Genomic DNA, 71,313 nt, shown 5'->3' on the forward strand with positions numbered 1-71,313 from the left:
AGAGGGAGAGAGAGTGTGACGGAGAGGAGAGTGAGTGTGACGGAGAGAGGGAGAGACAGTGACGGAGAGAGGGAGAGAGTGTGTGACGGAGAGAGGGAGAGACAGAGTGACGGAAAGAGGGAGAGACAGAGTGACGGAGAGAGGGAGAGCGTGACGGAGAGAGGGAGAGAGAGAGTGACGGAGAGAGGGAGAGAGTGAGTGACGGAGAGAGGAGAGAGTGACGGAGAGAGGGATGAGAGTGTGACGGAGAGAGGGAGAGAGTGACGGAGAGAGGGAGAGAGTGACGGAGAGAGGGAGAGAGTGACGGAGAGAGAGTGAGACAGAGTGACGGAGAGAGGAGAGACAGAGTGACGGAAAGAGGGAGAGAGAGAGTGACGGAGAGAGGGAGAGAGTGTGTGACGGAGAGAGGGAGAGAGAGAGTGACGGAGAGAGGGAGAGAGAGAGTGACGGAGAGAGGGAGAGAGAGTGTGACGGAGAGAGGGAGAGAAAGAGTGACGGAGAGAGGGAGAGAGAGAGTGACGGAGAGAGGGAGAGAGAGAGTGACGGAGAGAGGGAGAGAGAGAGTGACGAGAGAGGGAGAGAGAGTGTGACGGAGAGAGGGAGAGACAGAGACAGAGTGACGGAGAGAGGGAGAGAGAGTGACGGAGAGAGGAGAGAGAGAGTGACGGAAAGGGGGAGAGAGTGAGTGACGGAAAGGGGGAGAGACAGTGACGGAAAGGGGGAGAGACAGAGTGACGGAAAGGGGGAGAGACAGAGTGACGGAAAGGGGGAGAGACAGAGTGACGGAAAGGGGGAGAGACAGAGTGACGGAAAGGGGGAGAGACAGAGTGACGGAAAGGGGGAGAGACAGAGTGACGGAAAGGGGGAGAGACAGAGTGACGGAAAGGGGGAGAGACAGAGTGACGGAAAGGGGGAGAGACAGAGTGACGGAAAGGGGGAGAGACAGAGTGACGGAAAGGGGGAGAGACAGAGTGACGGAAAGGGGAGAGACAGAGTGACGGAAAGGGGGAGAGACAGAGTGACGGAAAGGGGGAGAGACAGAGTGACGGAAAGGGGGAGAGACAGAGTGACGGAAAGGGGGAGAGACAGAGTGACGGAAAGGGGAGAGACAGAGTGACGGAAAGGGGGAGAGACAGAGTGACGGAAAGGGGAGAGACAGAGTGACGGAAAGGGGGAGAGACAGAGTGACGGAAAGGGGGAGAGACAGAGTGACGGAAAGGGGGAGAGACAGAGTGACGGAAAGGGGGAGAGACAGAGTGACGGAAAGGGGAGAGACAGAGTGACGGAAAGGGGGAGAGACAGAGTGACGGAAAGGGGAGAGACAGAGTGACGGAAAGGGGAGAGACAGAGTGACGGAAAGGGGGAGAGACAGAGTGACGGAAAGGGGGAGAGACAGAGTGACGGAAAGGGGGAGAGACAGAGTGACGGAAAGGGGGAGAGACCGAGTGACGGAAAGGGGGAGAGACCGAGTGACGGAAAGGGGGAGAGACAGAGTGACGGAAAGGGGGAGAGACAGAGTGACGGAAAGGGGAAGAGACAGAGTGACGGAAAGGGGGAGAGACAGAGTGACGGAAAGGGGAGAGACAGAGTGACGGAAAGGGGGAGAGACAGAGTGACGAAAGGGGGAGAGACAGAGTGACGGAAAGGGGGAGAGACAGAGTGACGGAAAGGGGGAGAGACAGAGTGACGGAAAGGGGAGAGACAGAGTGACGGAAAGGGGGAGAGACAGAGTGACGGAAAGGGGGAGAGACAGAGTGACGGAAAGGGGGAGAGACAGAGTGACGGAAAGGGGGAGAGACAGAGTGACGGAAAGGGGGAGAGACAGAGTGACGGAAAGGGGGTGAGACAGAGAGAGGAGAGACAGAGTGACGGAAAGAGGGGGAGACACAGAGTGACGGAAAGGGGGAGAGACAGAGTGACGGAGAGAGGGAGAGACAGAGGGAAAGACCGATGGAGTGAGACACGTCAAGCAATCCCCAAACACCGAACCCAAAAATCCCTCAACCCAGAACCTTGCTCCCCCTCTCCCCTACCTCCCCCCTCCCTTGCCCATAAATCGCCCCACTCCCCTCCCTCCATCCCCCTCCCCTTCCCACACCCCTCTCCGTCGCCCTCACCACTTCCTCCCCCTCCCGCCTGCCCACCCCTCTCCCACCTTTCTCCCTCCCTCCCACTCCACTCCCTCCTTTGTCGCTCCCTCTCCTCTCCAACTCCTCTTCCCGCCCACCCCTGGCCCTCCCTCTTCCCCTATTCCATCCCTCTCCCTCCCTCCTCCCAATCCCTTCCCCCCCTCTTGCCCGCACCTCTTCCTCAATGCCCCACCCCTTGCCCACCTCTACCCCCACCCACCCCTCTCCCCCACCCCTTACCTACCCCTCTCCCCCCGCCCTCCCACCCCTCTCCCCCCCGCGCCACGCCCCTCTCCCCCACACCTCTACCCAGCCCCCCGCCCCTCTCCCACCACCCCCCCCCCCCACATCGACCCATCGGAGAGTCGAGCCCATCACTGGATGAAGTAGAGTTAAAGGTCAGCCGTTAAACCCATTTATCTGTGAAACATGATCCAGAATGATCTCTACACACGGAGGAAAGCAGCATTGAGAACACATTGCATCATCACTGGGGCCGAGGAGAGCGAATTGTGGAGAAAAACCAGACACCCCTCTCCCAACAGGCCTGGGATCCAATACCCCCCCTCTCCCCAACAGGCCTGGGGCCTGACACCCCCCCTCTCCCCAACAGGCCTGGGATCCGACACACCCCCTCTCCCCAACAGGCCTAGGGCCTGACACCCCCCCTCTCCCCAACAGGCCTGCGATCCAACACACCCCCTCTCCCCAACAGGCCTAGGGCCTGACACCCCCCCTCTCCCCAACAGGCCTAGGATCCGACACCCCCCCTCTCCCCAACAGGCCTGGGGCCTGACACCCCCCCTCTCCCCAACAGGCCTAGGGCCTGACACCCCCCCTCTCCCTAACAGGCCTGGGATCCGACACCCCCCTCTCCCCAAACAGGCCTAGGGCCTGACACCCCCCCCTCTCCCTAACAGGCCTGGGATCCGACACACCCCCTCTCCCCAACAGGCCTAGGGCCTGACACCCCCCCCCTCTCCCCAACAGAATGGAATCCAAATCAGCTATACACATTTCCCTGGGATCTTGCTCAGCCCCCTTCTTCATCCAATTGACTTAGGTCCATGATTGCGCCTCAGACTGGCAGAATGGGGCAAGGACAGATACATTCCTGGTGTCCCAGCAACCACCCCTCCCCGCCCCCCTCATCTTCGGTCCCTCTTGCAGGGTTTCCCGGGATCGTTCCTCCTGTGCTTGGGGGGGGTCCTGATGGGGAGCGGGGCCGAGACCTCGCTGGAGGTGGTCTTCGTTCTCTCGGGCTGCTTGGCCCCATCGAGGGCCTTGAACTGTTCGACCAGAGAGAATTTCAGAGGGCTGAAGGGAGAAAAAAAAAAGGCAGCCCGTCAAATTCCTCACCGAGGCCACGGACATCGGCAGGAACCGACTGATTCCTGGACGCAATTCCTCCCCCCACCCCTCCTCTCCAGGAGGTTCTCCACCCCACCCCACCCTCACTGGTGGGGTGGGGGGGCCTTACAGTCCCACACCGGGATGAGTTCAGCACAGGCCGGGCCCTGAGCCTTTCCTGCTCGGTGTGTGTGGGGCACAGGCCGGGCCCAGGGCCTGGGCCTTTCCTGCTCGGTGTGTGTGGGACACGGGCCGGGGATGGGGCCTGGGCCTTTCCTGCTCGGTGTGTGGGGGGCACAGGCCGGGCCCAGGGCCTGGGCCTTTCCTGCTCGGTGTGTGTGGGACACAGGCCGGGGATGGGGCCTGAGCCTTTCCTGCTCGGTGTGTGTGGGACACAGGCCGGGCTTGGAGCCTGGGCCTTTCCTGCTCGGTGTGTGTGGGGCACAGGCTGACGATAGGACCTGGGCCTTTCCTGCTCGGTGTGTGTGGGGCACAGGCTGGCGATGGGGCCTGGGCCTTTCCTGCTCGGTGTGTGTGGGACACAGGCCGGGGATGGGGCCTGAGCCTTTCCTGCTCGGTGTGTGTGGGACACAGGCCGGGCTTGGAGCCTGGGCCTTTCCTGCTCGGTGTGTGTGGGGCACAGGCTGGCGATGGGGCCTGGGCCTTTCCTGATCGTTGTGTGGGGGGCACAGGCTGGCGATAGGGCCTGGGCCTTTCCTGATCGGTGTGTGTGGGGCACAGGCTGGCGATAGGACCTGGGCCTTTCCTGCTCGGTGTGTGGGGCACAGGCTGGCGATAGGGCCTGGGCCTTTCCTGATCGTTGTGTGGGGGGCACAGGCTGGCGATAGGGCCTGGGCCTTTCCTGATCGTTGTGTGGGGGGCACAGGCTGGCGATAGGGCCTGGGCCTTTCCTGATCGGTGTGTGGGGCACAGGCTGGCGATAGGACCTGGGCCTTTCCTGATCGTTGTGTGGGGGGCACAGGCTGGCGATAGGGCCTGGGCCTTTCCTGCTCGGTGTGTGGGGCACAGGCTGGCGATGGGGCCTGGGACTTTCCTGCTCAGTGTGTGGGGCACAGGCTGGCGATGGGGCCTGGGCCTTTCCTGCTCAATGTGTGGGGCACAGGTTGGCGATGGGGACTGGGCCTTTCCTGCTCAGTGTGTGATGTGCAATGCCGCTCCAGCCACAAACAATGTTTTGCAGCCAAATTCAGATTTAATAATTAGTCACACGATAAGATCAGATTACAAACGGCATCTCAGAGCACAGCCCCGCAGGGGTGAAAGGTCAGTTTCTGACCCACAGGGTGAAAGGTCAGTCCCTGATCCATCCATTCCCGGAGGGTGAAAGGTCAGTCTGTGACCCACCCAGTCCCGGAGGGTGAAAGGTCAGTGTGACCCACCCAGTCCCGGAGGGTGAAAGGTCAGTCTGTGACCCACCCAGTCCCGGAGGGTGAAAGGTCAGTGTGACCCACCCAGTCCCGGAGGGTGAAAGGTCAGTGTGACCCACCCAGTCCCGGAGGGTGAACGGTCAGTCTGTGACCCACCCAGTCCCGGAGGGTGAAAGGTCAGTGTGACCCACCCAGTCCCGGAGGGTGAAAGGTCAGTGTGACCCACCCAGTCCCGGAGGGTGAAAGGTCAGTGTGACCCACCCAGTCCCGGAGGGTGAAAGGTCAGTGTGACCCACCCAGTCCCGGAGGGTGAAAGGTCAGTGTGACCCACCCAGTCCCGGAGGGTGAAAGGTCAGTGTGACCCACCCAGTCCCGGAGGGTGAAAGGTCAGTCTGTGACCCACTGATTACGTTATGTTAGAATGTTAGATTATGAGGAGAGATTACATAAATTAGGCTCGTATTACCTAGAATATAGAAGGATAAGTGTGGTTTTGATTGAGGTTTTCAGGATTTTGAAAGGAATTGATAGGGTAGAGAGAGAAACATTTTCCGCTGGTGGGGGAGTCTAGGACACGGGGGTCATAACCTTAAAATCAGAGCCGGGCCATTCAGGAGAGAGGTTAGGAAACAATTCTTCATACAAAGGGTGGTAGAAGTGTGGAACTCTCTCCCACAGAAAGCAGTAGATGCTCACTCAATTAATCACTTTAAATCTGAGATTGATACATTTTTACTAGACAGGGATATTAAGGGAGATGGAGTTAGGATACAGACCAGCCATGATGTCACTGAATGGCAGAACAGGCTCGAGGGGCTAAATGGCCTCCTCCTGTTCCTGTGTAACAGGCTCGAGGGGCTGAATGGCCTCCACTTGTTCCTATGGTAACAGGCTCGAGGGGCTGAATGGCCTCCACTTGTTCCTATGGTAACAGGCTCGAGGGGCTGAATGGGCCTCCACTTGTTCCTATGGTAACAGGCTCGAGGGGCTGAATGGGCCTCCACTTGTTCCTGTGTTAACAGGCTCGAGGCTCTGAATGGGCCTCCACTTGTTCCTATGGTAACAGGCTCGAGGGGCTGAATGGGCCTCCACTTGTTCCTATGGTAACAGGCTTGAGGGGCTGAATGGGCCTCCACTTGTTCCTATGGTAACAGGCTCGAGGCTCTGAATGGGCCTCCTCCTGTTCCTATGGTAACAGGCTCGAGGGGCTGAATGGGCCTCCACTTGTTCCTGTGTAACAGGCTCGAGGCTCTGAATGGGCCTCCTCTTGCTCCTATGGTAACAGGCTCACGTACCTGATCGGGGTTCGGGGGCTGCTGAGCTGCCGTGGACACCTCACTTTTGGCTCGTAGCTAAACCGCTCTTTAATGCTTTCCCAGACCGAGGGGGCGACGTACGTAAATCCCTGTGGAGCGTGGAGGGGGGTTGGGGGAGAAGAGAAAGAGAGAGGGTCAAAGGGAGGCAGACATCAACACCACAAGCCACACAGCATCTCCCAGGCACTTGCTCTTGACATGTTCACCCAGCCTTAAACCCAACCTACACAGGGCAGTTCCCAGGGCAGTCCCCGCCGGCCCCCAGGGCATAAGAACATATGAAACAGGAGCAAGAGTAGGCCATTCGGCCCCTCGAGCCCGCTCCGCCATTCAATGAGATCATGGCTGATCTTCTGCCTCAACTCCATTCACCGGCCATATCACCATATCCATTGCCACTTTGGTGGCAAAAACAGGAAGGCAGATTATTATCTGAACGGCAATAGATTGGGAGAAGGGGAAGTGCAACGAGACCTGGGTGTCCTTGTGCACCAATTGCTGAAGGTAAGCATGCAGGTGCAGCAGGCGGTTAAGAAGGCAAATGGTATGTTGGCCTTCGTAGCGAGAGGGTTTGAGTGCAGGAACAAGGATGTCTTGCTGCAGTTGTACAGGGCCTTGGTGAGACCACATCTTGAGTATTGTGTGCAGTTTTGGTCGCCTTATCTGAGGAAGGATGTTCTTGCCATGGAGGGAGTACAGCAAAGATTCACCAGGCTGATACCTGGGATGGCAGGAATGACGTATGAGGAGAGATTGGGTCGATTGGGCTTATACTCGCTGGAGTTTAGAAGAATGAGAGGGGATCTCATTGAAACTTATAAAATTTTAACAGGACTAGACAGACTAGATGCAGGAAGGATGTTCCCGATGGCGGGGAGTCCAGAACCAGGGGTCACAGTCTAAGGATAAGGGGTAAGCCATTTAGGACAGAGATGAGGAGGAATTTCTTCACCCAGAGAGTGGTGAACCTGTGGAATTCTCTACCACAGAAGGCAGTTGAGGCCAATTCATTAAATATATTCAAGAAGGAGTTAGTTATATTTCTTAAGGCTAAAGGGATCAAGGGATATAGGGAGAAAGCAGGGACAGGGTACTGAATTTGGATGATCAGCCATGATTGCATTGAATGGCGGAGCAGGCTCGAGGGGCCGAATGGCCTACTCCTGCTCCTATCTTCTATGTTTCTATCCCTTGATGCCCTTACTAGTCAGAAATCTATCGACTTCTGTTTTGAATATACCCAATGACTGAGCCTCCACAGCCCTCTGGGGTAGAGAATTCCAAAGATTCACCACCCGCTGTGTGAATCCTCCTCAATCGCCTTCTCCCAGTGGCCGAAGAGCTCCTCCCAGAGTCGCAATGGGGATTCCGCCCACTAAGGGGCACAATGGACATGATCTTCACCGCACGTCAATTACAAGAGAAATGCAGGGAACAGCACCAACCACTGTACATGGCCTTCTTTGATCTCACAAAGGCCTTCGACACCGTCAACCATGAGGGATTATGGAGTGTCCTCCTCAAATTCGGCTGCCCTCAAAAGTTTGTCACCATCCTCCGCCTGCTTCACGACGACATGCAAGCCGTGATCCTGAACAACGGTTCCACCACAGGTTCAATTCACGTATGAACTGGGGTCAAGCAAGGCTGTGTCATCGCACCACCGCTCTTCTCGATCTTCCTTGCTGCAATGCTCCATCTCACCCTCAGTAAGCTCCCCGCTGGAGTGGAGCGAAGTTACAGAACAAACAGGAAACTGTTCAACCTCCGTCGCCTCCAGTCCAGATCCAAGGTCGTCCCATCCTCGGTCGTCGAATTACAGTATGCAGACGATGCTTGCGTCTGCGTACACTCGGAGGTCAAACTCCAAACCATCGTCAACACCTTCACCGAAGCATACGAGGGCATAGGCCTTGCACTAAACATCCGTAAGACAAAGGTCCGCTACCAACCTGCCCCCCCCGCACCCCCCGATTATCAAAATCCATGACAAGGCCTTGGACAACGTGGACCACTTTCCATACCTCGGGAGCCTACTGTCAACAAAGTGTGCCAGTGCAGCCTTCGGTTGCCTGAGGAAGAGTGTGTTTGAAGACCAGGACCTCAAACCCGGCACTAAGCTCATGGTCTACAGAGCAGCAGTGATACCCGCCCTGCTGTATGCCTCAGAGACATGGACCATGTAAAGCAGGCACCTCAAAGCACTGGAGAGGTACCACCAACGCTGCCTCCGCAAGATCCTGCAAATCCATTGGCAGGATAGGCGCACCAACGTCAGTGTTCTTGCTCAGGCCAACATCCCCAGCATCGAAGCTTTGACCACGCTCGATCAGCTCCGATGGACGGGTCACATCGTCCGCATGCCCGATACGAGACTCCCAAAACAAGCGCTCTACTCAGAGCTCCGGCACAGCAAGAGAGCCCCAGGTGGGCAGAGGAAACGATTCAAGGACACCCTCAAAGCCTCTTTGAAAAAGTGTAACACCCCCACCAACACCTGGGAATCCCTGGCCCAAGACCGCACAAAGTGGAGGAGAAGCATCTGAGAAGGCGCCGAACACCTCGAGTCTCTTCGCCAGGAGCAAGCGGAAGCCAAGCGCAGGTAGTGCAAGGAGCGCACGTCAACCCAAGCACCCCACCCACCCGCCCCTTCAACCACCGTCTGCCCCACCTGTGACAGAGACTGTAGGTCCCGCATTGGACTCATTGGTCACCTGCGAACTCATTTTTAATGTAGAAGCAAGTCATCCTCGGTTCCGAGGGACTGCCTAAGAAGGAGGAGGGCAGGCCCACAGCAGTCTGTACTGCTGGTGTTACACTGCAGTCTATAGGCCCTATTGCACATCCTCACCACAGAAACTCACCACGAAGGCCTGTCGCGCACTTTCACTCAGCTCTGTGTCGTCCGGACTGTCCTTGGGGGTTTGTCGAGTGAACTTTGTATCAAACTGACTAACATCATCATCCGACTGCTGCACAGATAGAAATTACAGTGCCGATTAGATTCAAGCCTGTAACACACTCCCGGGTATCTGTTATTCCATATATAAACCCCCGCGAACCCCTCGATTAGATTCCAGCCTGTAACTCACTCCCGGATATCTGTTATTCCATATATAAACCCCCCCCCGAACCCCTCGATTAGATTCCAGCCTGTAACTCACTCCCGGGTATCTGTTATTCTATATATAAACCCCCCGAACCCCTCGATTAGATTCCAGCCTGTAACTCACTCCCGGGTATCTGTTATTCTATATATAAACCCCCCGAACCCCTCGATTAGATTCCAGCCTGTAACTCACTCCCGTGTATCTGTTATTCTATATATAAACCCCCCGAACCCCTCGATTAGATTCCAGCCTGTAACTCACTCCCGGGTATCTGTTATTCTATATATAAACCCCCCGAACCCCGTGGCACCGCACCCCTAATTAGATGCCAGACTGAACCTTTGTGTCTACAGTCGGTGGTTACAGTCGGGTAAGGAAGGGGTTAAGGCCGACACTCACCAGGCACGGCTGATATGGAGTTTCGACTTCTCTCGCCAACAGATCATCCCAATTTATCTGCCGAAAGAAGAGATGATTCTAGAAAAAGGTACAGCACGGGTTAGATACAGAGTAAAGCTCCCTCTACACTGTCCCATCAAACACTCCCAGGGCATGTACAACACGGTTTAGATACAGAGTAAAGCTCCCTCTACACTGTCCCATCAAACACTCCCAGGGCAGGTAGAGCACGGGTTAGATACAGAATAAAGCTCCCTCTACACTGTCCCATCAACACTCCCAGGGCAGGTAGAGCACGGGTTAGATACAGAATAAAGCTCCCTCTACACTGTCCCATCAACACTCCCAGGGCAGGTAGAGCACGGGTTAGATACAGAGTAAAGCTGCCTCTGCACTGTCCCATCAAACACTCCCAGGGCAGGTACAGCACTGGTTAGATAGAGAGTAAAGTTCCCTCTACACTTCCCATCAAACACTCCCAGGACAGGTACAGCACGGGTTAGATACAGAGAAAGCTCCCTCTACACTATCCCATCAAACACTCCCAAGGCAGTTACAGCACGGGTTAGATACAGAGTAAAGCTCCCTCTACACTGTCCTTAGATGCAGAGTAAAGCTCCCTCTACACGGTCCCGTTAAAAACTCCCAGGGCAGATACATGGGGTTATACACAGAGCAAAGCTCCCTCTGCACTGTCCCATCAAACACTCCCAGGGCAGGTATAGCACGTGTTAGATACAGAGTAAAGCTCCCTCTGCACTGTCTCATTAAACACTCCCGGGGCAGGTACAGCACAGGTTAGATACAGAGTAAAGCACCCTCTACACTGTCCCGTTAAACACTCCCAGGGCAGGTACAGCACGGGTTAGATACAGAGTAAAGCTCCCTCTACACTGTCCAATTAAACACTCCCAGGGCAGGTACAGCACGGGTTAGATACAGAGTAAAGCTCCCTCTACACTGTCCCATCAAACACTCCCTGGGCAGATACATGGGGTTAGACACAGAGCAAAGCTCTCACCTGTATGTCTGAGGCATCTCCTGGCCCATTCCCCAGTCTCTGAGATGGACTTTTCTTCAGAAGCTTGTCCGAAGGCAGAAAGAATTAAAATTAGAAAAACATAAGGAAATGGCTGATTTCCCCTCTCTCTCTAACCCAGGGGTCACCGGGCACGGATCAGGAGCAGGAATCCTGGCCGATTCCCTCTCTTTCTCTAACCCAGGGGTCGCTGGGCAGTGATCAGGAGCTGGAACCCAGGCTGATTTCCTCTCTCTCTAACCCAGGGGTCACTGGGCAGTGATCAGGAGCAGGAACCCAGGCTGATTTCCTCTCTCTCTAACCCAGGACTCACTGGGCAGTGATCAGGAGCACGAACCCTGGCCGATTTCCCCTCTCTCTCTAACCCAGGGGTCACTGGACAGTGATCAGGCGCAGGAACCCTGGCCGATTTCCCCTCTCTCTCTAACCCAGGGGTCACTGGACAGTGATCAGGAGCAGGAACCCTGGCTGATTTCCTCTCTCTCTAACCCAGGGGTCACTGGGCAGTGATCAGGAGCAGGAACCCTGGCTGATTTCCCCTCTCTCTAACCCAGGGGTCACTGGGCAGTGATCAAGAGCAGGAACCCTGGCTGATTTCCCTCTCTCTCTAACCCAGGGTCGCTGGGCAGTGATCAGGAGCAGGAACCCAGGCTGATTTCCTCTCTCTCTCTAACCCAGGGTCGCTGGGCAGTGATCAGGAGGAGGAACCCTGGCTCATTTCCTCTCTCTCTAACCCAGGGCTCATTGGGCAGTGATCAGGAGCAGGAACCCAGGCTGATTTCCCCTCTCTCTCTCACCCAGGGGTCATTGGACAGTGATCAGGAGCAGGAACGCTGGCTGATTTCCCCTCTCTAACCCAGGGTCGCTGGGCAGTGATCAGGAGCACGAACCCTGGCTAATTTCCCCTCTCTCTAACCCAGGGGTCACTGGACAGTGATCAGGAGCAGGAACCCTGGCTGATTTCCCCTCTCTCTCTAACCCAGGGGGTCACTGGGCAGTGATCAGGAGCAGGAACCCTGGCTGATTTTCCCTCTCTCTAACCCAGGGGTCACTGGACAGCAATCAGGAGCAGGAACCCTGGCTGATTTCCCCTCTCTCTAACCCAGGGGCCAATGGACTGCGATCAGGAGCTGGAACCCTGTCTGATTTCCCTCTCTCTAACCCAGGGGTTGCTGGGCAGTGATCAGGAACAGGAACCCTGGCTGATTTCCCTCTCTCTCTAACCCAGGGGCCAATGGACTGCGATCAGGAGCTGGAACCCTGGCTGATTTCCCTCTCTCTAACCCATAGGGTCGCTGGGCAGTGATCAGGAGCACGAACCCTGGCTGATTTCCCCTCTCTCTAACCCAGGGGCTCACTGGGCAGTGACCAGGAGCAGGAACCCTGGCAGATTTCCCTCTCTCTCTAACCCAGGGGGTCACTGGGCAGTGATCAGGAGCAGGAACCCTGGCTGATTTCCCCTCTCTCTCTAACCCAGTTGTCACTGGGCAGTGATCAGGAGCAGGAACCCTGGCTGATTTCCCCCTCTCTCTAACCCAGGGGGTCACTGGACAGTGATCAGGAGCAGGAACCCAGGCTGATTTCCCTCTCTCTAACCCAGGGGGTCACTGGACAGTGATCAGGAGCAGGAACCCAGGCTGATTTCCCCTCTCTCTCTCTCTCTCTAACCCAGGGGTCTCCGGGCATTGATCAGGAGCAGGTACCCTGGCTGATTTCCCTCTCTCTAACCCAGGGGGTCACTGGACAGTGATCAGGCGCAGGAACCCTGGCTGATTTCCCTCTCTCTAACCCAGGGGGTCACTGGACAGTGATCAGGAGCAGGAACCCTGGCTGATTTCCCCTCTCTCTAACCCAGGGGCTCACTGGGCAGTGACCAGGAACCCTGGCAGATTTCCCCCTCTCTCTAACCCAGGGGTCACTGGACAGTGATCAGGAGCAGGAATCCTGGCTGATTTCCCCTCTCTCTCTAACCCAGGGGGTCACTGGACAGTGATCAGGAGCAGGAACCCTGGCTGATTTCCTCTCTCTCTCTCTAACCCAGGGGGTCACTGGGCAGTGATCAGGAGCAGGAACCCAGGCTGATTTCCCCTCTCTCTCTAACCCAGGGGGTCACTGGGCAGTGATCAGGAGCAGGAACCCAGGCTGATTTCCCCCCTCTCTCTAACCCAGGGGGTCACTGGGCAGTGATCAGGAGCAGGAACCCTGGCTGATTTCCTCTCTCTCTCTAAGCCAGGGTCGTTGGGCAGTGATCAGGAGCAGGAACCCTGGCTGATTTCCCCCTCTCTCTAACCCAGTTGTCACTGGGCAGTGATCAGGAGCAGGAACCCTGGCTGATTTCCCCTCTCTCTCTAACCCAGGGGGTCACTGGGCAGTGATCAGGAGCAGGAACCCTGGCTGATTTCCCCTCTCTCTCTAACCCAGGGGTCACTGGGCAGTGATCAGGAGCAGGAACCCTGGCTGATTTCCCCTCTCTCTCTAACCCAGGGGCCAATGGACTGCGATCAGGAGCTGGAACCCTGGCTGATTTCCCTCTCTCTAACCCAGGGGGTCACTGGACAGTGATCAGGAGCACGAACCCTGGCTGATTTCCCCTCTCTCTCTCTAACCCAGGGGCTCACTGGGCAGTGACCAGGAGCAGGAACCCTGACAGATTTCCCCCTCTCTCTAACCCAGGGGTCACTGGACAGTGATCAGGAGCAGGAACCCAGGCTGATTTCCCCCTCTCTCGAACCCAGGGGGTCACTGGGCAGTGATCAGGAGCAGGAACCCTGGCTGATTTCCCCTCTCTCTCTAACCCAGTTGTCACTGGGCAGTGATCAGGAGCAGGAACCCTGGCTGATTTCCCCTCTCTCTCTAACCCAGGGGGTCACTGGACAGTGATCAGGAGCACGAACCCTGGCTGATTTCCCCTCTCTCTAACCCAGGGGCTCACTGGGCAGTGACCAGGAGCAGGAACCCTGGCAGATTTCCCTCTCTCTCTAACCCAGGGGGTCACTGGACAGTGATCAGGAGCACGAACCCTGGCTGATTTCCCCTCTCTCTAACCCAGGGGATCGCTGGGCAGTGATCAGGAGCAGGAACCCTGGCTGATTTCCCCCTCTCTCTAACCCAGGGGGTCACTGGACAGTGATCAGGAGCAGGAACCCAGGCTGATTTCCCTCTCTCTAACCCAGGGGGTCGCTGGGCAGTGATCAGGAGCACGAACCCTGGCTAATTTCCCCTCTCTCTAACCCAGGGGTCACTGGACAGTGATCAGGAGCAGGAACCCTGGCTGATTTCCCCTCTCTCTCTAACCCAGGGGGTCACTGGGCAGTGATCAGGAGCAGGAAACTTGGCTGATTTTCCCTCTCTCTAACCCAGGGGTCACTGGACAGCAATCAGGAGCAGGAACCCTGGCTGATTTCCCCTCTCTCTAACCCAGGGGCCAATGGACTGCGATCAGGAGCTGGAACCCTGGCTGATTTCCCTCTCTCTAACCCATAGGGTCGCTGGGCAGTGATCAGGAGCACGAACCCTGGCTGATTTCCCCTCTCTCTAACCCAGGGGCTCACTGGGCAGTGACCAGGAGCAGGAACCCTGGCAGATTTCCCTCTCTCTCTAACCCAGGGGGTCACTGGACAGTGATCAGGAGCAGGAACCCAGGCTGATTTCCCTCTCTCTAACACAGGGGGTCACTGGACAGTGATCAGGAGCAGGAACCCAGGCTGATTTCCCCTCTCTCTCTCTCTCTAACCCAGGGGTCTCCGGGCATTGATCAGGAGCAGGTACCCTGGGTGATTTCCCTCTCTCTAACCCAGGGGGTCACTGGACAGTGATCAGGCGCAGGAACCCTGGCTGATTTCCCTCTCTCTAACCCAGGGGGTCACTGGACAGTGATCAGGAGCAGGAACCCTGGCTGATTTCCCCTCTCTCTAACCCAGGGGCTCACTGGGCAGTGACCAGGAGCAGGAACCCTGGCAGATTTCCCTCTCTCTCTAACCCAGGGGGTCACTGGACAGTGATCAGGAGCACGAACCCTGGCTGATTTCCCCTCTCTCTAACCCAGGGGATCGCTGGGCAGTGATCAGGAGCAGGAACCCTGGCTGATTTCCCCCTCTCTCTAACCCAGGGGGTCACTGGACAGTGATCAGGAGCAGGAACCCAGGCTGATTTCCCTCTCTCTAACCCAGGGGGTCGCTGGGCAGTGATCAGGAGCACGAACCCTGGCTAATTTCCCCTCTCTCTAACCCAGGGGTCACTGGACAGTGATCAGGAGCAGGAACCCTGGCTGATTTCCCCTCTCTCTCTAACCCAGGGGGTCACTGGGCAGTGATCAGGAGCAGGAAACTTGGCTGATTTTCCCTCTCTCTAACCCAGGGGTCACTGGACAGCAATCAGGAGCAGGAACCCTGGCTGATTTCCCCTCTCTCTAACCCAGGGGCCAATGGACTGCGATCAGGAGCTGGAACCCTGGCTGATTTCCCTCTCTCTAACCCATAGGGTCGCTGGGCAGTGATCAGGAGCACGAACCCTGGCTGATTTCCCCTCTCTCTAACCCAGGGGCTCACTGGGCAGTGACCAGGAGCAGGAACCCTGGCAGATTTCCCTCTCTCTCTAACCCAGGGGATCGCTGGGCAGTGATCAGGAGCAGGAACCCTGGCTGATTTCCCCCTCTCTCTAACCCAGGGGGTCACTGGACAGTGATCAGGAGCAGGAACCCAGGCTGATTTCCCTCTCTCTAACACAGGGGGTCTCCGGGCATTGATCAGGAGCAGGTACCCTGGCTGATTTCCCTCTCTCTAACCCAGGGGGTCACTGGACAGTGATCAGGCGCAGGAACCCTGGCTGATTTCCCTCTCTCTAACCCAGGGGGTCACTGGACAGTGATCAGGAGCAGGAACCCTGGCTGATTTCCCCTCTCTCTAACCCAGGGGCTCACTGGGCAGTGACCAGGAACCCTGGCAGATTTCCCCCTCTCTCTAACCCAGGGGTCACTGGACAGTGATCAGGAGCAGGAATCCTGGCTGATTTCCCCTCTCTCTCTAACCCAGGGGGTCACTGGACAGTGATCAGGAGCAGGGACCCTGGCTGATTTCCTCTCTCTCTCTCTAACCCAGGGGGTCACTGGGCAGTGATCAGGAGCAGGAACCCAGGCTGATTTCCCCCTCTCTCTAACCCAGGGGGTCACTGGGCAGTGATCAGGAGCAGGAACCCAGGCTGATTTCCCCCCTCTCTCTAACCCAGGGGGTCACTGGGCAGTGATCAGGAGCAGGAACCCTGGCTGATTTCCTCTCTCTCTCTAAGCCAGGGTCGTTGGGCAGTGATCAGGAGCAGGAACCCTGGCTGATTTCCCCCTCTCTCTAACCCAGTTGTCACTGGGCAGTGATCAGGAGCAGGAACCCTGGCTGATTTCCCCTCTCTCTCTAACCCAGGGGGTCACTGGGCAGTGATCAGGAGCAGGAACCCTGGCTGATTTCCCCTCTCTCTCTAACCCAGGGGTCACTGGGCAGTGATCAGGAGCAGGAACCCTGGCTGATTTCCCCTCTCTCTCTAACCCAGGGGCCAATGGACTGCGATCAGGAGCTGGAACCCTGGCTGATTTCCCTCTCTCTAACCCAGGGGGTCACTGGACAGTGATCAGGAGCACGAACCCTGGCTGATTTCCCCTCTCTCTCTCTAACCCAGGGGCTCACTGGGCAGTGACCAGGAGCAGGAACCCTGGCAGATTTCCCCCTCTCTCTAACCCAGGGGTCACTGGACAGTGATCAGGAGCAGGAACCCAGGCTGATTTCCCCCTCTCTCGAACCCAGGGGGTCACTGGGCAGTGATCAGGAGCAGGAACCCTGGCTGATTTCCCCTCTCTCTCTAACCCAGTTGTCACTGGGCAGTGATCAGGAGCAGGAACCCTGGCTGATTTCCCCTCTCTCTCTAACCCAGGGGGTCACTGGACAGTGATCAGGAGCAGGAACCCAGGCTGATTTCCCCTCTCTCTCTAACCCAGGGGGTCACTGGGCAGTGATCAGGAGCAGGAACCCTGGCTGATTTCCCCTCTCTCTCTAACCCAGGGGGTCACTGGGCAGTGATCAGGAGCAGGAACCCTGGCTGATTTCCCCCTCTCTCTAACCCAGTTGTCACTGGGCAGTGATCAGGAGCAGGAACCCAGGCTGATTTCCCCTCTCTCTCTAACCCAGGGGGTCTCTGGGCAGTGATCAGGAGCAGGAACCCCGGCTGATTTCCCTCACTCTCTAACCCAGGGGGTCACTGGGCAGTGATCAGGAGCAGGAACCCAGGCTGATTTCCCCCTCTCTCTAACCCAGTTGTCACTGGGCAGTGATCAGGAGCAGGAACCCAGGCTGATTTCCCCCTCTCTCTAACCCAGGGGTCGCTGGGCAGTGATCAGGAGCAGGAACCCCGGCTGATTTCCCTCACTCTCTAACCCAGGGGGTCACTGGGCAGTGATCAGGAGCAGGAACCCCGGCTGATTTCCCCTCTCTCTCTAACCCAGGGGGTCACTGGGCAGTGATCAGGAGCAGGAACCCCGGCTGATTTCCCTCACTCTCTAACCCAGGGGGTCGCTGGGCAGTGATCAGGAGCTGAGTACGTCTGTCACATGGACTGACGGAGGCGACTGACCTTTCGAATGAAGTCCCTGGCGTCTTGGGTGAGGTAGGGGGGCAGGTACAATTTGCATTTCAGGATCCGATCGATTGTTTTCTTCCTGTTCTCGGCAGTGAACGGAGGCTGGCGAGAGGAAAGAGAAAGAACGGGCAGACCGCAAACATGTCGTCACTGCACCTCCGACCGTAAACAACATCTCACATCGATACCACGCCTTCAATGTCGTCAAACGTCCCAAGGCACTTCACAGGAGCGGAAATCCGACCCGCATTAAGCAGATTTTAGGTCAGGTGACCAAAAGCTGGGTCAAGGAGGTAGGTTTTAAGGAGCGGCGTCAAAGAGGAGAGAGACGGCGAGGTTTAGGGAGGGAAGGTCAGAGCTCAGGGCCCAGTCACCTGAACTTACGGCCGCCAATTGTGGAGCGATTTAAATCGGAGGATGCGCGAGAGGCCAGAATTGGACGCGCGCAGAGATCTCGGAGGGCTGTAGGAGGTTATAGAGATAGGGAGGGCTGTAGGGGGTTATAGAGATATGGGGAGGGTTGTAGGGGCTGGAGGAGGTTACAGAGATAGGGAGGGTTGTAGGGGCTGGAGGAGGTTACAGAGATAGGGAGGGTTGTAGGGCTGGAGGAGGTTACAGAGATAGGAAGGGCTGTACGAGGATACGGAGATAGGGAGGGTTGTAGGGGCTGGAGGAGGTTACAGAGATAGGGAGGGTTGTAGGGCTGGAGGAGGTTAGAGAGATAGGGAGGGTTGTAGGGCTGGAGGAGGTTACAGAGATAGGGAGGGTTGTAGGGCTGGAGGAGGATACGGAGATAGGGAGGGTTGTGGGGCTGGAGGAGGATACGGAGATAGGGAGGGTTGTAGGGCTGGAGGAGGTTTCAGAGGTGGGGGGGTGCAGGGGGTCGAGGGCGGGACACAGTGGGGGAGGGGTAGAGTCACACCAGCCACAAAGAAGGTGGCGTGGAAATGTTTACACGGAAGAGAGTGAGAGAGAGTAGAAAGAGGAGCAGGCTGAGGAAAGATGCTCAGGCCCACAGACCGGGTGGGAGAGTGAGTTACTGTACCTACCGACCCAGTCAGCATATCGTAGGCGAGCGCTCCAAGGCTCCACCAGTCAACCCCTCGGTTATGGCCACTGTGAGTCAAGATCTCGGGAGCCCTGGGAGGGAGAGACCGTGAAACAGCATTACTGCATTTATACATAGTCCTCGTCCAATACAGGCACCATGGGGGGTGGGGGATGGGAAAGGAACTGAATCCCAACTCTCTGCTCAAGCCCCGTCCCTCTCATCCCCTAACTCTCCTGTATTCCAACTCTCCCATCGAAGCGCATCCCTCTAGTCCCCTAACTCTCCCATCGAAGCCCATCCCTCTAGTCCCCTGACTCTCCCATCAAAGCCCATCCCCCAACTCTCCCATCGAATCCCATCCCCCAACTCTCCCATCGAAGCCCATCCCTCTAGTCCCCGACTCTCCCATCAAAGCCCATCCCCCAACTCTCCCATCAAAGCCCATCACCCAACTCTCCCATCGAAGCCCATCCCTCTAGTCCCCTAACTCTCCCATCAAAGCCCATCTCTCCAGTCCCCCAACTCCCCCAGGGAAGCCCATCTCTCCAGTCCCCTAACCCTCCCAAGCGAAGCCCATCCCTTTAGGTCCCTAACTCGCCCATCAGTCTATCCCTCGAGTCCCGTAACTCTCCCAGCGAAGCCCATCCCTCTAGTCCCCCAACTCTCCCAGCGAAGCCCATCCCTCTCGTCCCCGAACTCTCCCAAGTGAAGCCCATCCCTCTAGTCCCCCAACTCTCCCATCGAAGCCCATCCCTCCAGTCCCCTAACTCTCCCATCAGTCTATCCCTCTAGTCCCCCAACTCTCCCATCAGTCTATCCCTCTAGTCCCCTAACTCTCCCATCGAAGCCCATCCCTCTCGTCCCCCAACTCTCCCATCGAAGCGCATCCCTCTAGTCCCCTAACTCTCCCATCGAAGCCCATCCCTCTAGTCCCCTGACTCTCCCATCAAAGCCCATCCCCCAACTCTCCCATCGAATCCCATCCCCCAACTCTCCCATCGAAGCCCATCCCTCTAGTCCCCGACTCTCCCATCAAAGCCCATCCCCCAACTCTCCCATCAAAGCCCATCACCCAACTCTCCCATCGAAGCCCATCCCTCTAGTCCCCTAACTCTCCCATCAAAGCCCATCTCTCCAGTCCCCCAACTCCCCCAGGGAAGCCCATCTCTCCAGTCCCCTAACCCTCCCAAGTGAAGCCCATCCCTTTAGGTCCCTAACTCGCCCATCAGTCTATCCCTCGAGTCCCGTAACTCTCCCAGCGAAGCCCATCCCTCTAGTCCCCCAACTCTCCCAGCGAAGCCCATCCCTCTCGTCCCCTAACTCTCCCAAGTGAAGCCCATCCCTCGAGTCCCCCAACTCTCCCATCGAAGCCCATCCCTCCAGTCCCCTAACTCTCCCATCAGTCTATCCCTCTAGTCCCCCAACTCTCCCATCAGTCTATCCCCCTAGTCCCCTAACTCTCCCATCAGTCTATCCCTAGTCCCCTAACTCTCCCATCAGTCTATCCCTCGAGTCCCCCAACTCTCCCAGCGAAGCCCATCCCTCTAGTCCCCCAACTCTCCCAGCGAAGCCCATCCCTCTCGTCCCCTAACTCTCCCAAGTGAAGCCCATCCCTCGAGTCCCCCAACTCTCCCATCGAAGCCCATCCCTCCAGTCCCCTAACTCTCCCATCAGTCTATCCCTCTAGTCCCCCAACTCTCCCATCAGTCTATCCCTCTAGTCCCCCAACTCTCCCATCAGTCTATCCCCCTAGTCCCCTAACTCTCCCATCAGTCTATCCCTCTAGTCCTCTAACTCTCCCATCAGTCTATCCCTCTCGTCCCCCAACTCTCCCATCAGTCTATCCCCCTAGTCCCCTAACTCTCCCATCAGTCTATCCCTCTAGTCCTCTAACTCTCCCATCAGTCTATCCCTCTCGTCCCCCAACTCTCCCATCAGTCTATCCCCCTAGTCCCCCAACTCTCCCATCAGTCTATCCCTCTAGTCCCCCAACTCTCCCATCAGTCTATCCCTCTAGTCCCCTAACTCTCCCATCAGTCTATCCCTCGAGTCCCCTAACTCTCCCATCAGTCTATCCCTCTAGTCCCCTAACTCTCCCATCAGTCTATCCCTCTAGTCCCCTAACTCTCCCATCAGTCTATCCCTCTAGTCCCCCAACTCTCCCATCAGTCTATCCCTCTAGTCCCCTAACTCTCCCATCAGTCTATCCCTCTAGTCCCCCAACTCTCCCATCAGTCTATCCCTCTAGTCCCCTAACTCTCCCATCAGTCTATCCCTCTAGTCCCCTAACTCTCCCATCAGTCTATCCCTCGAGTCCCCTAACTCTCCCATCAGTCTATCCCTCTAGTCCCCTAACTCTCCCATCAGTCTATCCCTCTCGTCCCCTAACTCTCCCATCAGTCTATCCCCCTAGTCCCCTAACTCTCCCATCAGTCTATCCCTCTAGTCCCCTAACTCTCCCATCAGTCTATCCCCCTAGTCCCCTAACTCTCCCATCAGTCTATCCCTCTAGTCCTCTAACTCTCCCATCAGTCTATCCCTCGAGTCCCCCAACTCTCCCATCAGTCTATCCCTCTAGTCCCCTAACTCTCCCATCAGTCTATCCCCCTAGTCCTCTAACTCTCCCATCAGTCTATCCCTCTAGTCCCCTAACTCTCCCATCAGTCTATCCCTCTAGTCCTCTAACTCTCCCATCAGTCTATCCCTCTAGTCCCCTAACTCTCCCATCAGTCTATCCCTCTAGTCCCCTAACTCTCCCATCAGTCTATCCCTCTAGTCCCCCAACTCTCCCATCAGTCTATCCCTCTAGTCCCCTAACTCTCCCATCAGTCTATCCCTCTAGTCCCCCAACTCTCCCATCAGCCTATCCCTCTAGTCCCCTAACTCTCCCATCAGTCTATCCCCCTAGTCCCCTAACTCTCCCATCAGTCTATCCCTCTAGTCCCCTAACTCTCCCATCAGTCTATCCCTCTAGTCCCCCAACTCTCCCATCAGTCTATCCCTCTAGTCCCCTAACTCTCCCATCAGTCTATCCCTCTAGTCCCCCAACTCTCCCATCAGCCTATCCCTCTAGTCCCCTAACTCTCCCATCAGTCTATCCCCCTAGTCCCCTAACTCTCCCATCAGTCTATCCCTCTAGTCCCCTAACTCTCCCATCAGTCTATCCCTCTAGTCCCCTAACTCTCCCATCAGTCTATCCCTCTAGTCCCCTAACTCTCCCATCAGTCTATCCCTCTAGTCCCCTAACTCTCCCATCAGTCTATCCCTCGAGTCCCCTAACTCTCCCATCAGTCTATCCCTCTAGTCCCCTAACTCTCCCATCAGTCTATCCCTCGAGTCCCCTAACTCTCCCATCAGTCTCTCCCTCTAGTCCCCTAACTCTCCCATCAGTCTATCCCTCGAGTCCCCTAACTCTCCCATCAGTCTATCCCTCTAGTCCCCTAACTCTCCCATCAGTCGATCCCTCTAGTCCCCTAACTCTCCCATCAGTCTATCCCCCTAGTCCCCTAACTCTCCCATCAGTCTATCCCTCTAGTCCCCTAACTCTCCCATCAGTCTATCCCTCGAGTCCCCTAACTCTCCCATCAGTCTATCCCTCTAGTCCCCTAACTCTCCCATCAGTCGATCCCTCTAGTCCCCTAACTCTCCCATCAGTCTATCCCCCTAGTCCCCTAACTCTCCCATCAGTCTATCCCTCTAGTCCCCTAACTCTCCCATCAGTCTATCCCTCTAGTCCCCCAACTCTCCCATCAGTCGATCCCTCTAGTCCCCCAACTCTCCCATCAGTCTATCCCTCTAGTCCCCTAACTCTCCCATCAGTCTATCCCTCTAGTCCCCTAACTCTCCCATCAGTCTATCCCTCTAGTCCCCTAACTCTCCCATCAGTCTATCCCTCGAGTCCCCTAACTCTCCCATCAGTCTATCCCTCGAGTCCCCTAACTCTCCCATCAGTCTATCCCTCGAGTCCCCTAACTCTCCCATCAGTCTATCCCTCGAGTCCCCTAACTCTCCCATCAGTCTATCCCCCTAGTCCCCTAACTCTCCCATCAGTCTATCCCTCTAGTCCCCTAACTCTCCCATCAGTCTATCCCTCGAGTCCCCTAACTCTCCCATCAGTCTATCCCTCTAGTCCCCTAACTCTCCCATCAGTCTATCCCTCGAGTCCCCTAACTCTCCCATCAGTCTATCCCTCTAGTCCCCCAACTCTCCCATCAGTCTATCCCTCTAGTCCTCTAACTCTCCCATCAGTCTATCCCTCTAGTCCCCTAACTCTCCCATCAGTCTATCCCCCTAGTCCCCTAACTCTCCCATCAGTCTATCCCTCGAGTCCCCCAACTCTCCCATCAGTCTATCCCCCTAGTCCCCTAACTCTCCCATCAGTCTATCCCTCTAGTCCCCTAACTCTCCCATCAGTCTATCCCCCTAGTCCCCTAACTCTCCCATCAGTCCATCCCTCGAGTCCCCTAACTCTCCCATCAGTCTATCCCTCTAGTCCCCTAACTCTCCCATCAGTCTATCCCTCTAGTCCCCTAACTCTCCCATCAGTCTATCCCTCTAGTCCTCTAACTCTCCCATCAGTCTATCCCTCGAGTCCCCCAACTCTCCCATCAGTCTATCCCTCTAGTCCCCTAACTCTCCCATCAGTCTATCCCCCTAGTCCCCTAACTCTCCCATCAGTCTATCCCCCTAGTCCCCTAACTCTCCCATCAGTCTATCCCTCTAGTCCCCTAACTCTCCCATCAGTCTATCCCTCTCGTCCCCTAACTCTCCCATCAGTCTATCCCTCTAGTCCCCTAACTCTCCCATCAGTCTATCCCTCGAGTCCCCCAACTCTCCCATCAGTCTATCCCTCTAGTCCCCTAACTCTCCCATCAGTCTATCCCCCTAGTCCCCTAACTCTCCCATGAGTCTATCCCTCTAGTCCCCTAACTCTCCCATCAGTCTATCCCTCGAGTCCCCTAACTCTCCCATCAGTCTATCCCTCGAGTCCCCTAACTCTCCCATCAGTCTATCCCCCTAGTCCCCTAACTCTCCCATCAGTCTATCCCTCGAGTCCCCTAACTCTCCCATCAGTCTATCCCTCGAGTCCCCTAACTCTCCCATCAGTCTATCCCTCTAGTCCCGTAACTCTCCCATCAGTCTATCCCTCTAGTCCCCTAACTCTCCCATCAGTCTATCCCTCGAGTCCCCCAACTCTCCCATCAGTCTATCCCTCTAGTCCCCTAACTCTCCCATCAGTCTATCCCTCTAGTCCCCTAACTCTCCCATCAGTCTATCCCTCGAGTCCCCGAACTCTCCCATCAGTCTATCCCCCTAGTCCCCTAACTCTCCCATCAGTCTATCCCTCTAGTCCCCTAACTCTCCCATCAGTCTATCCCTCTAGTCCTCTAACTCTCCCATCAGTCTATCCCTCGAGTCCCCTAACTCTCCCATCAGTCTATCCCTCTAGTCCTCTAACTCTCCCATCAGTCTATCCCCCTAGTCCCCCAACTCTCCCATCAGTCTATCCCTCTAGTCCCCTAACTCTCCCATCAGTCTATCCCTCTAGTCCCCTAACTCTCCCATCAGTCTATCCCTCGAGTCCCCAGCTCTCCCATCAGTCTATCCCTCTAGTCCCCTAACTCTCCCATCAGTCTATCCCCCTAGTCCCCCAACTCTCCCATCAGTCTATCCCTCTAGTCCCGTAACTCTCCCATCAGTCTATCCCTCTAGTCCCCTAACTCTCCCATCAGTCTATCCCTCTAGTCCTCTAACTCTCCCATCAGTCTATCCCTCTAGTCCCCTAACTCTCCCATCAGTCTATCCCTCTAGTTCCCTAACTCTCCCATCAGTCTATCCCTCTAGTCCCCTAACTCTCCCATCAGTCTATCCCTCTAGTCCCCTAACTCTCCCATCAGTCTATCCCTCTAGTCCCCTAACTCTCCCATCAGTCTATCCCCCTAGTCCCCTAACTCTCCCATCAGTCTATCCCTCTAGTCCCCTAACTCTCCCATCAGTCTATCCCTCGAGTCCCCTAACTCTCCCATCAGTCTATCCCTCGAGTCCCCTAACTCTCCCATCAGTCTATCCCTCTAGTCCCCTAACTCTCCCATCAGTCTATCCCTCTAGTCCCCCAACTCTCCCATCAGTCTATCCCTCTAGTCCCCCAACTCTCCCATCAGTCTATCCCTCTAGTCCCCCAACTCTCCCATCAGTCTATCCCCCTAGTCCCCTAACTCTCCCATCAGTCTATCCCTCTAGTCCCCTAACTCTCCCATCAGTCTATCCCTCTAGTCCCCTAACTCTCCCATCAGTCTATCCCTCTAGTCCTCTAACTCTCCCATCAGTCTATCCCTCTCGTCCCCTAACTCTCCCATCAGTCTATCCCTCTAGTCCTCTAACTCTCCCATCAGTCTATCCCTCTAGTCCCCTAACTCTCCCATCAGTCTATCCCCCTAGTCCTCTAACTCTCCCATCAGTCTATCCCTCTAGTCCCCCAACTCTCCCATCAGTCTATCCCTCGAGTCCCCTAACTCTCCCATCAGTCTATCCCTCGAGTCCCCTAACTCTCCCATCAGTCTATCCCCCTAGTCCCCTAACTCTCCCATCAGTCTCTCCCTCGAGTCCCCTAACTCTCCCATCAGTCTATCCCTCTAGTCCCCTAACTCTCCCATCAGTCTATCCCTCTAGTCCCCTAACTCTCCCATCAGTCTATCCCTCTAGTCCCCTAACTCTCCCATCAGTCTATCCCTCTAGTCCCCTAACTCTCCCATCAGTCTATCCCTCTAGTCCCCTAACTCTCCCATCAGTCTATCCCTCTAGTCCCCTAACTCTCCCATCAGTCTATCCCCCTAGTCCCCTAACTCTCCCATCAGTCTATCCCTCTAGTCCCCTAACTCTCCCATCAGTCTATCCCTCTAGTCCCCTAACTCTCCCATCAGTCTATCCCTCGAGTCCCCCAACTCTCCCATCAGTCTATCCCTCTAGTCCCCTAACTCTCCCATCAGTCTATCCCTCTAGTCCCCCAACTCTCCCATCAGTCTATCCCTCTAGTCCCCTAACTCTCCCATCAGTCTATCCCTCGAGTCCCCTAACTCTCCCATCAGTCTATCCCTCTAGTCCCCTAACTCTCCCATCAGTCTATCCCTCTAGTCCCCTAACTCTCCCATCAGTCTATCCCTCTAGTCCTCTAACTCTCCCATCAGTCTATCCCTCTATCCCGACTCTCCCATTGAAGCCCCTCCCTCTCGCACTCACATGTACTCGATAGTGCCACAGAATGTGTGCGTCACTGCTCCATCATGGATCGATTCCTTACACAGACCGAAGTCAGTCAGCTTCACGTGACCTGCAAACACAAACATACAATGGCACTGGGAGCATGACCCGGGATCACTGTCAATCTCTGTCTCGCCGCTCCGGCTCCGCATCTGATGGTGACCAATCAGGTAGCAGTGTCTCAAGGTCATGTCCTCCAAGTGCCAGCTGTGGCTCACTGGATCTCAGTGGGTCTCACTCTCTTGCCTTGGAGTAAGGCCATAGGTTCCAGCCCCCACTCCAGAGACTTGTGCCCCATAATCCAGGCCGACCCTCCCCGGTGCCAATACTGAGGGAGCGCTGCACTGTCGGAGGGGCAGTACTGAGGGAGTGCTGCACTGTCAGAGGAACAGTACTGAGGGAGCGCTGCACTGGCGGAGAGGCAGTACTGAGGGAGTGCTGCACTGTCTGAGGGGCAGTACTGAGGGAGCGCGGCACTGTGGTAGGGGCAGTACTGAGGGAGCGCTGCACTGTCAGAGGAACAGTACTGAGGGAGCGCTGCACTGTCAGAGGAACAGTACTGAGGGAGTGCTGCATTGTCGCAGGGGCAGTACTGTCGCAGGGGCAGTACTGAGGGAGCGCTGCATTGTCGCAGGGGCAGTACTGAGGGAGCGCTGCACTGTCAGAGGAACAGTACGAGGGAGCGCTGCACTGTCGCAGGGGCAGTACTGAGGGAGCGCTGCACTGTCGCAGGGGCAGTACTGAGGGAGCGCTGCACTGTCGGAGGGGCTGTATTGAGGGAGCGCTGCACTGAGGGAGCGCCGCACTGTCGGAGGCAGAGAGAGATGGGGAATGGAGGTGGAGGGAGAGGGAGAGTAGAGTGGGGAGATGAGAGGGGAGGGATGAGGGGTGAGCCGTTTCTCACCGTGAGTCAGTCCCATGCCCCGACACATCACAGACCGGACTCTACCCCGTACCTTGCCGGTTCAGCATGATATTCTCTGGTTTCAAATCTCGGTAAATGATACCATTCGAGTGCAGGTGTCCCAGGGCCAGAGTGATCTCTCCCAGGTAGAAACTGGTGAGGAGCAAGAGAAGAGAAAAGGGTTAGGATCGAACACTGGAGAAAGCTCCGTTCCAACTGAACTGCACCGTATCCTCGCCAGCGCCCTGTGTTACTGACTGTATCTCTACTGATGTTAATCCAGCCCCCTCACACTCTCACTCAGTAACCCCTCTCCCCAGCGCCCTGTGTTGCTGACTGTATCTCTACTGATGTTAATCCAGCCCCCTCACACTCTCACTCAGTAACCCCTCTCCCCAGCGCCCTGTGTTACTGACTGTATGTCTACTGATGTTAATCCAGCTCCATCACACTGTCACTCAGTAACCCCTTTCCCCCAGCGCCCTGTGTTACTGACTGTATCTCTACTGATGTTAATCCAGCTCCCTCACACTGTCACTCAGTAACCCCTGTCCCCAGCGCCATGTTACTGACTGTATCTCTACTGATGTTAATCCAGCTCCATCACACTGTCACTCAGTAACCCCTCTCCCCCAGCGCCCTGTTACTGACTGTATCTCTACTGATGTTAATCCAGCTCCCTCACACTCTCACTCAGTAACCCCTCTCCCCCAGCGCCCTGTGTCACTGACTGTATCTCTACTGATGTTAATCCAGCTCCATCACACTGTCACTCAGTAACCCCTGTCCCCAGCGCCATGTTACTGACTGTATCTCTACTGATGTTAATCCAGCTCCCTGATATAACCCCGCCCCGAAGCGCCCTGTGTTACTGTATCTCTGCTGACGTTAAGGCTGGGTCTGGTACCCAGTGTTGGGGGCCGGAGTCTGTGTAGAAGCAGCTGGCCCTGAGGGATGTTATTCCAGCCTCACCAGGCAGTGTCCTCCATGAATATTCCCTCTCGTTCCAACTGCATAAAGAGTTCACCACCTGAAGGGGAAAAATGTTGCATGTCAACAGGGTACAGAGTTCTGCAGCTCTCGCCCTTCAACCCCAACCCCCTGCTCCGGGGAAGATGAGCTCACTCAGCACAGGCCGGGGCGGGGCGGGAGCCTTGGCCTTTCCTGTGTGCGGGTGGTGTGAGAGGGCGGGTGAACATTAGAAATAGTAGGAGTCGGCCATTCGGCCCTTCGAGCCTGCTCCGCCATTCAATGAGATCGTGGCTGACCTGATCTTGGCCTCAACTCCACTTCCCTGCCCACTCCCCATAATCCTCGACTCCCTTATCGTTCAAAAATCTGTCAATCTCCACCTTAACTATATTCAATGACCCAGCCTCCACAGCTCTCTGGGGCAGGGAATTCCACAGATTCACAACCCTCAGAAGAAATTCCTCCTCATCTCCGTTTTAATTGGGCGTCCCTTATTCTAAAACTGTGCCCCCTAGTTCTAGATTTCCCCACGAGGGGAAACATCCTCTCAGCATCTACCTTGTCAATCCCCCTCAGAGTCTTATGTTTCGATAAGATCACCTCTCATTCTTCTAAACTCCAATGAGTATAGGCCCAACCTGCTCAACCTTTCGTCATATGTCAACCCCTTCATCCCAGGAATCAACCTAGTGAATCGTCTCTGAACTGCCTCCAATGCATGTATATCCTTCCTTAAATAAGGAGACCAGAACTGTACGCAGTACTCCAGGTGTGGTCTCACCAACGCCCTGTACAGTTGTAGCAGGACTTCCCTACTTTTATACTCCATCCCCCTTGCAATAAAGACCAACATTCCATTAGCCTTCCTAATTACTTGCTGTACCTGCATGCTAACTTTTTGTGTTTCATGTACGAGGACCCCCAGATCCCTCTGTACCGCAGCATTTTGTAATCTCTCTCCATTTAAATAATAATTTGCTTTTTTATTTTTCCTACCAAAGTGGATAACCTCACATTTTCCCACATTATACTCCATCTGCCAAATTTTTGCCCACTCACTTAACCTATCTGTATACCTTTGCAGACTCTGTGTCCTCTTCACAACTTGCTTTCCCACCTATCTTTGTATCATCAGCAAATTTGTGATACAATACACCTGGTCCCTTGATCCAAGTCATTAATACAGATTGTATATAGTTGAGGCCCCAGCACTGATCCCTGTGGCACCCCACTAGTTACCGTTTGCCAACCGGAAAATGACCCATTTATCCCGACTCTCTGTTTTCTGTTAGTTAGCCAATCCTCTATCCATGCTAATATATTACCCCCAACTCTGTGAGCTCTTATCTTGTGCAGTAACCTTTTATGTGGCACCTTATCGAATGACTTCTGAAAATCTAAATACACCACATCTACTGGTTCCCCTTTATCCGCCCTGCTCATTACATCCTCAAAGAACTCCAGTAAATTTGTCAAACACGATTTCCCTTTCCTAAAACCATGTTGACTCTGCTGGATTGTATTATGATTTTCTCAATGTTCTGCCATTACCTCAATAATGGATTCCAGCATTTTCCCAATGACAGATGTTAGGCTAACTGGCCTACAGTTCCCTGCTTTCTGCCTCCCTCCTTTCTTGAATAGGGGCACTACATTTGCGGTTTTCCAATCCGCCGGGACCTCTCCAGAATCCAGAAAATTTTGGTAGATCACAACCAGCGCATCCACTATCTCTGCAGCCATGTCTTTTAAGACCCTGTGATGCAGGTCATCAGGCCCAGGGGACTTGTCAGCCTTTAGTCCCATTAGTTGGCCCAGTACTTGTTCTCTAGTGATAGGAACTTAAAACAATGACTTCCTCCCTATAGCCCCTTGATTATCAATTATTATTGGGTCAGCGAGAGAGTGAGTGTAGGTGAGAGTGTATGTGAAAGTGAGAGTAAGAGTGAGTGAGTGTGAGAGAGGGCACAGGCCGGGTATGGAACCAGTGCCGTTCCTGCTGTGTGCGGGGGTGGAGGTAGGCCCCGTGCTCGGGAGTGAGCGAGGAAGATCCCACGGGACGATCCCGACTGTTGCCCTCACCGCTAAGGCACTCGAGAATGAGGTAGAGTTTCCCGTCTGTTTGAAAGGCGTACGTCAGGTCCACAATGAACGGGTGCTTGACCATTTCTAGAATGTTCCGTTCGGCCTTGGTGTGGGCAGTGTCCTTCGCATTCCGGACAATGGACGCCTGTCGGTTTGAAATACGCCATCAGCAGAGATACAGTAACACGGCGCTGGGGAGAGGGGTTAGTGACAGTGCGAGGGAGCCGGATTAACATCAGCAAAGAAACAGTCAGTAACACAGGGCACTGGGGAGAGGGGTTACTGAGTGATAGTGTGAGGGAGCTGGATTAACGTCGGTAGAGATACAGTCAGTAACACAGGGCGCTGGGGGGAGAGGGGTTGCTGAGCGACAGTGTGAGGGAGCTGGATTAACATCAGCAGAGATACAGTCAGTAACAGGGCACTGGGGGAGAGGAGTGACAGTGTGAGGAAGCTGGATTAACATCAGTAGAGATACAGTCAGTAACACGGGGCGCTGGGGAGAGAGGGGTGTCTGAGTGACAGCGTGAGGAAGCTGGATTCACATCAGTAGAGATACAATCAGTAACACAGGGCGCTGGGGAGAGAGGGGTGTCTGAGTGACAGTGTGAGGGAGCTGGATTATCAGTAGAGATACAGTCAGTAACAGAGGGCACTGGGGGAGAGGGGTTACTGAGTGACAGTGTGAGGGTGCTGGATTAGCATCAGTAGAGATACAGTCAGTAACACAGGGCGCTGGGGAGAGGGGTTACTGAGTGACAGTGAGAGGGAGCTGGATTAACGTCGGTAGAGATACAGTCAGTAACACAGGGCGCTCGGGAGAGGGGTTACTGAGTGACAGTGTGAGGGAGCCGGATTAACAGCAGCACTCAGTAACACAGGGCTGCCCATGACACTGACCTTTTTAAGGACTTTCATGGCGAAGATTGTTCCGGAATCTGTGCCCTGCACCTTCCTCACCTGGAACACCTGTGAAAGTTAAATACAGCGTTTACAAGCAGTGACCCCACGCCCCCATCTATCCTCACCTCCAGACTCCACTATGCCAGCCCTCTCCAGGCCGGCCTCCCATCTCCCACACTCCGTAACCATCAGCTCATCTGACACTCTGCTGCCAATCTTCCCTCCCATTTATTTTGTACAGAACGGGCCACGAACCCCTTTGAGTGCGAGCTTTCTGTCTATGGGCAAATTTTACAGCAACTTTTCCAAGATAAAGAGTCGGCCATTCAAGACTGAGACAAGGAGGAATTTCTTCACTCAGAGGGCGGTGAATCTTTGGAATTCTCTACCTCAGAGGGCTGTGGAGGTTCAGTTGTTCAGTATATTCCAGGCCGAGCTGGATTTTTGGGGGGGATTCTTGGGGAATGAGAAAGATATGGGGATCAGGCGGGAAAGTGGAGTTGAGGTCGATGATCAACCATGATCTTATTGAACGGCGGAGCAGGCTCGAGGGGCCGACTCTTGCTCATATTCCTTATGTTCTTATAATAACAGCAGCAGCAGCATCGCACGCATATAGATTGGGCTAACCAAATTAGTAAAAATACTGTGGAGGAGGAATTCCTGGAGTGTTTACGGGATGGTTTCCTGGACCAATATGTCGAGGAACCAACCAGAGATCAGGCCATCTTAGACTGGGTATTATGTAATTAGAGAGGATTAATTAGCAATCTTGTTGTACGAGGCCCCTTGGGTCAGAGCGATCATAATATGATCGAATTCTTCATTAGGATGGAGAGTGAAGTAGTTGACTCGGAGACTAGGGTCCTGAATTTAAATAAAGGAAGCTACGATGGTATGAGGCGCGAATTGGGTAGGATTGATTGGGGAATGTCACTCGAAGGGTTGACGGTGGATAGGCAATGGCAAAGATTCAAAGACCGCATGGATGAACTACAAAAGTTGTTCATCCCAGTTTGGGATAAGAATAAAACAAAAAGGGTGACTCAACCGTGGCTAACAAGGGAAATTAGGGATAGCACAAGATCCAAAGAGAGGGCATTTAATTGGCCAGAAAAAGCAGTAACCCTGAGGATTGGGAGCAGTTTAGGATTCAACAAAGGAGGACAAAGGGATTAATTAAGAAGGGGAAAATAGAATATGAAAGTAAGCTTGCAAGGAACATAAAAACTGACTAAGAGCTTTTATAGATATGTGAAGAGAAAAAGATTAGTGAAATCAAGTGTAGGTCCCTTGCAGTCAGAAGCAGGGGAAGTTATAATGGGGAACAAAGAAATGGCAGACCAATTAAATGCATATTTTGGTTGTCTTCACAAAGGAGGACACAAATAACCTCCCAGAGATGTTGGAGAGCATAGGGTCTGATGAGAGGGAGGAACTGAAAGAAATCAGTATTTGTAGGGAAATGGTGTTGGGGAAATTGATGGGATTGAAGGCCGATAAATCCCCAGGGCCTGATAATCTACATCCTAGGGTACTTAAGGAAGTGGCCCTAGAAATAGTAGATGCATTGCTGATCATCTTCCAAAATTCGCTGGAATCTGGAACTGTACCCATGGATTGGAGGGTAGCTAATGTTACCCCACTATTCAAAAAGGGTGGTAGAGAGAAAGCGGGGAATTACAGACCGGTAAGCCTGACATCGGTAGTGGGGAAAATGCTAGAGTCCATTATAAAGGATGTAATAGCTGAGCACTTGGAAAACAGTGACAGGATCGGACAAAGTCAACATGGATTTACAAAAGGTAAATCGTGCCTGACTAATCTACTGGAATTTTTTGGAGGATGTAACTGGGAAAATAGATAAGGGAGAACCAGTAGATGTGGTGTATTTGGACTTTCAAAAGGCTTTCGATAAGGTCCCGCATAAGAGATTAGCGTGTAAAGTTAAGGCACATGGGATTGGGGGCAAGGTATTGACTTGGATAGAGAACTGGTTGGCGGACAGAAAGCAGAGAGTAGGAATTAACGGGTCTTTTTCCGAGTGGCAGGCAGTGACTAGTGGGGTACCGCAGGGATCGGTCCTTGGACCCCAGCTATTCACAATATACATTAATGATCTGGATAAGGGAACTAGATGTAATATCTCCAAGTTTGCAGACGACACAAAGCTGGGTGGGCGTGTGTGCTGCGAGGAGCATACCGAGAAACTCCAGGATGATTTGGACAGGTTGGGTGATTGGGCAGAAGCGTGGCAGATGCAATATAACGTGGATAAATGCGAGGTTATCCACTTTGGTGTCAAAAACAGAAAGGCAGACTATTATCTGAATGGCAATAGATTGGGAGAAGGGGAAGTGCAACGAGACCTGGGTGTCCTTGTGTACCAGTCGCTGAAGGTAAGCATGCAGGTGCAGCAGGCGGTGAAGAAGGCAAATGGTATGTTGGCCTTCATAGCAAAAGGGTTTGAGTACAGGAACAAGGATGTCTTGCTGCAGTTGTACAGGGCCTTGGTGAGACCACACCTTGAGTACTGTGTGCAGTTTTGGTCACCTTATCTGAGGAAGGATGTTCTTGCCCTGGAAGGAGTTCAGCGAAGATTCACAAGGATGATCCCTGGGATGGCAGGAATGACGTATGAGGAGAGATTGGGTCGTTTGGGCTTATACTCGCTGGAGTTTAGAAGAATGAGAGGGGATCTCATCGAAACTTATAACATTCTGACAGGTCTGGACAAACTAGATGCAGGTAGAATGTTCCAGATGGTCGGAGAGTCCAGAACCAGGGGTCATAGTCTAAGGATAAGGGGTAAGCCATTTAGGACAGAGATGAGGAAGAATTTCTTCACCCAGAGAGTGGTGAACCTGTGGAATTCTCTACCACAGAAGGCGGTTGAGGCCAAGTCTTTAAATATATTCAAGAAGGAGTTAGATATATTTCTTAGAGCTAAAGGTATCAAGGGATATGGGCAGAAGGCAGGGACAGGGTACTGAATTTGGATGATCAGCCATGATCTCATCGAATGGCGGAGCAGGCTCGAGGGGCCGAATGGCCGACTCCTGCTCCTATCTTCTATGTTTCTATGACAGCTGGCATTGCCCGACACGTCACAGCCACACTTGGAGTAATCAGACTCGGCAGCCCAGAGATACAAACCTGCAACCGGGTCCGTACAAATCCGGCGAACAGGACAACTGGAAATGGTTAATCAAAGCAATTCCATGTTTCCGGCCGCAGAGGGCAGGGCTCAATTCCGCACTTGAAACTGGCCGACCGGGTTCGCTTTCGGGCACCGCCGCCCGGTGTAACCGTCTCCAGCCCCTACAACTCTCCCTATCTCTGTAACCTCCTCCAGCCCCTACAACCCTCCCTATCTCTGTAACCTCCGCCAGCCCTACAACCCTCCCTATCTCTGTAACCTCCTCCAGCCCCATCAACCCTCCCTATCTCTGTAACCTCCTCCAGCCCCATCAACCCTCCCTATCTCTGTAACCTCCTCCAGCCCTACAACCCTCCTGATCTCTCTAACCCCCTCCAGTCCCTACAACCTTCACTATCTCTGTAACCTCCTCCAGCCCCACAAACCTCCCTACCTCTGTAAACTCCTCCAGCCCGGACAACCCTCCCCATCTCTGTAACCTCCTCCAGTCCTACAACCCTCCCTATCTCTGTAACCTCCTCCATCCCCTACAATCCTCCCCATCTCTGTAACCTCCTCCAGCCCTACAACCCTCCCTATCTCTGTAACCTCCTCCAGCCCCTACAACCCTCCCTATCTCTGTAACCTCCTCCAGCCCCTACCACACTCCCCATCTGTCACCTCCTCCAGCCCACAACCCTCCCTGTCACCTCCTCCAGCCCTACAACCCTCCCTATCTCTGTAACCTCCTCCAGCCCCTACAACCCTCCCTATCTCTGTAACCTCCTCCAGCCCCTACAACCCTCCCTATCTCTGTAACCTCCTCCAGCCCTACAACCCTCCCTATCTCTGTAACCTCCTCCAGCCCCACAACACGCCCTAACTCTGTAACCTCCTCCAGCCCTACAACCCTCCCTATCTCTGCAACCTCCTCCAGGCCCTACACCCCTCCCTCTCTGTAACCTTCTCCAGCCCCACAATCCTGCCTATCTCTGTAACCTCCTCCAGCCCCACAAACCTCCCTACCTCTGTAACCTCCCCCAGCCCCTACAACCCTCCCTACCTCTGTAAACTCCTCCAGCCCCTACAACCCTCCCCATCTCTGTAACCTCCTCCAGTCCTACAACCCTTCATGCTCCGCCCGCTCCAGTACCTTGCCCCGCTCCCCCCCGGCTCCAGTACCTTGCCCCGCTCCCCCCCAGCTCCAGTACCTTGCCATAGGCTCCTTTCCCGAGCACACGCAGCAGCTCGAAGCAATCAGGGCCAACGACCTCCGGGCCTCGGTTGACGTTGCTTTCGGAAATCTCGATCTCCTCGCAACGACCCGCTTCCCTGCAGCAGATGGAGCAAGACAGGAGACCGAATCAGAGAGAGGATCGTAACAGAGAGCGATTCAGAGAGAGGATCGTAACAGAGAGCGATTCAGAGAGAGGATCGTAACAGAGAACGATTCAGAGAGAGGATCGTAACAGAGCGATTCAGAGAGAGGATCGTAACAGAGAGCGATTCAGAGAGAGGATCGTAACAGAGAGCGATTCAGAGAGAGGATCGTAACAGAGAGCGATTCAGAGAGAGGATCGTAACAGAGAGCGATTCAGAGAGAGGATCGTAACAGAGAACGATTCAGAGAGAGGATCGTAACAGAGCGATTCAGAGAGAGGATCGTAACAGAGAGCGATTCAGAGAGAGGATCGTAACAGAGAGCGATTCAGAGAGAGGATCGTAACAGAGCGATTCAGAGAGAGGATCGTAACAGAGAGCGATTCAGAGAGAGGATCGTAACAGAGAGCGATTCAGAGAGGATCGTAACAGAGAGCGATTCAAAGAGAGGATCGTAACAGAGAGCGATTCAGATAGAGGATCGTAACAGAGAGCAATTCAGAGAGAGGATCGTAACAGAGAGCGATTCAAAGAGAGGATCGTAACAGAGAGCGATTCAGAGAGGATCGTAACAGAGAGCGATTCAGAGAAGATCGTAACAGAGAGCGATTCAGAGAGGATCGTAACAGAGAGCGATTCAGAGAGAGGATCGTAACAGAGAGCGATTCAGAGAAGATCGTAACAGAGAGCGATTCAGAGAGGATCGTAACAGAGAGCGATTCAGAGAGAGGATCGTAACAGAGAGCGATTCAGAGAGAGGATCGTAACAGAGAGCGATTCAGAGAGAGGATCGTAACAGAGAGCGATTCAGAGAGGATCGTAACAGAGAGCGATTCAGAGAGAGGATCGTAACAGAGAGCGATTCAGAGAGAGGATCGTAACAGAGAGCGATTCAGAGAGAGGATCGTCCCCTCCTACGGCGACGATATAACGGGCAGGGCCGGGCTCCAGTGCTCCATCCTTCAGCGCCGGGCTCTCCGCCTGTTACACCAGCGAGCGAGCGACTGGCAGAGAGGAGAGAGAAATCCACTCACTGTCGCAGAGTCCATTCTATCGGCTCCTCCTCCTGGAATCAAGAAAGGAGACAAGGAATTAACACAGAGGCATCACTGGAGTCTCCCCGCCACCCTGCACCATCCCCGGACACCCAGCCCCGGGGGACCGGACACCCAGCCCCGGGGGACCGGACACCCAGCCCCGGGAACCGAGCCGCGGACACCGAGCCCCGGGGACCGGACACCGATTCCTGGACACCCAGCCCCGGGGACCGGACACCCAGCCCCGGACACCCAGCCCCGGGGACTGGACACCCAGCCCCGGACACCCAGCCCCGGGGACTGGACACCCAGCCCCGGGGACCGGACACCCAGCCCCGGACACCCAGCCCCGGACACCCAGCCCCGGGGACCGGACACCAGGGACCGGACACCCAGCCCCGGGGACCGCGGACCGAGCCCCGGGGACCGGACACCCAGCCCCGGGGACCCAGCCCCCGGGGACCGGACACCCAGCCCCGGGGACCGGGGACCGGACACCCAGCCCCGGGGACCCAGCCCCCGGGGACCGGACACCCAGCCCCGGGGACCGGGGACCGGACACCCAGCCCCGGGGACCGGGTACCGGACACCCAGCCCCGGGGACCGGACACCCAGCCCCGGGGACCGCGGACCGAGCCCCGGGGACCGGACACCCAGCCCCGGGGACCGGGGACCGGACACCCAGCCCCGGGGACCGGGTACCGGACACCCAGCCCCGGGGACCGGGTACCGGACACCCAGCCCCGGGGACCGGACACCCAGCCCCGGGGACCGCGGACCGAGCCCCGGGGACCGCACGCCGAGCCCCGGGGACCCAGCCCCGGGACCGCACGCCGAGCCCCGGGGACCCAGCCCCGGGACCGCACACCGAGCCCCGGGAACCCAGCCCCGGGGACCGCACACTGAGCCTCTCCCCCCCCCCGGGACCCGGCCCCGATCCCCGATCCCCTCACCTCTTCCTCCGCCGCCTCCTCGCTCTCGGTCCCCATATCAATGTCGAAAACCCCGGCCATCGGCCCTGCGTCTGACGTCACCGCGCTCCCCTCCGACACGTCTATTCATTTCCCTATAACGGCAACGCGCTCCCCCCGACACGTCTACGCATTTCCCTATGACGTCACCCGTTCCCCTGACACGCAGCCCCATTTCCCTATGACGTCATCCGTTCCCCTGACACGCATAACCATTTCCCTATGACGTCACCGCGCTGCCCCCTGACACGCCTACCCATTTCCCTATGACGTCACCGCGCTCCACTCTGACATGTCTATCCATTTCCTTATGACGTCACCACGCTCCACCCTGACATGTCTACCCATTTCCCTATGATGTCACCGCACTCCCCCTGACATGTCTACCCATTTCCCTATGATGTCACCGCACTCCCCCTGACACGTCTATCCATTTCCCTATGACGTCACCGCGCTCCCCCTGACACGTCTATCCATTTCCCTATGACGTCACCGCGCTCCCCCTGACACGTCTATCCATTTCCCTATGACGTCACCGCGCTCCCCCTGACACGTCTATCCATTTCCCTATGACGTCACCGCGCTCCCCCTGACACACCTACCCATTTCCCTATGATGTCACCGCACTCCCCCTGACATGTCTACCCATTTCCCTATGATGTCACCGCACTCCCCCTGACATGTCTACCCATTTCCCTATGACGTCACCGCGCTCCCCCTGACACGTCTATCCATTTCCCTATGACGTCACCGCGCTCCCCCTGACACGCCTACCCATTTCCCTATGACGTCACCGCGCTCCCCCTGACACACCTACCCATTTCCCTATGACGTCACCGCGCTCCACCCTGACACATCAACACATTCCCCTCTGACGTCACCGCGCTCCTACTCGCTACATCATCGCGCTCCCTCTACAAACGTCAACACGCTCCACATATGACGTCACCGCACTCCCTCCTCACACGTCACTGCGCTCTCCCCTCACACGTCACCGCACTCCCTCCTCACACGTCACCGCACTCCCTCCTCACACGTCACTGCGCTCTCCCCTCACACGTCACCGCACTCCCTCCTCACACGTCACCGCACTCCCTCCTCGCACGTCACTGCGCTCTCCCCTCACACGTCACCGCACTCCCTCCTCACACGTCACTGCGCTCTCCCCTCACACGTCACCGCACTCCCTCCTCACACGTCACTGCGCTCTCCCCTCACACGTCACCGCACTCCCTCCTCACACGTCACCGCACTCCCTCCTCACACGTCACCGCACTCCCTCCTCACACGTCACTGCGCTCTCCCCTCACACGTCACCGCACTCCCTCCTCACACGTCACTGCGCTCTCCCCTCACACGTCACCGCACTCCCTCCTCACACGTCACCGCACTCCCTCCTCACACGTCACCGCACTCCCTCCTCACACGTCACTGCGCTCTCCCCTCACACGTCACCGCACTCCCTCCTCACACGTCACTGCGCTCTCCCCTCACACGTCACCACCTTCCATATCGGGGGTCAAGCACTCACCTCTCGCCCTTTGGGACTGTGGGTCAGAACCATCCGAACCCCTGACGAAGGGTCATCGACCTGCAACATGAACTCTGTTTCTCTCTCCACAGATGCTGCCTGACCTGCTGAGTATTTCCAGCATTTTCTGTTTTATAACCATTTATAATCCTTTATAACCCTAAAACTCCCTGCACACTGCCCCAGGGCAGGTACAGCACGGGTTAGATACAGAATAAAGCTCCCTCCACACTGTCCCATCAAACACCCCCAGGGCTGGCACAGCACGGGTTAGATACAAAGTAAAGCTCCCTCTACATTGTCCCATCAAACACTCCCAGGGCTGGCACAGCACGTGTTAGATACAAAGTAAAGCTCCCTCTACATTGTCCCATCAAATACTCCCAGGGCAGGTACAGCACGTGTTAGATACAAAGTAAAGCTCCCTCTACACTGTCCCATCAAACACTCCCAGGGCAGGTACAGCACGGGTTAGATACAGAGTAAAACTCCCTCCACACTGTCCCATCAAACACTCCCAGGGCAGGTACAGCACGTGTTAGATACAGAGTAAAGCTCCCCCAACACTGTCCCATCAAACACTCCCAGGGCAGATACATCATGGGTTAGATACAGAGTAAAGCTCCCTCTACATTGTCCCATCAAACACTCCCAGGGCAGGTACAGCACGTGTTAGATACAGAGTAAAGCTCCCTTTACATTGTCCCATCAAACACTCCCAGGGCAGGTACAGCACGGGATAGATACAGAGTAAAGCTCCCTCTACACTGTCCCATCAAACACTCACAGGGGAGGTACAGCACGGGTTAGATACAGAGTAAAGCTCCCTCTACACTATCCCATCAAACACTCCAAGGGCAGGTACAGTACGGGTTAGACACAGAGTAGAGCTCCCTCTACACTGTCCCATCAAACACTCCCAGGACAGGAACAGCACGGGTTAGATACAGAGTAAATCTCCCTCGACACTGCCCCATCATACACCCCCAGGGCAGGTATAGCATGGGTTAGATACAGAGTAAAGCTCCCTCGACACTGACCCATCAAACACTCCCAGGGCAGGTACAGCACGGGTTAGATACAGAGTAACGCTCACTTTACACTGCCCCATCAAACACTCCCAGGGCAGGTACAGCACAGGTTAGATACAGAGTAAAGCTCCCGCTACACTGTCCCATCATACACCCCCAGGGCAGGTATAGCATGGGTTAGATACAGAGTAAAGCTCCCTCTACACTGACCCATCAAACACTCCCAGGGCAGGTACAGCACGGGTTAGATACAGAGTAAAGCTCCCTCTACACTGTCCCATCAAACACTCCCAGGGCAGGTACAGCACGGGTTAGATACAGAGTAAAGCTCCCTCTACACTGTCCCATCAAACACTCCCAGGGCAGGTACAGCACGGGTTAGATACAGAGTAAAGCTCCCTCTACACTGTCCCAGAGGGAGATAGATGAAGGTGAGACTGAGTACTTTGATACAGAGAGACACCAACAGAGGGAGACAGATCCAGGCGTGTGTTCATTAAGTCACAGAAAGGCAACAGTTTAATAAGGGTTGTGCTGACTATTCCCCCTTAGAATCACTCCTGAAGCTGTGCAGTGGGGTTTAGGGATCGGAACTGTGCTGTGTAACACAAATGGAGAATGAGAGTGTAGTGTATGTACCTTTAAGGGGAGAACTACTTTTTACAGCTCCTGTATACTGTAGTACCGGCAGTGACCACACCTGTATATAACCCTGAGTAGGGATCTGTACAGTTAGTTTTAGAGTAACCCTCATCCAGTAAACACCTGTTGATTGTTCCCTGCAGTCTCTTGTCTCATTATTGAAGGACACACAACATCAAGATACACGGATCTAACAGTGGCGACGAGAAGATTCAAACCTACCTGCAACTCTGCATCACCTCCCAGGGAATCGCTCCTGGAGAACAGTGAAAGAAGAAGGCCGAGTCCAGAAGCATGGGTGTCGACCATCCAGCGGAGACTTGAGCATCGCAGGGGAGGCTGTTGAGAGCTGGGCTTGGTTCTCCAGTCACGGTGGTCCAGTGAAACGGGCTGGCAACAGGTACAGCGCAGACCCTCCCCGGACAGCGGCGGCTAGAGCCGACCGACAGCACAGAAAAAGGCCGAGCAGCGTCGACGGGAGAAGAGAGCGGGTAGAGCGCACAGGGCGCAGCCGGTGTTCAGGACCGAGCGGCATCAACAAGAGAGAGCAGAGTGCAGCCGGTTTTCAAGGGCCGAGCAGCGTCACTGAGAGAGAGAGGCGCGCAGGAAAACGCGCAGAGCGCAGCCGGTGTTCAAGGGCCGAGCAGCGTCAGCGGGGAAGAAAGGAAAGCGCGGGAGACGCCATTTTGAGCCGCAGCAGAGAAGAAGGGAGAGCGCGGGAGACGCCATTTTGAGCCAGTCTAACCACACCCAGGGATGCCGAAGAGTGGCAGTGTCACAGCGTTCGACAATGAAGTCGAAGATTGGACGACATATGTCGAACGCATAGAAGTGTACTGCAAGGCGAATGAAGTGCCAGATGACAGGAAAGCGCTGGTATTGTTGAATTCCATGGGTGCAAAAACGTATGGCTCACTGTGAAACCTAGTAACCCCAGAGAAGCCAGTGGAAAAGGATTTTGAAAACATAGTGTCAATCCTACAGGACCACTTAGACCCCACACCGCTGCTGATAGCGGAAAGATTTAAGTTTCACAAAAGGAACCAGCATAAAGATAAAAGTAATGCTGAGTTTTTAACAGAACTGCGCAAGCTATCGAAACACTGCCAGTTTGGAACGGGACTAGCAGATACTTTAAGGGACAAGTTTGTGTGTGGGCTTCAAAGTGAAGGAACCCAGAAACGGCTTCTATCAGAAAAGGATCTTACGCTGGACAAGGCTTTCAGCATGGCAGTATCACACGAAGCAGCAGTACGGGGCGCGGCAGAGATACAACGGAGACCGCAAGAATATGGCACAAATGAAATGTCATACGGAACAGTGAAGTGCTATCGCTGCGGCAGAACAACACACGACCATAAGGATTGCTGGTTCAAGGACCAAGTGTGCAGACAGTGTGGAAAAGTAGGACACATAGCAAGAGTCTGCAGGTCGGATAAGAAAACCAGCAGCAAGAAATCCCCACAGGAGAAGTACAAGAAGGTACATAAGGTGACGGAGAGTAGTGCAGACGAACAGAAAAGTGATACAGACTCTGGAAGCAAGGAGCTGGGTTGTCTGAAACTACATAATGTGATCAAAACGGAGGATCACCAAACTATCTGGGTCACGCTCAAGATAGCCGGAGTCCAAGTGAAAATGGAATTGGACACAGGATCAGCCCTAACAGTCATAAACCGAAGGGACTACAAGCGGCTATTCTCACATATACCCTTGAGAGATACAGAGATTGTCTTGAAGACGTACACGGGGCAAAAAGTCTACCCCAAAGGAAAAATAAGGGTGAACGTTATATATAACGGCAAGGAAACACCAAAAATGGACCTATATGTATTGCCAGATGGAGGACCACCACTACTAGGACGTGAATGGATCCAGAAGATACAGCTAGATTGGCATTCCATACAAGCACTGACTGTAGATGCCAAAAAGGATGATGACGTCACACCTGGACGACTGTCAAAAATGCTAACTGACGCACAAGAAGTGTTCCAGGAGGGACTCGGAACACAAAAAGGCATAACAGCGACGATCAAAATAGAGGAAAATGCAAGCCCAAAGTTTTTTAAGGCCAGACCGGTACCTTATGCGATCCGCCCAGCCGTCGAAGCAGAGCTGGAAGGTTTGGAACGTTCAGGAGTACTGTCCAAAGTGGACTGGAGCGAGTGGGCTACACCCATCGTTCCCGTAATGAAGAGGTCGTTGAGTAATACGCCTGGGGAACCAAAGAAGGTTCGCATCTGTGGGGTCTTTAAGGTGAAAGTTAACCCAGTCCTTCGCACTGTACAATATCCACTTCCGCGGATTGAAGATATTTTCGCCTCGCTATCTGGAGGGAAATGCTTCACTAAGATTGATCTGGCCCAGGCGTACCTGCAAATGGAGGTAGAAGAAGCCTCGAAACAGTACCTCACGATCAACACTCATAAAGGTCTCTACCAATACAACCGGCTGGTGTTCGGGGTAGCATCAGCTCCGGCTATTTGGCAAAGGGCAATGGATCAAGTCCTGCAAGGGATTCCAGGGACACAGTGTTATTTGGACGACATCCTGGTCACGGGCGAAAATGACAGTGATCGCCTCGCCAACCTGGAGCAGGTGCTCACTAGATTGAAGGAATATGGGCTCCGAGCTAATCACCACAAATGCGAGTTTTTCCAGAAGCAGATCTCGTATTGTGGCCACGTTATTGATGAAGAGGGGTTACATAAGTTCCCTGAAAAGATTGAGGCAGTAGTCAAGGCTCCAGCACCGGGAAATGTGTCACAACTGAGGTCATTCCTCGGGCTGGTGAACTACTACCATAAGTTCTTGCCAAATTTGTCTACAGTACTACACCCACTGAACACCCTACTGCAAACGGGGGGACCATGGAAGTGGAATGACGAATGTAAACGAGCTTTCCAGAAGTGCAAAGAATTGATCACATCAAAAGAGGTGTTAGCTCATTTCAACCCAGCACTACCAATTCGGTTGGCGTGTGATGCATCACCCTATGGCATTGGAGCGGTGCTGTCGCACAAATTCCCGGACGGCTCGGAGAGGCCAGTAGCCTTTGCGTCTCAGTCACTAACCTCAGCCGAGCGTAACTACACCCAGATTGACAGGGAGGCCCTCAGCCTAGTGTGGGAAGTGAAAAAGTTCAACCACTATCTGCACGGGCAGAAGTTCAACTTGCTGACTGACCACCAACCACTTGTCTCCATCTTTAATCCAAAGAAGGGCGTTCCGGTGATGACTGCGCAACAGCTACAAAGATGGTCCCTTTTTCTAGGGGCGAACCAATATGAAATCGAGTATAAGGGCACGAAACAGCATGGAAACGCTGATGGGCTATCACGCCTGCCACTGCCTACTGTGGAGGAAGAACCAGCAGTGGATCCTGTCGAAATATTTTATTCGACTATAATTGAACGCTTGCCAGTAACTAACGCTGATGTAGAGAAGGAGACCCGAAATGACCCGACACTGTCTCGGGTATATGACTTGACGGTGAAGGGATGGCCAACACATGGCGACTCACTGTTGCCAGCATTCTCATTCAGAAGAGAACAGCTGTCAGTATGCCAGGGGACCTTGATGTGTGGATCCCGAGTGGTAATTCCACCCAAGTTAAGGGAGAGAGTGCTCAATGAGCTTCACGAAGGCCATCTGGGAGGGGTGAAAATGAAAAGCCTTGCTAGGGCTTATGTGTGGTGGCCGGGGATCGATCAGCAAATCGAGGACCTGACAAAGAGCTGCTCAGGATGCCAGAAGGTCCAAAATGCACCGACACATGCCCCTCTACACCCATGGGAGTGGCCCTCATCTCCATGGCAACAGGTGCATATTGATTTTGCTGCTCCATTCATGGACTCAATGTTTTTAATAGCCGTGGATGCTCACTCGAAATGGCCTGAGGTCATCAAAATGTCCTCCACCACCACGGAGAAAACTATTGCAGTCCTACGGACCATTTTTGCCAGGAAAGGCTTGCCAGAGCAGATTTGCTCTGATAATGGACCACAGTTTGTGTCCGAAGAGTTTCGAAGATTTATGAAAAGGAATGGGGTAAGGCATTACACATCCGCCCCGTATCATCCAGCCACAAATGGATTGGCTGAGAGGTTCGTACAAACCTTTAAAAAAGCAGTAAGGGCCATGTGCGATGACGACATTCCACTGCAGCATAAGGTGGACAATTTCCTGTTAGCCTACAGAAATGCGACACATGCAGTCACCAACCAGACCCCGGCCATGATGTTAACATAAGAACATAAGAAATAGGAGCAGGAGTAGGCCAATCGGCCCCTCGAGCCTGCTCCGCCATTCAATAAGATCATGGCTGATCTGATCCTAACCGCCAATCTACTATCACAGAACCATCTCCTGAATCTAACAGAATTAGACACACGAAATAGGAGCAGGATCAGGCTTCACGGCCCCTGGGCCCGCTCCGCTGCCCACAGGGCCATGTCTGATCCGAACCTAGACTCATGTCCAAATTCCTGCCCGCTCCCCGTAACCCTTAATTCCCTTTACTTCTTGGAAACTGTCTATTTCTGTTTTAAATTTATGTAATGATGTAGCTTCTACAGCTTTTTGGGGCAGCATATTCCATGGACCTACCACCCTCTGAGTGAAGTAGTTCCTCCTCATCTCAGTTTTGAAAGAGCAGCCCCTTATTCTGAGACTATGCCCCCTAGTTCTAGTTTCACCCATCATCGGGAACATCCTCCCCGCATCCACCCGATCCAACCCCTTCACAATCTTATATGTTTCAATAAGATCGCCTCTCATTCTCCTGAACTCCAATGAGTAGAGTCCCAATCTACTCAACCTCTCCTCATATGTCCATCCCCTCATCCCCGGGATTAACCGAGTGAACCTTCTTTGTACTGACTCGAGAGCAAGTATGCCTTTTCTTAAGTATGGACACCAAAACTGTATGCAGTATTCCAGGTGCGGTCTCACCAATACCTTGTACAACTGAAGCAATACCTCCCTATTTTTATATTCTATCCCCCTAGCAATAAAAGCCAACATTCCATTGGCCTTCTTAATCACTTGCTGCACCTGCATACTAACCTTTTGAGTTTCGTGCACCAGGACCCCCAGATCCCTTTGTACTTCAGTACTTTCCAGTTTCTTGCCATTAAGATAATAACTTGCTCTATGATTTTTCCTGCCAAAGTGCATAACCTCACACTTTCCAGTATTGTATTCCATCTGCCAAATCTCTGCCCACTTACTTAGCCTGTCTATGTCCCCTTGCAGGTTTTTTATGTCCTCCTCACTCACTACTTTCCCTCCCATCTTAGTATCATCTGCAAACTTTGATATGTTACACTCGGTCCCCTCCTCCAAATCGTTAATATAGATTGTAAAGAGTTGGGGACCCAGCACTGACCCCTGCGGAACACCACTAGTTACTGATTGCCAGTCTGAGAATGAACCATTTATCCCAACTCTCTGCCTTCTGTTAGATAGCCAATCCTCTATCCATGCCAGAATATTACCCCCAATCCCGTGATTTTTTATCTTAAGCAATAATCTTTTGTGTGGCACCTTGTCAAATGCCTTTTGGAAGTCTAAATACACTACGTCCACTGGTTCCCCTTTATCCACCCTATATGTTACTTCCTCAAAGAACTCCAGCAAATTTGTCAAACATGACTTCCCCTTCATAAAACCATGCTGACTTTGTCCTATTAAATTATGATTATCCAAATGTCCTGTTACTGTCTCCTTAATAATGGACTCCAAAATTTTACCTACCACAGATGTTAGGCTAACCGGTCTATAGTTTCCAGCCTTCTGTCTACTGCCCTTTTTAAATAAGGGTGTTACATTAGCAGTTTTCCAGTCTGCCGGGACCTTTGCTGAGTCCAGGGAGTTTTGGAAAATTATTACCAATGCATCCACAATCCCTACCGCCACTTCCCTCAAGACCCTAGGATGTAAGCCATCAGGTCCAGGTGATTTATCCGCCTTGAGTCCCATTATTTTACCGAGTACCACTTCCTTAGTGATTTTGATCATGTTTAGCTCCTCCCCCCCTATAGCCCCCTGTTTGTCCAGTGTTGGGATATTCTTAGTGTCCTCTACTGTAAAGACTGATACAAAATATTCATTCAGTGTTTTTGCCAGCTCCATATTTCCCACCATTAATTTCCTGGTCTCATCCTCTAAGGGACCAACATTTACTTTAGCCACCCTTTTTCTTTTTATATAACTATAAAAACTCTTACTATCTGTTTTTATATTTTTTGCTAATTTACTTTCATAATCTATCTTCCCTTTCTTAATCAATCTTTTTGTTATTTTTTGCTGTCTTTTAAAGTTTTCCCAATCCTCTATCCTCCCACTAGATTTGGCTACCTTATATGCCCTTGTTTTTAGTCGAATACTATCCTTAATTTCTTTACTTAGCCACGGATGGCTGTCTTTTCTTTTACACCCTTTTCTTCTCAGTGGAATATATATTTTTTGGAAGTTGTAAAATAACTCCTTAAATGTACACCACTGATCATGTATCGTCTTACCCTTTAATCTATTTTCCCAATCCACTCTACTCAATTCCGCTCTCATACCTTCATAGTCTCCTTTATTCAAGCTTAGCACGCTTGTTTGAGATCCAACCTTCTCACCCTCTAATTGAATATGGAATTCAACCATGTTATGGTCACTCATTCCAAGAGGATCCTTTACTTGGACATTTTTAATTAATCCTGTCTCTAAGGTTGCTTGCCCCCTGGTCGGTTCAGTTACATACTGCTCAAGAAACCCATCCCTAATACACTCAATGAACTCATCCTCAAGGCAGCCCTGCCCAATTTGATTTGTCCAATTAATATGATAGTTACAATCCCCCATAATTATAGATGTTCCCTTATTACAAGCCTCAACTATTTCCTGATTGATACTCTGTCCAACAGAGTTGCAACTGTTTGGAGGCCTATAGACTACGCCCACTAGTGTTTTTTTCCCCTTATTATTCCTTACCTCCACCCAAACTGTTTCATTATCCTGATCTTTTGACCCAATATCATTTCTCTGTATTACAGTGATTCCTTCCTTTATTAACATAGCCACCCCACCTCCCCTTCCTTCCTGCCTGTCCTTCCTGATCGTTAAATAACCTGGTATGTTTAATTCCCAGGTTGAGATCTCATCTGGATTTGCTCAGACCAAATAAACGAAGAGATGTTGAGAATAAGCAATTCCAGCACATCAATGAGAAGCCGACAAGGAGCTTCAATGTAGGGCAACCAGTCTTGGCCCGCGACTACCGAACAGAGAAATGGCAACCAGGAACAATATGCACACGGCAGGGGCCACTAATGTACACAGTGGATGTTGGGGAGAACATTGTGAGACGCCATGCTGACCAGATCCTAGAGTCACAGGAACGGGTCAACCCCATGTCTCGCATACCTGGTGATGAACCCTACATACAGGTAGCATCTACCCCAGAAACAGTAGCATCGGAAGCTGATGAACCAACCGCCGACAGGGTGCCAGAATCGCCTCCGCACCAAGAGCAAGACACTCAGGAAAGGCGCTATCCAGAAAGGATCAGGAAGCCTCCCCAAAGACTGAATTTATAAATAGACTATTTTCAGTTCATGTTGCATGTTAAAAGTGTTAATTGTAATTAGTTGATATTTAATTGTTAAATGAATGTTATGGTACTGTTAATCTAAAAGGGGAGGAATTGTAGTGTATGTACCTTTAAGGGGAGAACTACTTTTTACAGCTCCTGTATACTGTAGTACCGGCAGTGACCACACCTGTATATAAACCCTGAGTAGGGATCTGTACTGTTAGTTTTAGAGTAACCCTCATCCAGTAAACACCTGTTGATTGTTCCCTGCAGTCTCTTGTCTAATTATTGAAGGACACGCAACATCAAGATACACGGATCTAACAGAGAGGGCCTGACTAAACACAGCCTGACTGAGGGAGAGGGACTCACAGGGACACAGGGCCAGAGAGACTGAGGCTGATTGAAGCTCAGGGACACACACGCAGACTGCACGGTGCTCAAAGCTCGAACATGGCCATGGGGCAATCTGAGAATTGTAAAGGGAATGAGGGCGATGGGGGGTTGGTCATCCGAAAGAGAGGGCGGAAACAGAGCGGAAACCGAAAATACAAAGGGCAGATTAAAAGGAAATTATGAAATCGGAAAATGCAAGTGATTGAATGAAAGGAAGATTTGAGCAATGTACTTGTGGATCAGCTCAGTGCCTGGCTGTCCTCATTGGCTGCCGGTCTGGGCAATGGACCTGTGCAGGTGAGTGAGGCCCCCCGCAGTGGATCAGCTCAATGCCTGGCTGCACTCGATGGGTGTCAGGTTATTCCCCCAGGTAGCAGCCCTTAGACCCGCATTGCAGCGGGAGTGACCCCCACACACACAGGCCCAGGAAGGAAGCATTCGGGACACTGCAGTATTTTGCAATTACATTTGTAACCCCTTCACGGTTCTCTAGATATATGTGAGATGTGGTTGTAATGATATCAGCAAATAGTGATGTTATTTGCCTGTTTGATTATCATGTCTTACCAGCATGTTTGCATGTATTGATTACTTATGCCTGACCAGCAGAGGTCATGTGAGAGACAAGCAGGAGTTTAGTTTCAGTTTCATTCTAGATGCATCACGAGCATGATGTCTCCTGTAAATGCTGTTAAAAGAGTTGAACAAGCTTTAGATTAAAAGACATTCTCTTTCATAAATGTCTCGTCATTGAACCCACAAAGAAATCAATACAGTGGTCTCTGTTGTAGACAGTATTCTATAGTCCAGTAAGGAGATCACTACTACAATGGCTTAATTCTAATTATCTTACTTTACAGTTTTAACGTCAGACAGTATAAGAAGATTACGGGTCAATGACCTAAATTAGACATTTGCATACATTAGAATGAATCTAGACATAATAAACATACATTCTCCATTTATATGGATTCAAAGGAGAATCTGTCCCCGTGTCCAAATTCGAGTGCACTCTTTCGTTGGCGCGCTTAAGTTGGAGCTCATGGTATGTATAATGTCTGCAAGACTTACGACTCCGAACCCCTTCATTGAATTCTCTTCACGATCACTGAATCCCACTTTGAGTTCTGGATGCAGAGCTACTAATACGAAGGGCGGCGGCCGAGTTTGGAAGCCCGGGACGGGATGCGGCAGCCATTTGCCTCCTGAGCCCTCTTTTCAGAGCTCCTGCCCTCTTCTCTTCCAGTCGCTCCTTTCTTCCCGCTCGAAAAACCCGACTCCACCCCTTCCTCCTGGGGTTTCTGCCTGGAGACTGCGCAGCCTCACTGTCTGCAACAGTTGATACTGGTGCAGAATTATGGAAAGTCTGCTCTTAGTCACATTGTGTCCTTAAAAGTTCTTGCCATACCTTCACATGGGCAACTTTAACCCAGGGACTTTTAACAATGATAATACAGTGTCTAAGTTAAAGATTGATAACCATACTTAGCGTACATAACATTTCCAGTGGGTATTACACATTAGTGTTTGGTTCACTGCCACCTCTCTTCTAGGAATGCCTACCTTGAAGAAGTTCTGGTCTTCTCTCTGACGGGAGTTCCGTTTATCTATACAACCTTGTTCATCTTCATTGCTTTCAGTTTCCCTTCTCGTTTTTGACCAGGTATCTGCCAAGACTCGGATTCACAGCCACATCTCTTTCCTCAGTAACTGTCTCCGGTTCAGAGTTATTCCACGTGGATTCCAACTAAACTTCCACCCTTCATGTTTCGGATCCACCCAGGATTACAAATATCTCCTCGATATTCATCGTTCTTCAAACTACTGCTCTCACCGCATCTTGAGATCCACGCTCAACGCCATGCGCCGCCACATGGACAACCTCGACCTCTCTCTTCAGCAGCACCGACGCACTCTATTTCAATGCTGTCCGGGTCCACAGTTCCATTTCATCCTTCGACTCATCCGACGCTTCAACGAAAAACTTTTTTTCTTCCTTTCTGATGTCAAGGATCGCAAGCTTCATCAACTCGTGGACACCAACGCCCCCCCAGAACCTTCTTCCCCGTTACTTTCCTCCGATCCGATCCCTTCTTCCAGTCTCACCCCCTGCCGTGTTTTCACTATCCCCTCTGACCTTCCCCTCTCTGACCCCGAACGATCAGTCCTCCCCCTCACTGACCCCGAACGTTCAGTCCTCAACAAAGGCCTGAGCTTCACCCCCTTACGCCCCCACCTGAATGAATTTCGAGCTCGGCACGATGCTGAGCTCTTCTTCCATCGCCTTCGTCTCTGTGCCTACATCTTTGGCCAGGAGTCTTCCCCCCGCACGGCTGATCCTTTCTCCCGCTTTCTAAATTCTCCTTCTACTTGGACCCCTCCCTCTGGCCTTCTACCCTCTCTAGATCTTTTCATTGCTAACTGCCAACGTGACATCGGCCATCTCCATTTCTCTGCTCCCCTCACTCACTCCAACCTAACTCCCTTTGAACTTGCAGCACTCCATTCTCTCCGATCCAACCCTAACATTATCATTAAACCTGCTGACAAGGGTGGTGCTGTTGTTGTTTGGTGAACTGACCTCTACCGTGCGGAAGCTGAATGCCAACTCTCCAACACCTCCTCCTACCTCCGCCTGGACCATGACCCCACTAGCAAACATCAAGCCATTGTTTCCAAGTGTGTCACTGACCTCATCTCCTCTGGAGATCTTCCCTCCATGGCCACCATCCTCATAGTCCCCCAACCCCGCACAGCCCGCTTCTACCTCCTTCCCAAGATCCACAAACAGGACTGCCCTGGTAGACCCATCGTTTCAGCCTGTTCTTGCCCCACGGAACTTATCTCTTCCTATCTCGACTCTATTTTTTCTCCCCTTGTCCAGTCTCTTCCCACCTACATTCGCGACTATTCCGACGCCCTCCGTCACTTTAACAGTTTCCAGTTTCCTGGCCCCAACCGTCTCCTTTTCACCATGGACGTCCAATCCCTCGCACCTCCATCCCCCACCAGGACGGCCTTCGGGCACTCTGTTTCTTCCTTGAACAGAGGCCCAACCAGTCTCCATCTACCACCACCCTCCTCCGCCTGGCTGAACTTGTTCTCACATTGAACAACTTCTCCTTTGACTCCACTCACTTCCTCCAAATTAAAGGTGTTGCTATGGGAACCCGCATGGGCCCTAGCTATGCCTGCCTGTTCATGGGACACGTGGAACATTCTTTGTTCCAGTCCTACTCAGGTCCCCTCCCTCACCTCTTTTTCCGGTACATCGATGACTGTATTGGTGCTGTTTCCTGCTCTCGCCCTGAACTGGACAAGTTCATTCACTTTACTTCCAATTTCCACCCTTCCCTCACCTTCACATGGTCCATCTCCGACTCTTCCCTGCCCTTCCTTGACTTCTCCGTCTCCATTTCTGCCGATCGGCTTTCAACAAACATCCACTACAAGCCCACCGACTCCCACAGCTATCTGGACTACACTTCCTCCCACCCCGCTTCCTGTAAGGACTCTATTCCTTTCTTCCAGTTTCTCCATCTCCGCCGCGTCTGTTCTGACGATGCCACCTTCCATACTAGTGCTTCTGACACGTCTTCCTTTTTCCTCAACTGAGGAATCCCCTCTACCGTGGTTGACACGGCCCTTGACCGTGTCCGTTCTATTTCCCGCACTTCTGCTCTCGCCCCTGCCCCTCCCTCCCAGAACCACGATAGGGTTCCCCTTGTCCTCACCTTTCACCCCACCAGCCTCCACATTCAACGGATCATCCTCCGCCATTTCCGCCACCTCCAGCATGACCCCACCACCAAACACATCTTCCCCTCACCTCCCCTTTCAGCATTCCGAAGGGACCGCTCCCTCCGCGACATCCTGGTCCACTCCTCAATCACTCCCAACAGCCCTGCTCCTTCACCTGGCACCTTCCCGTGCAAGCGCAGGAGATGCAACACATGCCCTTATACCTCCTCCCTTCCCACTGTCCAGGGCCCCTGTGGTGTATGTAACCTGTTCCACCTTAAGAGAACTACCTTAAGAGATGTACTACTTTCTCTTGGCTGCTGTATACTGTAATACCGGTGGTGACCACACCGGTATATAAGTGTTGTGTAGGGATTTGCTGGGCAGTTTAGCCCTGACCTCTGAATAGTAAAGACCTGTTAAAGTTATTCTTGTGGTCTGTGTCCAGTGATTTATAATAAGCATAACTGGGACACACAGACTTAACAGTGGCGACGAGTCCGATCTTACCCTGCGGCAGTTTTACATCCAAGGCAGCTTCGTCCTCAGAACGGGCGCCGAGAAGAGGCATCCGCCCTCATCATCCTGCTGAGCACCATCGCACGGGAGGCATCGAGAACCCGGGTTAAAAAGAAAAATTCTGACCACGAAGCCCTCCATCAGCGACAGGCAGTGATCATCCCTTCTACCACGGTGGTGGGTAAGCCAATCAGCGACACGAGCAGAAAGTCGGCCGTGTTGACTGTGGAGTGGGGGAGGGAAAACGGAGGAAAAAGGGCGGAGAACTCGACCACGGCCGGTGAAAGGGGCCGGGCTGCAATCGAGGCCGAGAGGCGCAGCGACTGGGGCAGCTTAAGGCACGAGAGCCGCGGAGAACTCAAACGCAGCCGGTGTAAAGGACCGGGCTGCATGCGGGGCTGAGAGGCGCAACAGCAGGGGAAGCGTGAATGCCCACGGGAACCGCGGGGGAGTAAAAGCAGCGTCGGGGAATTGAGAACCGCTGGGGAGGCGAGAACGGCAGCAGCACGGCAATCGCCATTGCAGCCAGCGGGGGAAGAAGGCAAACGCGGGAATCCGCCATTGTAGTCAGCGGGGGAAGAAGACGAGCGCGGGAAAGACCGCCAAGCGCGGGAAGCCGCCATTTTAGTAGGCGGGGGAAGAAGACAAGCGCGGGAAGCCGCCATTTTGAGAAAAAGAAAAATTTAAAAACTTGCAAGGATGCCTAAACATGGGAACATTAATACCTTTGATAGCGATATCGAAGATTGGACCACGTATGTAGAACGCATGGAAGTTTATTGTAAAGCAAATAAGGTACCAGATGATGAGAAAGCACTAACCTTATTAAGCTCAATGGGTGCGAAGACATTCGGGCTATTGAAGCAACTTCTGTCACCAGATAAACCGGCGGATCAGACTTTCGCGAATATTGTTACTGTCCTGAAAAATCATTTAAACCCCACGCCGCTGATGATAGCGGAACGATTTAAATTTTACAGAAGAACGCAGCTGAAACACGAAAGCAACGCTGAATTTTTAATTGAACTGCGTAAGCTATCAAAGTACTGTCAGTTTGGAACAGGACTAGCAGATGCGCTGAGAGATAAATTTGTGTGTGGATTGTTAAAAGAAGGAACACAAAAGCGACTGCTTGAGGAGAATGATCTTACGCTTGATAAAGCTGTCACTATTGCAGCATCGCACGAAGCCGCAGCGAGAGGCACTGCGGAAATGCAGCTACGGTCACCGGAACTCAGCACCAATCAAATGGTCTTGGGTACAGTAAAATGTTATCGTTGTGGAAAGACAACGCATGATCAGAACCAGTGCTGGTTCAAAAATCAGGAATGCAGAAAATGTGGCAGGCTTGGTCACATAGCTAAAGTATGCCGGTCAGGAAAGAAGACCAGCAACAAAAAGTCACTGCAGGAAAAGTACAGAAAGGTACACAAGGTGACAGAGAACAGTTCGAACGAACAGAAGTCAAATTCAGACTCCAGCAGTAATGAACTGGGTAGTCTAAGAGTACACAATGTTGGTAATGAAGCAGACCTCCAAACAATCTGGGTCACACTTCAGATAGCAGGAGTCCAAGTGAAGATGGAATTGGACACTGGATCGGCATTGACGGTCATGAATAAGCAAGATTACAAAAGGTTATTCCCACATATTCCCCTACGGGATACGGAGATTGTATTGAAAACATACACGGGGCAAAGAGTATACCCCATCGGGAAGATAGAGGTAAAGGTGGTCCACAAGGGCAAAGAAAGCCGAGGAATGGACTTATATGTGCTACCTGAGGGAGGTCCACCACTACTGGGACGGGAGTGGATTAGGAAAATAAATATGGACTGGCATTCCTTAAAAGCACTAACGGTAGATTCCGGTAAGAAAGATGTCAAACCTAAACGATTGTCCAGAATATTGGACGATGCTAAAGAGGTGTTCCAACAGGGACTGGGAACACTGAGAGGAATTACGGCAAACATCAAGGTTGAAGAACATGCAAACCCGAAATTTTTCAAAGCCAGACCGGTACCTTATGCGATACGACCTGCTGTGGAAGCTGAGCTGGAAGGGCTAGAACGTTCAGGAGTACTGTCTAAGGTAGACTGGAGTGAGTGGGCCACGCCCATTGTCCCCGTCATGAAGCGTTCATTGAGCAACAAGCCGGGGGAACCGGGGAAGGTTCGCATCTGTGGAGATTTCAAGATCACTGTTAATCCGGTGCTTCACACGGTGCAGTATCCGCTTCCACGGATTGAGGATATCTTCGCTTCGTTGTCTGGCGGGAAACACTTCACCAAGATAGACCTGGTGCAGGCGTACTTACAGATGGAAGTTGAGGAAGAGTCACGCCAGTATCTCACAATCAACACGCATAGAGGCTTGTACCGGTATAATAGACTGGTTTTTGGAGTGGCATCGGCTCCAGCAATTTGGCAGAGGGCCATGGAGCAGGTATTACAGGGAATTCCAGGCACACAATGTTACCTGGACAATATTCTGATTACAGGAGATGATGACGAGGAACACCTTGCAAATTTGGAACTGGTGCTCACCAGATTGAAAGAATATGGACTTCGAGTTAATCGCCAGAAATGTGAGTTCTTTCAGAAGCGGATCTCGTACTGTGGTCATGTCATTGACCAGGAGGGGCTTCATAAGTCTCCTGACAAGATCGAAGCTGTTGTGAAGGCTCCCGCTCCGGATAATGTATCCCAGTTGAGGTCGTTCCTAGGGTTGATTAACTATTACCATAAGTTTCTGCCAAATTTATCCACGGTGCTGCACCCGCTGAACGCTCTTTTGCAGAAGGGAGTACCATGGAAGTGGAGCGAGGACTGTAAGAGGGCCTTTCGCAAAAGCCAGGCATTGATCACCTCAGAGGAAGTGTTGGCTCACTTCAACCCAATGCTGCCTATTCGTTTGGCTTGTGATGCTTCTCCATATGGTATTGGGGCAGTACTCTCACACAAGTTGCCAAATGGCCTGGAGAGGCCAGTTGCGTTCGCATCCAGATCATTGACCTCCGCTGAGCGCAACTATGCTCAGATAGATAGGGAGGCTCTCAGCCTTGTGTGGGGAGTAAAGAAGTTTAATCATTACCTGCAGGGCCAAAAGTTTACGCTTCTGACAGACCACCAGCCGCTGGTATCCATTTTTAACCCTAAGAAGGGTGTTTCGGTGATGACAGCACAGAGACTCCAGAGATGGTCCCTTTTCCTAGGGGCACATCAATATCAGATCGAATTCAAAGGTACAAAGCAGCATGGTAATGCTGATGGGCTGTTGCGCCTGCCACTACCTACAGAGGAGGAGGCACCGATGGTTGACCCTGTTGAGTTATTTCACTCGACCATCATCAAATGTTTACCAGTCACCAATGCAAGTATTGAAAGAGAAACCAGGAACGACCCGACACTGTCCCGGGTCTACGAAGTGACAGTGAAGGGATGGCCAGCACATGGTGATCCACTGTTACCGGCATTCCCAGCAAGACGAGAACAGCTGTCCGTCTGTCAAGGAACATTGATGTATGGAACAAGGGTGATTATTCCTCCTAAGTTAAGAGAGAGAGTTCTAAAGGAACTGCATGAAGGTCATCTGGGGGGAGTCAAGATGAAAAGCTTTGCTAGGGCTTATGTGTGGTGGCCGGGTATCAACCAACAGATAGAGGATCTGACGAAAAGCTGCTCAGGGTGCCAAAAAGTGCAAAATGCACCTCCGATTGCACCGCTGCATCCATGGGAATGGCCTTCAACCCCATGGCAACGTGTACATATTGACTTTGCTGGTCCATTCATGGACTCCATGTTTTTAATTGCGGTGGACGCACATTCTAAATGGCCAGAAGTGATTAAGATGACTACCACTACCTTGGAAAAGACGATCGCGGTGCTAAGAACGATATTTGCAAGAAATGGATTGCCAGAACAAATATGTTCAGACAACGGACCGCAGTTCGTGTCAGAAGAATTCCAGGGATTCATGAAGAAGAATGGGGTGAAACATTATACCTCTGCCCCATATCATCCGGCTACAAACGGGTTGGCCGAGAGATTTGTACAAATGTTCAAAAAAGCAATAAAGGCCATGAGCGAAGATCAGATTCCACTACAACACAAGGTGGACAAATTCCTACTGGCATATCGAAACGCCACTCATGCAGTGACAAACCAAAGTCCTGCCATGATGTTCTATAACAGGAGGTTGCGGTCCAGGTTGGACTTGTTAAAACCAAATGTGCGGAGGGAAGTTGAAAACAAACAGTTCCAGCATATAAATAACAAGACCACTCGGAGTTTCGAAATAGGACAACCAGTGTTAGCCCAGGACTATAAAAACGAGAAATGGCAATCTGGAACAATTCGGGCCAGACAAGGACCCCTGATGTACACGGTAGATATTGGTGAAAATGTAATACGGCATCATGCTGACCAACTGGTAGAATCGAGAACAAGGGTCGAACCCATGGTTACGGCAGAGACAACCGTGGAAGAAGTTAGTGAACCTGAAGCATCTACCTCAGAAGTGAATGTACCTGATGATGATGTCCAATCCATAAGAGACCAACTAGATGAGTCACCCCAGCAACGAGAATCAGAGACCCCTGAAAGGCGTTATCCAACTCGAATCAGGAGGCCTCCTCAGAGACTGAATCTTTGAACTGTTTTGCATGAAGTTGTATATATATATATATATATGTTATTATGTTATGTTAAATGGGGATATAACTGTTAAGCTAAAAAGGGAGGATTGTGGTGTAGGTAACCTGTTCCACCTTAAGAGAACTACCTTAAGAGATGTACTACTTTCTCTTGGCTGCTGTATACTGTAATACCGGTGGTGACCACACCGGTATATAAGTGTTGTGTAGGGATTTGCTGGGCAGTTCAGCCCTGACCTCCGAATAGTAAAGACCTGTTAAAGTTATTCTTGTGGTCTGTGTCCAGTGATTTATAATAAGCATAACTGGGACACACAGACTTAACAGCCCCAAACACCCCTTCCAGGTGAAACAGCGATTTACTTGTACTTCTTGCAATTTAATATACTGTTTTCGCTGCTCACGATGCGGTCTCCTCTACATTGGGGAGACCAAACGCAGATTGGGCGACCGCTTTGCGGAACACCTCCGTTCAGTCCGTACGGGTAACCCTGAGCTTCCGGTCGCCTGTCACTTTAATTCACCGCTTCACTCCCACTCTGATCTCTCTGTCCTCGGCCTATTACATTGTTCCAATGAAGCTCAACGTAAGCTCGAGGAACAGCACCTCATCTTTCGATTGAGCACTTTGCATCCTGCCGGACTCACCATTGAGTTCTACAATTTCAGATAATTATCCCTGTGTAGTGTATGTACTTTGCAGAAGGAACTATATTCTGCAGCCCCTGTATACTGCAGTACCAGTAGTGACAACCCCTGTATATAAGCCTGTGTAGTAACTTTGTATAGTAGTTCCAGGTTGCCTCCATTCAGTAAAGACTTGTTATAATCAACTCCTGCAGTCCGTGTCTCAATTATACACGACATAATACTGGCGACGAGCAGATACGAACTTACCTACAATCTGCACCGCCTCATGGGGATCCATCCCTGAAGCGAAGTTATCAGAGGTCGAGGTCAGAAGGAAGAAAGAAACAGAAGAAACGGGCGTCGACCGTGGGCATCCGCCTCTGAGTCAGCGGAGTTGAAGATTTGCAGGAGAGGCTGTCGAGAGCGGGGCTTGGTTATCCTGTCGATGGTGCTTCAGCTAATCGGGCTGGTGGCAGGTAGTACACTGATCCTTCCTGGGCTGTGGCGGTCTAGAGCTCGAGCGGGTGGCTTTGCAACGGGGCCGAGCAGCGTTGTCGGGAAGAGGAGAGAGAGAGAGGGTGGAGCACACAGGGCGCGGCCGGTGCTATGAAGCCGGGCACCGTACAGACCCGAGAAGAGGGAGGCAAGTGTCCCGCAGGGTTGTTCCGACGACGGGGAAATAATAAAAATTAAACGCGCAGAAAGCCGCGAAGAGCTGCAGTTTGCCACGGGAACCGCGGAGAGCGGCGTTAGCAGCAGCGCGGGGGGAAGTGCGCGAAGACCATAGGGCGTCGCCATCAAGGCATAAAACGCCAGCAACAGCGCTAGCAACAGCGGAGAAGACAGAAAGCGCGGGAGGCGCCACCTTAATCCAGCGGGGAAGAAGGCAAAGCGCGGGAGGTGCCATTTTGTTAAATCGGGGAAGAAGGCAAAGCGCGGGAGGCGCCATCTTAGATTTCCAAGATGCCGAAGACTGGCAATATCACTGCCTTCAATAATACAATAGAAGACTGGACAACGTATGTGGAAAGAGTCGAGGTATATTGCGAGGCAAACGAAGTAGCCGATGAGAAAAAGGCATCGGTACTGCTAAACTTAATGGGCGCAAGAACGTACGGCCTATTGCGGAACCTGATTACTCCAGCCAAACCGAAGGCGAAGAGTTTCAACGAAATTGTTGCTATCCTACAGGAACACCTAAATCCTACACCGCTGTTGATAGCTGTAGGGGGTTTCTCTTGCTTGCTCTGGTCTCCTGCCAGGCTTCTTGCAATAATTACCCGTGAGTGGTTCGACCCACTCGCCCCTACGGTCCTAGACCTTGGACTTAGGTGCAGGGAGCTGTAGTGCAGAGAAACTCAATAGACCAGGTCGAATAGCACGAAATGGATGCCTTTATTGAACAGTTTGCAGCATCATAAAATACATGTCATATGCACAGATTAAAGCAACTACAAGCATGCACACATCTATAAACTTAACTCTATAGAAATGGGGAACACACAGCACATCGTAAAAGGGGCAACACATTACAATTACCCTTAACCCCCTCCCCTAGACCTAACTAAGTTTCGATTTGAGGGACTCGGGATCATGCTCACCACTTTAAGAATTGCGAAAAAGGCTTTGCAGCCTTTCGACACAGCTTTCCATCGTCACGTGGGTTTGGAAGCTTCTGGCGCAGCTTGTTTTCCTCTTGGTTCTCCTGCGATGAGCGCTCGCCGATGTGATGTTGACGGACCGGAGTACCGGGCCCTGGGTCGTCGATGATCTCCCGATGACTCTTTATACAGTCATAATTGTCCTTCTGATTGGAGTACCTGGGCCCTGAGGGTCTTCTTCTCCGTCCTGGGTCGTCGATGATCTCCCGACAAAAGTACCCGGACCTCCCTCGTCGTCTTCCCGTCGTGGCCGGGCCTTGCCTGGCCGAGCTGGCTTCCAAGCCGAAATCTTCTCGTCGTCCTTTCGTCGTGGCCGGGCCTTGCCTGGCCGAACACCGAACACGGTCCGAACCGAAGTGTTGCTTGGTTCCGATGGAGTCTGTCCCGAAGCGTACCGATGGAGAATTCACTGATGGACTTTACTTAATCCACAGTTACACTTTTTGGACCATTCTTATCTCCCGCCAAATCATAGTCCTGTCTTTGTAATAATTTTGGCGGGCAGAACTCTCTGCAGGGGTGTTTTGTCTTCATAACGGGAGTCGGTGATAGCTGAACTGGCCTTCCTGGGCCGATAATGTCTTTGCTTTGTTACCGTAACTTGGTTTGTATATTGATCGGTCTGGAGATTGCCCTGGATGGCTGTTAAACGGCTTCTCTTTGTACAGTCTAATGGGTTTAAGCGTTCGTTCAATTGTCCGCCCATTTCTTGATGGGTCTCATCCTGCCACCCAAATCTGTCCTGTACTCATAATCTAATCAATATGTATGCTCAGTTCCATGAGTTTCGGCTTCCCGAAACTGGTTTTCACGGGCTTTTAATGTCCTCAATCCACAAGCCTGTCTGGCTTGCAGTAACAGAAATTCAAATGGTCCCAGAAGCTGGTCACGAGGTCTGGCGGCCATTTTGTGTGCCCTTTTATCAAAGGTTTCTCTGTATAAGCTTCTTTTGGTCAATAAAGCTGTTTTATTAACCCTATTTTCCTACGTGATTATTTAATGAAAATTTCGCGAATCTTACATAGCAGAAAGATTTAAATTCCACAGGAGAAATCAGCATAAAGATGAGAGCAATGCTGATTACCTTACAGAACTACGCAAGCTATCAAAGCACTGCCAGTTCGGAGCAGGACTGGCAGATACCTTACGGGACAAATTTGTCTGTGGACTCCTGAGTGAAGGAACCCAGAAGAGGTTACTCTCAGAGAAAGAGCTGACGCTAGATAAGGCTTTCAGCGTGGCAGTATTGTACGAAGCAGCAGCAAGGGGAGCTGCGGAAATACAGCAAAAGCCACAGGAATACGGCACCCACGAAATGACACGGGGATTTGCAAAATGTTATCGCTGTGGCAGAACAACCCATGACCAGAAGGACTGCTGATCCAAGGACAAAATATGCAGGCAATGCGGAAAGATGGGACACATTGCACGAGTTTGCAGGTCTGGGAAGAAGACCAACGACAACAAAAAGGCTACTAAGGAACCGTACAGGAAAGTACAAAAGATTACGGACAGTAGTTCCGAAGACCAGATGAGCGATAGTGAATCCGGGAACAAGAGACTAAGCTGTCTCAAACTTCACAACGTAATCGCAAAGGAGGATCACCGAACCATTTGGGTCACCCTCACGATAGCAGGGTCCCAAGTCAAAATGGAATTGGATACAGGATCAGCTCTAACCTTCATGAATCAACGAGACTACGAGCGGCTATTCTCACACATACCCTTGAAAGAGACATCCATTGTCTTGAAGACGTATACGGGGACATTTCTTTTACCCCAGAGGAAAAATAAGGGTGCCTGTCGAATACAACGGCAAGGAAATACAGAAATTGTATCTGTACATACTGCAAGATGGTGGACCACCGTTATTGGGACGTGAATGGATCAGAAAGATAAGCTTAGACTGGCACTCCATTCAGGCACTGACGGTGGCTGGTAAAAAGGATGACGACGTCACTCCTGGACGATTGTCAACAATCTTAGCTAACGCCAAAGAGGTATTTCAACAAGAACTGGGAACTCTTAAAGGCGTAACTGCCTCGATAAAAATAGAAGAGAATGCAATTCCCAAGTTTTTCAAAGCAAGACCGGAACGATATGCAATTCGCCCAGCCGTCGAGGCAGAGCTGGAGAATCTGGAGAATGCAGGCGTGTTATCTAAGGTAGACTGGAGCGAGTGGGCGACACCCATCATTCCTGTCATGAAGAAAATGTTAAACAATAAGTCTGAGGAGCCAAGGAAGGTTCGCATCTGTGGGGACTTCAAGGTGACGGTGAACCCAGTCCTTCACACAGTCCAATATCCTCTTCCAAGGATAGAAGATATCTTCGCCTCACTATCTGGAGGGAAGCGTTTTACAGAAATTGACCTAGCACAAGCATATTTGCAGATGGAGGTTGAAGAATCCTCTAGGAAGTATCTCACGATAAACACTCACAAAGGTCTTTACCAGTATAATCGACTGGTATTCGGAGTAGCATCAGCTCCGGCGATATGGCAAAGAGCGATGGAACAAGTCCTGCAAGGTATCCTGGGGACTCAGTGTTACTTGGACGACATCCTAGTGACAGGTGAAGATGACAGTGAACACCTTGCCAACCTAGAGCAGGTGCTCACTAGATTACGGGAACATGGGCAACGGGCCAATCGCCCCAAGTGCGAGTTTTTTAAGAAACAGATATCGTATTGTGGCCACGTGATTGATGAAGAGGGGTTACATAAGTCCCCTGACAAAATTGAAGCGGCAGTTAAGGCTCCAGCGCCTGAAAATGTGTCGCAACTGAGGTCATTCCTCGGATTGGTGAATTACTACCATAAGTTTTTGCCGAATTTGTCCACAATTCTGCACCCACTGAACGCCCCACTACAAACGGGAGTAGCATGGAAATGGAGCGATGAATGTAAGCGGGCCCTTCAGAAGAGTAAGGACCTAATTACTTCAAGAGAAGTATTGGCTCACTACAACCCATCACTACCGATAAGACTGGCGTGTGATGCGCCTCCCTACAGCATTGTGGTGGTACTGTCACATAAATTCCTTGATGGTTCAGAGAGGCCGATAGCTTTTGCAGCACGCTCGTTAACTTCAGCCGAGCGTAACTACGCCCAGATTGACAGAGAGGCCCTCAGCCTGGTGTGGGGGGTGAAGAAGTTCAATCACTACCTGCACGGTCAGAAATTTACTCTACTAACTGATCATCAACCTCTTGTCTCCATTTTCAACCCTCAGAAGGGCGTACCGATAATGACAGCACAACAGCTACAGAGGTGGTCCCTTTTCCTAGGGGCACACCAATATGACATCGAGTACAAAGGAACTAAACAGCATGGGAATGCTGATGGATTGTCGCGCCTACCGTTGCCGACGGTGGAAGAAGCACCTGCAGTGGATCCAGTGGAGATATTCCACTCGACCACAGTCCAATGTCTCCCTGTGACGAATGCAAACATAGAAAAGGAAACACGAAATGACCCGACACTCTCCTGGGTCTATGATTTAACGGTGAAGGGATGGCCAGCACATGGCGAACCACTGCTGCCAGCATTCTCGCTGAGAAGAGAACAGCTGTGCAGAGGAACCTTGATGTGTGGATCCAGAGTAGTAATTCCACCCAAATTGAAGGATAGAGTGCTCAATGAGCTTCATGAGGGTCATCTGGGAGGGGTAAAAATGAAGAACTTAGCCAGAGCGTTTGTGTGGTGGCCGGGAATCGATAGAGAAATCGAAGAGGTGACCAAGAGCTGTACAGGATGCCAGAAGGTCCAAAATGCCCCACCACAAGCCCCTCTACATCCATGGGAGTGGCCCTCATCTCCATGGCAAAGGGTGCACATTGATTTTGCTGGTCCATTTATGGACTCGGCGTTTTTACTTGCGGTGGATGCACATTCAAAGTGGCCAGAGGTAATAAAAATGTCCTGAACCACCACAGAAAAAACTATCACAGTCTTACGAACCATATTCGCCAGAAATGGGCTGCCTGAACAGAATTGCTCCGACAATAGACCACAGTTTTTGTCTGAAGAGTTCCGGAGGTTCTTAAAGAACAATGGCGTTAAGCATTACACATCCGCCCCATATCATCCAGCCACCAATGGATTGGCTGAGAGGTTCGTTCAAACATTCAAGAAGGCTATCAAGGCAATGTGTAATGAAGACATACCCCTACAACACAAGGTGGACAACTTCTTGTTTGCCTACCGGAATGCGACACATGCGGTTACCAACCAAACTCCAGCCATGATGTTCTTCAATCGAAGACTACGATGCCACTTGGATTTGGTTAAGCCAAACATCAGAAGAGATGTGGAGAACAGGCAGTTTCAGAATATGAATGAAAGGCCGACCAGGAGTTTTAAGATAGGTCAACCAGTTTTGGCCCGGGACTACCGCACAGAGAAATGGCAGCCAGGAACGATCTGTACACGGCCAGGACCTCTAAAGTATACCGTGGACGTTGGAGAGAGCATTGTAAGACGCCATGCTGACCAGATTCTAGAGTCACTGGGAAACGTCAACTCCACACCACGATCTGATACACCTGGTGATGAAACCGAAGTACCAATTGCATCCACCTCAGAATCGGTGATATTGGAAGCAGACGAACCAAACAACGACATTGATCCCGACTCAACTTTGCCAGAAGAACCTGATACCCCAAAGAGGCGTTATCCAGACAGAATCAGGAAGCCTCCTCAAAGACTGAACTTATAATTGCTTAACTTCAACTAATGTATCTAGCAACTGTAATTGTAAATATGTTATTTCATTGTTAATCGAATGTTATGTACTGTTTAGCTAAAAGGGGAGGAATTGTAGTGTATGTACTTTGCAGAAGGAACTATATTCTGCAGCCCCTGTATACTGCAGTACCAGTAGTGACCACCCCTGTCTATAAGCCTGTGTAGTAACATTTGCATAGTAGTTCCAGGTTGCCTCCATTCAGTAAGATTTAGGTGTTCCTGTAGGATATCAACAATTTCGTTAAAACTCTTCACCTTCGGTTTGGCTGATAGTTATTGACTGTCTTCAAACACACACTCCTCAATCCGCTCCCTTACACATGTACCTGATAGTTAGTGACTGTCCCTAAACACACACACTCCTCAATCCGCTCCCTTACACATGTACCTGATAGTTAGTGACTGTCCCTAAACACACACAATCCTCAATCCGCTCCCTTACACATGTACCTGATAGTTAGTGACTGTCCCTAAACACACACAATCCTCAATCCGCTCCCTTACACATGTACCTGATAGTTAGCGACTGTCCCTAAACACACACAATCCTCAATCCGCTCCCTTACACATGTACCTGATAGTTAGTGACTGTCCCTAAACACACACAATCCTCAATCCGCACCCTTACACATGTACCTGATAGTTAGTGACTGTCCCTAAACACACACACTCCTCAATCAGCTCCCTTACACATGTACCTGATAGTTAGTGACTGTCCCTAAACACACACACTCCTCAATCCGCTCCCTTACACATGTACCTGATAGTTAGTGACTGTCCCTAAACACACACACTCCTCAATCCGCTCCCTTACACATGTACCTGATAGTTAGTGACTGTCCCTAAACACACACAATCCTCAATCCGCTCCCTTACACATGAATCTGCAGGTTCCAGAGGATGGAGTGAGGGCTGCAGTCAGTGACAGGGCCAGCGCCCCTCCAGGGAGCACAGAGGGGAAGGAGACCCTGGGGTTCTTTGACTTGGAAACCACAGGCCTATGTATCGACTGTCTGATCTGAGGGAGACCGCCTCTGCTTTGTGCTAAGGTGCTGCGTCACACGGTGACACGGTTTTACTTTCTGGATACAACAGTTTGCCTTCAGGCAGAGACTTCACCACAATAAAACAAACATAGGAACATCACAGGAGAGAGAGAGAGCAAATGAGAACTTAGCAGCGAGACGAACGGAGGGTTAGTATGAGAATTAGGAAGGAGACGGGCTGAGGGGTAGGACATGACTGACGAGAGAGACTCAGAAAGGGGTAGTGAAAGGATTAGGAGAGAGACAAAGTGAGAGGTCAGTGTGTGAGTGAGGAGAGAGACTGAGTGAGAGGTCAACCCAATACTCAGTCAAACCCAGCCCAGTCTACCTGTGTCTCACTCCACACCCAGTCTCTCCGTGTCTCACTCCCCACCCAGTCTCTCCGTGTCTCACTCCCAGTCCAGTCTCTCCATGTCTCACTCCCAGCCCAGTCTCTCCGTGTCTCACTCCCCACCCAGTCTCTCCGTGTCTCACTCCCCACCCAGTCTCTCCGTGTCTCACTCCCAGCCCAGTCTCTCCGTGTCTCACTCCCAGCCCAGTCTCTCCGTGTCTCACTCCCAGACCAGTCTCTCCGTGTCTCACTCCCAGCCCAGTCTCTCCGTGTCTCACTCCCAGACCAGTCTCTCCGTGTCTCACTCCCAGCCCAGTCTCTCCATGTCTCACTCCCAGCCCAGTCTCTCCGTGTCTCACTCCCAGCCCAGTCTCTCCGTGTCTCACTCCCAGCCCAGTCTCTCCATGTCTCACTCCCAGCCCAGTCTCTCCATGTCTCACTCCCAGACCAGTCTACCCGTGTCTCACTCCACACCCAGTCTCTCCGTGTCTCACTCCCCACCCAGTCTCTCCGTGTCTCACTCCCAGCCCAGTCTCTCCGTGTCTCACTCCCAGCCCAGTCTACCTGTGTCTCACTCCACACCCAGTCTCTCCGTGTCTCACTCCCCACCCAGTCTCTCCGTGTCTCACTCCCCACCCAGTCTCTCCGTGTCTCACTCCCAGCCCAGTCTCTCCGTGTCTCACTCCCAGACCAGTCTCTCCATGTCTCACTCCCAGCCCAGTCTCTCCGTGTCTCACTCCCAGCCCAGTCTCTCCATGTCTCACTCCCAACCCAGTCTCTCCGTGTCTCACTCCCAGCCCAGTCTACCTGTGTCTCACTCCCCACCCAGTCTCTCCGTGTCTCACTCCCAGCCCAGTCTACCTGTGTATCACTCCCCACCCAGTCTCTCCGTGCCTCACTCCCCACCCAGTCTCTCCGTGTCCCACTCCCAGCCCAGTCTCTCCGTGTCTCAGTCCCAGACCAGTCTACCTGTGTCTCACTCCCCACCCAGTCTCTCCCTGTCTCACTCCCCACCCAGTCTCTCCGTGTCTCACTCCCAGCCCAGTCTCTCCGTGTCCCACTCCCAGCCCAGTCTCTCCGTGTCTCACTCCCAGCCCAGTCTCTCCGTGTCTCACTCCCAGACCAGTCTCTCCATGTCTCACTCCCCACCCAGTCTCTCCGTGTCTCACTCCCAGCCCAGTCTCTCCGTGTCTCACTCCCAGCCCAGTCTCTCCATGTCTCACTCCCAGCCCAGTCTCTCCGTGTCTCACTCCCAGCCCAGTCTACCTGTGTCTCACTCCCCACCCAGTCTCTCCGTGTCTCACTCCCAGCCCAGTCTACCTGTGTATCACTCCCCACCCAGTCTCTCCGTGTCTCACTCCCCACCCAGTCTCTCCGTGTCCCACTCCCAGCCCAGTCTCTCCGTGTCTCACTCCCAGCCCAGTCTACCTGTGTCTCACTCCCCAACCAGTCTCTCCGTGTCTCACTCCCCACCCAGTCTCTCCGTGTCTCACTCCCAGCCCAGTCACTCCGTGTCTCACTCCCAGACCAGTCTCTCCGTGTCTCACTCCCCACCCAGTCTCTCCGTGTCTCACTCCCCACCCAGTCTCTCCGTGTCTCACTCCCAGCCCAGTCTCTCCGTGTCTCACTCCCAGCCCAGTCTCTCCGTGTCTCACTCCCAGACCAGTCTCTCCGTGTCTCACTCCCAGCCCAGTCTCTCCGTGTCTCACTCCCAGACCAGTCTCTCCGTGTCTCACTCCCAGCCCAGTCTCTCCATGTCTCACTCCCAGCCCAGTCTCTCCGTGTCTCACTCCCAGCCCAGTCTCTCCGTGTCTCACTCCCAGCCCAGTCTCTCCATGTCTCACTCCCAGCCCAGTCTCTCCATGTCTCACTCCCAGACCAGTCTACCCGTGTCTCACTCCACACCCAGTCTCTCCGTGTCTCACTCCCCACCCAGTCTCTCCGTGTCTCACTCCCAGCCCAGTCTCTCCGTGTCTCACTCCCAGCCCAGTCTACCTGTGTCTCACTCCACACCCAGTCTCTCCGTGTCTCACTCCCCACCCAGTCTCTCCGTGTCTCACTCCCCACCCAGTCTCTCCGTGTCTCACTCCCAGCCCAGTCTCTCCGTGTCTCACTCCCAGACCAGTCTCTCCATGTCTCACTCCCAGCCCAGTCTCTCCGTGTCTCACTCCCAGCCCAGTCTCTCCATGTCTCACTCCCAACCCAGTCTCTCTGTGTCTCACTCCCAGCCCAGTCTACCTGTGTCTCACTCCCCACCCAGTCTCTCCGTGTCTCACTCCCAGCCCAGTCTACCTGTGTATCACTCCCCACCCAGTCTCTCCGTGCCTCACTCCCCACCCAGTCTCTCCGTGTCCCACTCCCAGCCCAGTCTCTCCGTGTCTCAGTCCCAGACCAGTCTACCTGTGTCTCACTCCCCACCCAGTCTCTCCCTGTCTCACTCCCCACCCAGTCTCTCCGTGTCTCACTCCCAGCCCAGTCTCTCCGTGTCCCACTCCCAGCCCAGTCTCTCCGTGTCTCACTCCCAGCCCAGTCTCTCCGTGTCTCACTCCCAGACCAGTCTCTCCATGTCTCACTCCCCACCCAGTCTCTCCGTGTCTCACTCCCAGCCCAGTCTCTCCGTGTCTCACTCCCAGCCCAGTCTCTCCATGTCTCACTCCCAGCCCAGTCTCTCCGTGTCTCACTCCCAGCCCAGTCTACCTGTGTCTCACTCCCCACCCAGTCTCTCCGTGTCTCACTCCCAGCCCAGTCTACCTGTGTATCACTCCCCACCCAGTCTCTCCGTGTCTCACTCCCCACCCAGTCTCTCCGTGTCCCACTCCCAGCCCAGTCTCTCCGTGTCTCACTCCCAGCCCAGTCTACCTGTGTCTCACTCCCCAACCAGTCTCTCCGTGTCTCACTCCCCACCCAGTCTCTCCGTGTCTCACTCCCAGCCCAGTCACTCCGTGTCTCACTCCCAGACCAGTCTCTCCATGTCTCACTCCCAGCCCAGTCTACCTGTGTCTCACTCCCCACCCAGTCTCTCCGTGTCTCACTCCCAGCCCAGTCTACCCGTGTCTCACTCCCAGCCCAGCCTCTCCGTGTCTCACTCCCAGGCCAGTCTCTCCGTGTCTCACTCCCAGCCCAGTCTCTCCATGTCTCACTCCCAGCCCAGTCTACCTGTGTCTCACTCCCCACCCAGTCTCTCCGTGTCTCACTCCCAGCCCAGTCTACCCGTGTCTCACTCCCAGCCCAGTCTCTCCGTGTCTCACTCCCCGCCCAGTCTCTCCGTGTCTCACTCCCCACCCAGTCTCTCCGTGTCTCACTCCCAGCCCAGTCTCTCCGTGTCTCACTCCCAGCCCAGTCTCTCCGTGTCTCACTCCCAGACCAGTCTCTCCGTGTCTCACTCCCAGCCCAGTCTCTCCGTGTCTCACTCCCAGACCAGTCTCTCCATGTCTCACTCCCAGCCCAGTCTCTCCGTGTCTCACTCCCCGCCCAGTCTCTCCGTGTCTCACTCCCAGCCCAGTCTCTCCGTGTCTCACTCCCCACCCAGTCTCTCCGTGTCTCACTCCCAGCCCAGTCTCTCCGTGTCTCACTCCCAGCCCAGTCTCTCCGTGTCTCACTCCCACACCAGTCTCTCCGTGTCTCACTCCCAGCCCAGTCTCTCCGTGTCTCACTCCCAGACCAGTCTCTCCATGTCTCACTCCCAGCCCAGTCTCTCCGTGTCTCACTCCCCGCCCAGTCTCTCCGTGTCTCACTCCCAGCCCAGTCTCTCCGTGTCTCACTCCCAGCCTAGTCTCTCCGTGTCTCACTCCCACACCAGTCTCTCCGTGTCTCACTCCCAGCCCAGTCTCTCCGTGTCTCACTCCCAGACCAGTCTCTCCATGTCTCACTCCCAGCCCAGTCTCTCCGTGTCTCACTCCCCGCCCAGTCTCTCCGTGTCTCACTCCCAGCCCAGTCTCTCCGTGTCTCACTCCCCACCCAGTCTCTCCGTGTCTCACTCCCAGCCCAGTCTCTCCGTGTCTCACTCCCAGCCCAGTCTCTCCGTGTCTCACTCCCACACCAGTCTCTCCGTGTCTCACTCCCAGCCCAGTCTCTCCGTGTCTCACTCCCAGTCCAGTCTCTCCGTGTCTCACTCCCCACCCAGTCTCTCCGTGTCTCACTCCCAGACCAGTCTCTCCGTGTCTCACTCCAAGCCCAGTCTCTCCGTGTCTCACTCCCAGTCCAGTCTCGCCGTGTCTCACTCCCAGCCCAGTCTACCCGTGTCTCACTCCCAGCCCAATCTACCAGTGTCTCACTCCCAACCCAGTCAACCCGTGTCTCACTCCCAGCCCAGTCTCTCCGTGTCTCACTCCCAGTCCAGTCTCTCCGTGTCTCACTCCCAGCCGGTCTACCCCGGTGTCACTCCCAGCCCAGTCTCTCCGTGTCTCACTCCCAGCCCAGTCTACCCGTGTCTCACTCCCAGCCCAGTCTCTCCGTGACTCACTCCCAGCCCAGTCTCTCCGTGTCTCACTCCCAGCCCAGTCTACCCGTGTCTCACTCCCAGCCCAGTCTCTCCGTGTCACACTCCCAGGCCAGTCTCTCCGTGTCTCACTCCCCGCACAGTCTACCCGTGTCTCACTCCCAGCCCAGTCTCCCCGTGTCTCACTCCCTGCCCAGTCTCTCCGTGTCTCACTCCCAGCCCAGTCTCTCCGTGTCTCACTCCAAGCCCAGTCTCTCCGTGGCTCACTCCCAGCCCAGTCTCTCCGTGTCTCACTCCCAGCCCAGTCTCCCCGTGTCTCACTCCCAGCCCAGTCTCTCCGTGTCTCACTCCCAGCCCAGTCTACCCGTGGCTCACTCCCAGCCCAATCTACCCGTGTCTCACTCTCAGCCCAGTCTCTCCATGTCTCACTCCCAGCCCAGTCTCTCCGTGTCTCACTCCCAGCCCAGTCTCTCCGTGTCTCACTCCCAGCCCAGTCTCTCTGTGTCTCACTCCCAGCCCAGTCTACCCGTGTCTCACTCCCAGCCCAGTCTCTCCGTGTCTCACTCCCAGCCCAGTCTACCCGTGTCTCACTCCCAGCCCAGTCTCTCCGTGTCTCACTCCCAGGCCAGTCTCTCCGTGTCTCACTCCCAGCACAGTCTACCCGTGTCTCACTCCCAGCCCAGTCTCTCCGTGTCTCACTCCCAGCCCAGTCTCTCCGTGTCTCACTCCCAGTCCAGTCTCTCCGTGTCTCACTCCCAGCCCAGTCTCTCCATGTCTCACTCCCAGCCAGTCTCTCCGTGTCTCACTCCCAGCCCAGTCTCTCCGTGTCTCACTCGCAGCCCAGTCTCTCCGTGTCTCACTCCCAGCACAGTCTCTCCGTGTTTCACTCCCAGCCCAGTCTACCCGTGTCTCACTCCCAGCCCAGTCTCTCCGTGTCTCACTCCCAGCCCAGTCTCTCCGTGTCTCACTCCCAGCCCAGTTTCTCCGTGTCTCACTCCCAGCCCAGTCTACCCGTGTCTCACTACCAGCCCAGTCTCTCCGTGTCTCACCCCCAGGCCAGTCTCTCCATGTCTCACTCCCAGACCAGTCTCTCCGTGTCTCACTCCCAGCCCAGTCTCTCCGTGACTCACTCCCCACCCAGTCTCTCCGTGTCTCACTCCCAGCCCAGTCTCTCCGTGTCTCACTCCCCACCCAGTCTCTCCGTGTCACACTCCCAGCCCAGTTTCTCCGTGTCTCACTCCCAGCCCAGTCTCTCCGTGTCTCACTCCCACACCGGTCTCTCTGTGTCTCACTCCCAGCCCAGTCTCTCCGTG

The 71,313-nt window shown here is 53.1% G+C and overlaps 1 protein-coding gene across 2 annotated transcripts; it reads right to left on the bottom strand.

The window, feature by feature from the left end:
- Positions 1 to 2,530: 2,530 nt before the first annotated feature.
- On the bottom strand, positions 2,531 to 37,130 carry LOC147092066 (ribosomal protein S6 kinase beta-1-like). 2 transcript variants are annotated; one of them, XM_085975809.1, is made up of 15 exons: positions 37,031 to 37,130; positions 36,075 to 36,106; positions 34,872 to 34,992; positions 30,519 to 30,587; positions 29,616 to 29,763; positions 27,534 to 27,591; positions 26,614 to 26,714; positions 25,637 to 25,727; positions 18,399 to 18,489; positions 17,344 to 17,451; positions 10,714 to 10,776; positions 9,693 to 9,749; positions 9,048 to 9,155; positions 6,163 to 6,272; positions 2,531 to 3,446 (listed from the first exon to the last, which is right to left on the bottom strand). In XM_085975809.1, exons 1-15 carry the CDS (start codon positions 37,088 to 37,090, stop codon positions 3,278 to 3,280), a joined length of 1,386 nt encoding a protein of 461 aa, XP_085831935.1. In that variant the 5' UTR covers positions 37,091 to 37,130; the 3' UTR covers positions 2,531 to 3,277. The 2 variants fall into 2 exon arrangements, with proteins under 2 accessions (XP_085831935.1, XP_085831934.1); XM_085975808.1 differs by having other exon boundaries at positions 9,693 to 9,770.
- Between the last annotated feature and the right edge of the window lie 34,183 nt (positions 37,131 to 71,313).

The sequence above is a fragment of the Somniosus microcephalus genome, unplaced genomic scaffold, assembly GCF_052327205.1.
Source record: "Somniosus microcephalus isolate GS21.2 unplaced genomic scaffold, FLI_Smic_1.0 unresolved_chr2, whole genome shotgun sequence".
Taxonomy (NCBI): Eukaryota; Metazoa; Chordata; class Chondrichthyes; order Squaliformes; family Somniosidae; genus Somniosus; species Somniosus microcephalus.

Coding starts and splice junctions, on each gene's coding strand:
- LOC147092066 (XM_085975808.1), bottom strand. CDS start 37,090: ATGGCCGGGGTTTTCGACATTGATATGGGGACCGAGAGCGAGGAGGCG. Junction 26,715..27,533: donor TTCATGGAGGACACTGCCTG/GTGAGGCTGGAA, acceptor GCTCCTCACCAG/TTTCTACCTGGGAGAGATCA. Junction 9,771..10,713: donor GAGATGCCTCAGACATACAG/GTGAGAGCTTTG, acceptor ACCTTTTTCTAG/AATCATCTCTTCTTTCGGCA.